The following is a 70398-nucleotide window of genomic DNA, read 5'->3' as shown; positions in this document are numbered from 1 at the left end:
TGACATTTGACAGTGAATAACTTACAACTCGGCGAAAGTGGTCTTAGTGACTACATGAGAGTTATATGCAGTAATATTGTCCTTCACTGTAGTTCCTGATTTGCATATAGCATGCAGGTCCTGACTTGTCTATACGACGCGTGATTACATAGCGTAGATGTCCTGAGGTGTAACTTCACTTCTTTCTCACACGTGCACACGTTGCTTGAACGGATGCCAGTGTCCCAGCGCTTTGAACATTGCGTGTACGTGTGGACGTTGCCTGCTACATAACATTGAGTGACAGTGAATGATGAGGAAATTCAAAACCAGAAGATTTATTGCTTTGTTAAAACATTAACGAGGTGATAATTCAGGACTAGATACGTGTTTTTTTTTTTTCATCGCTTTTCTCGCTTTTCATGAGATGAAGTGCAAAAATATGTAGATAATTACCACATTGGCTTTCATGTCCTGTACATGCATGTGTTTTTTTTTTAACTCTGCATTCCAGTACAGCAATACAAGCCAGTCTCTCAAAGTGGTAAAACTTGGCCACAAACACATTAATCTACTCAAACATACGATATCACTCCACATTAGTGACTAGCTGAACAGATGTTTAGGTTCATCTAATGTAACTGCTTGGTAATGGACAACTTCAAGTCTTATGTGCTTTGTATGTTGGATTCGAAGGGGTGAGGGGGGTGGGGGTTGCTGTGTTATCAGACATTGTAATAATTTGAATGAGCCTTAAAATTAGTTCTGTACAAGCCTCACCTGGCTAGAATGGGACACTTTGTATGTACTTGTGTATGTATTATTGTATCACTTTGAGTGAATAGACTGATCCCTGTTCACCTCTTCCACTGCTCTAATCCAGTCTTACTCACTCTGCTGAAGATCTGCAGTGCTGTGTGTGCCTACAGGAGCAGGGCACGGTACTGTAATACTTGCTCAGTTATTTTATAGTTTGTGCAATACTTTTGTAAATATTTATAAGCAGTGATTTTGAAGTTTCTCAAGACAAAGTTTTCTTAACCTGTCATCATGTGACGTCCTGTGCCGTGAGATTCTCTTGTAAGTAGAATTCAGGTGTCCATTTTCACTCTCAAAGAACTCAGAAATGGCTGATTTCAGTGATAGCACTCGACTGTAGTTTCACTAACCACTTTCCAATGTTTGCACAAGTCTTCATGTGCACAGAAGGCTAGTAACTGTTACAAATTAAACACTTTTCGAGACTAAACTATATCATGCATGCAAACAACATTAACTTTTTAATACTTGATGTCATGTTTAGGAAAAGTTTTCTTGTTACTTTTTTGTTTAAGAAAAAAAAAAACGGATGGATTTGAACTTGGAGGTCTTTTGTAAGCTTTTGTAATGAAAGGCTTTGCTTAAGTGTGAAGAGATTTTTTTATGCTGTAAAAAAAAAAGATTTTAAATATTTATATTTCAAAAATCATTTTTGTGTCTTGAGGATTTTTTGTCTGTTCTTCCCGAACATATTTACGATAATATAACACGTTACACACGATAATACCACACATTTCTGGTTAACGCTGAAAAATAAGATAATAAGTAAGTAAAAATAAGTATTTCTCTAGGCCTGAACTCGGGACACACCAGACTCATATTGTACACTCGTCCCATGAGACACCTGTGTGAACCGTGTAATGTGCGACAGCTGACCCGCTTATCCTGTGTCAATCCAGTCAGCTGTGTCAACTGTTTCAAAAACACTACCCCCCCCCCCCCCCCCCCCCCCCCTTCCCACACAAATTACGCACACAGGACAAAGAGGGGGTTACTACTTAAAAACGGGGTTACTGAGACAAACACAGAGAGAACAAACAAACTCAAAAACGGGGCCTCACGGATAACTCTGGGTGGCTAAGCCGATGAAAGCTGTTGGGGCAAGACTTAGTGTCTGCAAAGTACATTAAAATCAAGCTCTTTGTTTACAAAGCGCAGTATAGATATCTTAAATCCTGTGCCAGCTCAAGTGACACAAACAGACCGTGATAAAGACCCCAGTGGCTTATCTAAGCGTCTCGCTAAAAGAGATATACACTATCAGGGACAAAGGTTGAGTTAAATCAGTCTTTCGCCACTTCAACCCGGCGATGTAGCGATAAAAGTACGTCTGGCAAGATCCGACTTGTGCAATCAAATTCCGTTGCAATGCGTTATGGTAACGATTCCGAAGAAATTCTCTGACGGTCAGGCTTATTGTTTATATCCAGGTACTCTGAGGTGAGGTTCATGCCAGACAAAGGAGAGATTTTCGCTGTTGACACTTCAGGAACGCCGAATGGACACCCACTCACAACCCTGTCTATGACGTGGCTCAGTTTCAGAGGAGAGCAAACAATGACAGTCACGACTCTAATCATCACTATCAAAACCACCAACGCGTTGGAGTTAAACAAATCTGTGAAATGCATCCTTGACTTTAAAAATCATGTCCTACGTGGTAAAAATGCTTCGCTTCTACGTATCACGATAACGCCGCTAAAGCATCAATAGCATCACAGTCAAAGTAGCTAGCGGTCACTGTCCAGCGGGCGCTCATCACTCTCAATCTGTTCAGGCTTAGACACTGACTGAGATTAATCCTGTTTTCAAAGGCTTTTTCCCAGTTGAGGAGAATAACAGTTCTTTGTGTCTCAAAAACCCGGACAATTAATCTCTCTCTCTCTTAATAGGTCATACGTTCAATATTGAACAGTGATGTCAGACGCAGACCCAGACACACACAAATAACACATGAACTAATTAGTTCATGCACCTGTTTTTCATACATCTAGACCAATAAAGGCTTTTAGGTCTACAAAACACAGGTATTGTATACTGTGTTAACATTTGTTTTTTTTTCCAGTTCTCGCGAACAGCCCTGAGGCTGTTTCCCTTATCATAGATATTGGGCTCTAAATAAACGTATTATTATTATTATTATTATAAGGTTGGTGAGATCTAACATTGGATATGATTTATTATACCCACAGGACCTGAGGGCTAAATTAACGTTATGAGTAATTGAAAAGTTCCTTTAATACAGTAATTTTGTGGAAATGAGTCAGAAAACAAGGATTTTGAATGGGTTTAGCAAGGAATCCTTGTTGTGGTCAGCATAAACAACCAAACCTTAAGCTATGTTCTGAGACCTAATCTTATGAATAGTTTTAGAACCAATGAACCACAGTAGAACCAGATAACCACCAGAAGTATGTATAAACAAATGAAAAAAAGAAAGAAAGAAAGAAAATAAATGTCTCAGATAAGCTGTTGTTAACACAGAGCACAGGTGAGTTTAATTAAGAGATTTAATTAATAACCACTTGTATCCCATAGTTCCTGGTTGTATAGTTTATTTACATTTGGCATGTGGCACAAAAGTGTTTTTCTCTTTCTGTTTATCATGGTTAAGGATCTGCAAACTGATTGGCCGGGTTGTTTAGAGTCAGAGACTGTATCTATGTATAGTGGCGATGTTGCTTCCCTATTGCCTCATAAGGTTATGAGAGGAGAGTTTACCTTTGCTCTGACTGCTAGACTGTATTATTTATTCCCATCCTCCAGGTCCCGCAGCGCGGAAAACCGGAGTGACCAGGGAATTATCACGCCGTAAAAAGTGCACGGCATCAGCAGTCTTGGTTGGACTACACGCATCCTCGGCGCGAGGGCTCATAAATCAATGCGGTGTGGTCGAGTGTAACGGATGAAACTGCCACCGCAAAAACAAAGGACGCACACTCAAAACAAAGACCCGAGATCCCATATCAGTACAGTGGGCAATCTAGTCTCTGTGACACGGTCTGGGCATCCAACACCCCACCCCCCCACCCTACCCTGCTTTTCACAAATAACAACAAAAGCCATGCGGCTTGTTTGTGCTTTTTCCCTCCTTTCTACTTTGGCGGCTAAAGAGATTAGAGAGAGAGAGAGAGAGAGGGAGAGAGAGAGAGGGAGAAAAGAATGGAGGGAGAGAGGGGAAGGGTGTTTGGGAGGAACAGAGAAAAACACACACGGGGAGGGAGGGGGTTATGTGATGGAGACTCCGCCCTCCCCCCCCTCCGCTCTCGACCGTCTGAAGCAGCGTGTATGATAACCCGGGTTGACAGGCAGGCTGTCCGGGAAAGCTGGCTGGCTGCTTCTCGGATAAGGAAACGATGACGCGATGGCAACAGGCTCTGGCTGCAGCACGTGCTCTTTGTTTCCACGCAAGCCGGCCCTTGGATACAGCTCGCTGGTTGGTCTGCCCAGACTCCGTTCAATATTCTACCGGTTGTTGTTATGCTATCCCAAGCACTCGGAGCTAGGGCTCTGCCTTTCAGCTCTGGGGGTTCTGCATAGGTTTTCCCTCCCTCTCGTTAAGTGTTGCTAGGCACACTGGAGCCAACCTGTCAGAAGAAGACAGTAAAAAAAAAAAAAAAACAAGTCCAGTCTCGGCTACATCAATCTTCATAAACACAAATTTGTTATCTGAACTGAAAAAAAAAAAAACAAGGGCGGGGAGAGGACGTTGTTTTTGATCAAAACGATGAGGTCATCTGATAGACATCAAAACATCAAATAAGCATTTTTGATTTTTTTCTTTAATGAAATTTCACTGTATTTACATTTTGTTTCAAATTCATTTACAATTTATCAACAGACAAACAAACCAGAGCATTTTCTACACAACAGGAAAAAACCCCCCAAAAAAACAAACGTGTTTGTGTGTGAGATGCTCTCTATTTCAAGTCCAGAGAATAAAAAAATAGTTTTCATTTCATCACATATGGACGGTCTTCAAGCATAGACCACAGTTATCAGTCCATCAGCGACCAAACAAAGTTCAGTGGTTGTATCAAAACCGCTCACTTATTTGCACTTTGAAGATCAGATTCAATTTCCAAAAGTCGTTGGCCCACTGCCACGGCCAAAGCTTTGACCTGCAACACATAAAACCAGAAATCACGTGGAGAAGAGTTTCTGTCTCTCCTTTTCTTTTTTTTTTTTTAAATCAAAGTAGACATGGCAAACCCAAACCAAAACGACGGCAGACAGACTGTGTTAATTATTTACAGACGGCTCAAGCATATCTAAAATGAGAAAGTGAACAGGACTGAAAAGGAGTGTTGAATGACTGATGATGACCAAAAAAACAAAAAAAACAAACACACAAGCGTCGCATCACGTCTCAAACCACGAGACCCTCCCAAAAAAGTCCAAAGGTCTGTGTTTACATCAAAATAATTAAAACAAATCAAATGACCTCTCAAGACCAATCGTCATTGTGTTTTTTGCTGACCAGATACTCAAAGCTCCTGTTTGAAAATATTTGTGGAGAAAAAACAAAACAAAAACAAAAACAAAACAAATTTTCTGTGTCATTGTCTTAATGGATTATGATGCATCTTTGACAGAACATGGGTATTAACAGTGAAATCTGATTGATTTTTTTTTTTAAATCTACTTTACTGTGGATGTTCTTTTTTAATATGCCGTCATCTTTTGTTTGCTGAACTAATTCAGCCAGCCACCTCAAACAAAGAACCTATTCATCTAGCTCACCAGCACCCCCTACTGGTGTCCTTGTTAACCAAAAAACCCCCACAAAATACTCCACCCTTGTATCGTACCTGCTCAGTAATAGGAAAACGTCGGCTATTCTCAAAATCAACAGGCATTAATGTGCATTTAATCTTGCTGGGAAAAACGTATTTTATTGTTATCTATCCTCGATATTACTGATGTTCACATTTAACACAACAGATTCAGTTGCTTAAATCCTAAGATTGCAACTAATAACAGTGTCTGCTTTTTAAATGAGTGCAGTTACACACAAGTGGTATGCCTTAAAAGGCAGTAATTCAGTTTGAAAAAGATAAAAATCAAAGAGGTGCATCAAAGTTTACCTCCGACAACTGTCGCTCAACATTCTCCTGGTACTTCATTGTCACTGGCCACTTCTCTGCGTCCAACTCTGCCACCTGCTGGCTGCCAGAGCCCAGGACGTAGCTACACAAACAGGGAAAATAATCTTTTTCTGGTTCTGGTTTCAAGTTAGGTTTTCTTTTTTTTTTTTGCTATACATTTCACATGCCTCGCTATCAGATAATCTGATATTGTGGTATCTCGTAGTATGTGTTTATTTGCTTTTAGAAAACACTATAAAACATTAGAACACATAAAAATAAATATTAGCTTAATATGTAAAAAGGAACGAGAATTTCTTGTGTTTCCCATAAACTTAATGATATCCTGTGAGATGACTAAGAAACAAGTTTTTTTCCCCCTAAATCTCCTCTCACGCCACCCTAACCTTTCCATGTATTTGTTACATTCGATCACGGGCACAACTGATTCAACTTGATGACGTACTGATTAACCCAACCAGGTGTGTCAGTGGTGGAATTTAACGACAACAACAACAACAAAAAAAGTATTGGATCATAATAACAAAGACTTGTCTGCCTCAAGGAGAGGTTTGGAAATACCTTAGCTAACTCACTTTGATGAACAAAGTCCTAGTTTTTTTTTTTTTTTTTAATCAACAAAGCTGTAATCGGTGAGCAACAGCACACCAGACTAGATTTTCAAGCTGTAGTGTTCAAGTTAAGTCATCAAACAAATTTGAACACACCGGGTGAGCTGAGGATGGAGGATACCGTGGAAGACCCAAAAACCTGTCTGCATCTAATGAACAGTAATTAAAAGGCCACTTCCGTAATGGAGAGAAGAAGGAAACCCAGTGAAATTCGACGCCTGACAGAGACATCAGGCACCAAAGTACACACTTTGACTGTGAGAGGAACTCCTATAACAAGTGGTCTTATAAGGCATGTTGTAGCTAAGAAATCATTCTTGTTGAAAAGCACCGAGCAGAAGAGACTGGAGTACGCCAAAAACAAAACAAAACAAAAAAAAAAACCCAAAAAAACTACAGAGCACAGAGTGATGAGCGTTTTACGGAGCAATGAATCCAATTTTAAAATGTTTGATTCACAAATGAGCCAGTATGTCAGAAGAAGAGCTGGCAAACAGTCCACGGACGCCTGTCACTGGCCTGCTGTGAAGCACAGCTGTGGCTCTGTCAAACACTTACTACCCACATGCATAGTTTTAAAGATCATTGTCTCAGCTTGACTTTTTCCACAGTACTGTGCATCATATTAAAACAATCAATACACTCTTTTTTTTTTGCCCTTATTTATTTCTTATTTTTTTACCAACACTATCAAAGAGCCATGTCTTATTATGAAGTTAATCTGGCATGATACACGACCAAATCCCATGTTTTTATTCTGTTAACTGACACACTAAAAATCTTAAGTTGAGAGACTGACAGAGTGTAGGACACAGCCATGCTTTTGAATGTCTATATTCCTTATGGAACAAAATCAAGTCTTTTTTTCCCCCCTGCCAGGCGTTACACATTCATTGCCCCCTACAAAAATTCTCACAAAGAACCTGAACATGACATACTGAAAATCATGAGGCATCAGTAAGTATGTCTGTGCATTAGTATATAAACTGCACCAAGACAGGCCTACTAAACTGACTTGGATCCAGCCAGGTTAAAATCTACAGATAACTGTAGACCTCATAGCAGGTGTTATTGACTAGAAGGTTAGCAGGCACTGAGACAAACTTTTTGAGGGGGAGGAACTGTCCCGGAGAAAGAAGAATTTCTGAGAGGAAACAGAAAAGGGCATTCTGTATCGATCAGTGATTACATAATCACTGTTTTGGGAACAAAGAATTAAGCAAACCAGTTTACCACAATTAAAGTTCGTAAAGCTGATTTACATGAATCAGTCACTGACTGTCATGAGGTCATGTGAATAATTTGTGCAAACAAGGGCACAGTCACTACCCTAGGGCGGATTCTTCCCGGATTACGCCAAAGGCCAAGCAAATAGTTCACTGCTTTCGTGATGAGCAAGGGCAGTGTGCAAGACATGAACCAATATGCAAATCAACGAGAAACAAACCTATCCTTTCCACACAAAATTGATATCAAAGTCAAGGGCGTGTTTAACAACCTTTCGATGCTTTCAACGCTGAGGCAGAACAGGGATCTCTTGTAATCCAGTTTCGCGGGGGTTGATGCGTACATCACTCCGAGCACGGTGCAACAGAACCGACAGTTTAAGTTCACAACGAAGCTAAAGAGAGTAAAAAACAACAAAAACAACAACAAATGAACAGTCAAACCAATACACACAAAACAAAAACAAAGACAACAACAACAAAAACAGTTTATTGACGCAAATTCCAGGAACATCCAAACTCTAGACATATGACTAACTGTTGCGTGGTTTAACCTTTACTAAAATAACTAAAGGGGAGGAGAACCTATGGACTTACCATGCTAGATCTTTATGACTGTCTGAAACGAACGGCTCGTTTCCAATAACAACACTGTCACTAACGCCTACAATAGAAAACAACTGGTTAAAACACACTCACAATAATTTCTGTTATTTACCGTGAAGTACGTTTTCAGGCTATGGACTAGAGGAGGTATAGCACTGTAAACGATGTCTACTCACATCTAAGGATTATTTGATTCTGGTCGTCGTCGCTGCCTGCCCACGATAAAGAATCCCCAATTGGTACTTTACATTTTCCACACAAGAAAACAACTGGAGCTTCGTCTTCATCATCATCATTCTCGGTGAGTTTAGTACCAGCTTCGGCAACTGTCGAACATTCAGACGTAGTAAGTTCAAAGGTTTCGTCTCCAAATTTAGGAACAGGTTTAATAACCTTTCGAGTTGCCATTTTTGTATTTAGGCGCGCATAACTGCTCGGCGGATATGCGCCATACGTTCAAACTTTCTTTTATCTTCTTCTTAGCGATAGGGAACATGTAACTGTGGCACGATTCAAAGATATATAGACTACCGCCACCCATCGTCAGCCCCTAGAGTTGCACGGTACTTTAATCGCAGCAGTCATTCCCTCACTGTCGCACCTTTTACTTAAATGTCACCAGGATGTGTTATGGTTTCTATATAACTCTCTATATAACTTGAACGAATCACTTAGGCCCTACTTTAAAATGATACTTCGCCTGACCCTGCACAAGCAGATTCAGCAGTTTTGGAGGAGTCGTTCAGGCTCCTCACGTTAGTGTTCAGGATAGTTTTCAAACGCGTAAAATAAATGATAGCAAAAACTATTTGACTTTTGGGACACGAGATATCATGTTTGACCCAAAAAGGAAAACCTGCACCACCTTCTCTCCAACTGCTTGTAACTTTAAGGTTTTTTGGCCCGTTGCACCTTTCACTTTGAAACTGGGGCTTTATGGGGTGTCAGCATAACAGTATGTAAAAATATTCACAGAGTCTATAAATTGGTTTTGATATTACGGAATGAGTCATGAGGCATACAACATGAATTCATGGGACAATATTTATTTTACAGATTGAACTATTGTTCTCTGATGCTGGCACTGATAACCGAAACACTCTTGCATCTCTATCTCATTCATCTTCATGTCCTGCCCCACTTATAGTATCTTCATTCTCATATTCCTCCTTTCAACTTCAATTCAATTTCAACTTCATGTTCATGAAATTTAACGACCAGCCATTCACGAATAGAGGGTCCTTTATTCCGGTGGCCAGCAGCGGGAGTAACAGTCCCCTTTTCCTCTGCAGCTGTGGAGGAGCAAACCTCTTGCAACTTTTCTGATTCGCCCCAATCACTTTCTCCTTGAAAGAAAAACTGATGTAACAAGAATTGCAGAACTGCTGTAAAAAGATTATATAGTGTACAAAACACGCTAACATGTGCTGACTTACAGCAGTAAAGAATACTGTGATATGTGTTGTTTGTTTCATCCCCATTTGCGCTGATTTTACTACACTTTGAGTAACTTACTAAAGATTGTCCCATTTTAATCAAAGGTGTGTATTTAATTCTGCACGAGATTGAATACCACAGTTTTAGACAATAATGTTATTTGTGTCATGTTGGAGACCGCTGTAACCTTAACACCGGGGAAAGAGCAGTTTGTCAAATGTTTTGGTTTGTTTTATAAAGTTTTTCTTTTGTCATCTAAATGATTCATAAAAATCTAACTGTAAACTGAATTAAAAATAAAGGAGAAGTAGTTGCTTACAATATTAAGACTGTGTCTTTACAACTTAAACCCGCTGCTTACATAAAAAAAAAACAGCTCCACATTGTGGAACCGTATGAAGGAGAACGGTGGACGTGCAATCTCATGTGTAATTTCCATTAAAATACCCCTGTCCCATTTCGTCTGAGACGAGTGTGGAAAAATACGACCCATTGCCTTAAAAGGTCAAGGCGAAAGTTGTCTGCCTTCCCACGCAGACAGAAATCCATCCGGAGAAATGAAACAGACATAAACATTAACACAGGGCCTTTATCTGTTTGGCATTTCACTAACTCAATAAAGGATGCAGGAGAAGATTGTAGTTGGATTGTCTTTCCCATGAATATCAGACCTCAACACCATTACTGCCAAAGACTGCATAAAAGAGATGAAAAGTCTATGTAAATGACACTACACCCACACACTGTTACTTTTCCCAACATGTGGAATTACATTTTTTTTTCAATATTAATAATGAATTTGAATCAACAGAAACATACATAACTTAAAAGTATACGTTTTTTTTCACACAAACAAACAAACTAACAAACAAACAACCAAGTCACAATTTTGGCATCTCTATTTTAGGTGCTTTCTGGGTACCTCTAATACCAAGAATAATTGAACTGAACCTTGTTGTCAACTGTTTTATGAGACTGTGAGAGATGCTATACATTTTCTCTGTATTTTTCTCTCTCTGTCTCATTTGCTGGTTTGTGTTCATATGCTATTCTCTTCAAACCACCAAGTTTTCGGTGGGGCAATTGAAAATTGAATCACTATTATGTTGAAGCAAATATACCAGACAGGGAAACTACATTTAGCTGTAAAATGGAAACTGTGAGAATACCATGAACTCCAAAATAATTAATTAAGCAATGAACAAATCATTTAGTCAACCAACAAACAAACAAACCAATCAGTCCAACATATGTGCACATAACAATTCCTGTTAGAGGCAATGTATTATCTGTTCACATTTTAAACTCTGAACACTGCTGTTAATTTGTGTAATGTGAATGTTTGAATATTTGACCTTGTGGATTGTGTGTTAGAAAAAAAAAACTTGACAAAAGATTTAACATTTTAAACGCTCCAACACAGGAAATCAGAACTACATCAGTTCCCTTTCATAGTTTTCATTACCAGTGCTAAAAACAAGTTCATTCAACTTTCACTGATAATGATCTACGCTTACACCGTTACAGTTGTGTCTATCAGTTGCGTCTCCAAGCTGATCTCTAAGCTTAGCCAGCTTGGTATTAGCACATCCCTGCGCAACTGGACTCTGGACTTTCTGACTAACAGACCCCAGTCTGTTAAGTTAGACTACCTCACCTCTTCCACTCTCACTCTGAGCACCGGCGTGCCACAAGGCTGTGTGCTGAGCCCTCTCCTGTACTCCCTCTTCACCTACGACTGCGTCCCTGTTCATGGTTCCAACACCATAATCAAGTTTGCAGACAACACCACGGTGGTAGGCCTGATCAGAGAGGACGACGAGATGGCCTACAGAGACGAGGTCGAGCATCTGGCGGTGCGCAGACAACAACCTGGCCCTTAACACTCAGAAGACCAAGGAGATCATTGTGGACTTCAGGCGTGCTAGGAGCAAAGCACACGCCCCCATCTACATCAACGGAGCTGTAGTGGAGCGTGTACCTAGCTTCAAACTCCTGGGCGTCCACATCTCTGACAATCTCACCTGGTCCCTGAACTCCTCCATCCTCATCAAAAAGGCACAACAGCGGCTTTACTTCCTGTGGAGCCTTAAGAAAGCTCATCTGTGCTCCAAGATACTGGTGGGCTTTTACCGCTGTACCATTGAGAGCATACTCACCAACTGCATCTCAGTGTGGTATGGCAACTGCTCCGCAGCAGACCGTAAAGCACTCCAGCGGGTGGTGAAAACTGCCCAACGGATCACCGGCACCCAGCTGCCCACCATTGAGAACATTTACACCAAACGCTGCCTGGGTCGGGCGAAAAGCATCATCAAGGATGCATCCCACCCCCACCACGGACTCTTTACCCTCCTCCCATCTGGCAGGCGCTACAAGAGCCTCCGCTCCCGCACCAGCCGGCTCAGGAAGAGCTTCTTCCATGAGGCTGTGACCCTGCTGAACTCCACACCACAGCGCTAGCTTCATTTGCACTCCACTGCACTATCTGTACTTTATGCACTATCTCTGTACTATATGCACTGTTTTCCTGCTCCTTTTACCCTATTTAAAACTGTACATAAACTTACTGTATATATTTTGTCTATTATATCTATCAACCTATACATATACACTCCTCTGTCTACTCTGGCAGCTTCACCTCTGTGTAGATCATTTAAATATATATACATGTACATATCTGTATATTTGCTCACCACCGTCTTAAACGCTGTACATACTATATCTCCACTTTCTATAATACTGTATATAATGTAAGATACAATATCACTACTGCAGTACTCACTACCTGCACTTACCTGTAAATAATGCTATGCTTTTGCACTTCTGGTTAGATGCTACTGCATTTCATTGGCTTTGTACCAGTACTCTGCACAATGACAATAAAGTTGAATCTAATCTAATCTAATCTAATCTAATGAGCACACAGGATCAACTCGTTTTTTACGATTGTACTAATTACATTCACCTAGAGTGAAACCTGCCCTGCGAAGGACTGGCGACCTGTCCAGGGTGTTTCCCCGCCTTTCGCCCTATGAGCGCTGGGATAGGCTCCAGCACCCCCCGCGTCCCTAATCAGGATAAGCGGCATAGATAGTGAGTGAGTGAATGAAATGAATGAGTGAGTGAGTAGAGTGAAATCTCATTCTGATCTTCTATGTTCTATCCAGTGGAGGGCAGCAGAGAGCAACCAACAGTAAAGTGCAAGTTGATTGCCCTGTTACAACTGAAACACGACCACTACTCCGGCAACTTATACTATTACGTCCCACAGATCCAGTTTTAAATTAAATGTGTCGAACATACATGACATGGACAATCTAAACGCTTACTCTGCACCCAGTGTGCATTTAGGAAACTGGACAAACAATTCTGAAATATGGTTTTCTTTTACGACCTAGTAAACGGTCCACATCGAACAGAAAATTAATTGATCCACGATGGCAGAATAAGAAGAGTCCTCTTAACTTAACTGTCACACGAATTAGATTCTGTGTCACAAAGTTGCCAAACTGTCATAACACGGTAATGATCTGAATTTTACGTGTCTCATAAAAGCTCGTGCTACTAAAGAACAATGGCAAGTTTCTGCTGTCTTACCTGTTAAAACAGGCATACGAAGCAACTCCAGAACGAGTGTAATATTACAGCACTGAAAGTGTTATGTTGACATTAATTATAGACTACAAAGTGTCTACATGACGCAGGCTTGTTAAAACAGTCCATATTAACAAATTCTTTCATTCTATTACGTTTTGTATTTCCTTGGACTGTACAGACGACCACGCCCCCTCCACAACTCCGATAAAGTTATTCCTCGTATTAAATGATAATCAGTCTTCTGGCGGACCACAATATCGTAACTTTAACTTTTGCTCTAGAGATCCAATTTTTGACTAAAGCAATATCAGAACGCCTTCAGTTTAAGGGAGTTTCAAGTTGTTGCGTATTTGTTATTTTTAGCTTCTTGAAACGCCCGCATTACCTTGAAACACGCGTCTCATTACTTCGACATCCAGTAACCGGAATTTTGAAGTCTGTGTGCAAAAATTTAAACAGGAATATTTTAAAGCAGATTTTTAATGCTACTCTTTGCTCAAAACTTCTAAAAACTGGGCAGTAGCGCTGGTTGTTCCACAAGGATGTACAAGACGAACGGAAATTTGTACGCTATGAGGCTCTAAATGCCGTTACTGCTGAAGGATTTTATGTCGCGCAGGTGTGGGTGCCGTGTTTTACTTTTTACTCTCCAGTTTTTTTTTCTTGGTATTGAAGCTTTGATGCCAAGTCTAAATGATCGAGCATGATCTCAGCGGAATACATGACGTGTTTCAGGACTCATCGACCCAAATGTCTTGTTCAGATACTTGGTGTTCTGCTTCTGTGGACCAAAGAAGTGGACGGATTGGCAGACTTCTCGAGTTAGTTTGGTGTATTAATAATGATGCTGGTGATGATGATGATAATGATGATGATGATGAATAACAAGTTTAAGAGGGCAGTAAAACTGCAGAATTTTGTTTGGTTAATTCTTTATCCTCGATATACCTGTTCAACAAGATAAATATTTTGAATGGTTTGCTGGAAAGTAAATTTAGCAGGGTAGATAACGGCATGTCTACGTTTTCCCCCATAGGTTATTTATCTAAAATTATCAATAGTCATTCGAGCCATGCGTACGATGGAGACCTGTTGTTGTTACGTTGCCCAAGACATTCTACCATATCAATCCAGTCTGCGTTTTATGGGCAAACAGAATTGCGGGGCCGCTTCGGCTCCTGGACACCCTCCCGCTGCAAGAGGGATTATCATCGCTGCTCAGCACCTGCCGCGTTTCAGGTGCGTGCCCAGGTTCACGACTCATTGCAGTGTTGAGTGAAAAGTCCTCGTTTCAAAGATCAATTATGCAATAGGACAACTACATTTATATTTCAAGGCACCCCCGTATAAATACTATAAATCTACACTGACGCTAATACTGCTCAGTCTGCTCTTACTTTTATGATGTATCCTTCCTTTCTTCTATGGCTGGTACTAGCTAGCACTTATTTTGAGATACTTGATGCCGGAGGTACTTGATAGTTTATATTACAGGGCCTACAGACCCACTTGTAGTTCACTCTCTTATTTCCCTTCAGCATTCTTGCATTTGTATCTGATCTAATATTGAATTTAGCAGTGGCATTGACTTATACCACTGACAGCTCCTTCATGGTTACATGCTTGGTTTGTGTGGTGCCTGTATTGGAAGTCACTTTAGATAAAAGTGCCTGCAAACTGAATAAATGTAAATGTAAACCACTTACGTTAATATTACACATTACATATTAATATTAGATATTAATATTAGATACCCACCATATTGATTTTCATCGTCTTTGACCAAACTGTGTATCCATGCACATAGGGGCACTGTGACTTAGGGAAGTCTTGGTTGGTTGTAACGTAGGCTTGTGTTATCAACCACACAGAAGATGCTCTCAGAGTGTCAGGGACGGAGAGATTGTCAGCTGCTGGTGAACCATCACGCGTTCGGCCTCGACCCTTGCCCTGGCACCCCTAAACACCTCCATGTGACGTACAAGTGTAAACCCAGTGAGTATTTGCTGTGTCCCACTGCTAACTTTAACCGATCTCGCTCTCCGAAAACTCGGCTGTTTCACCACCCGAGTTTTCTTTTCTTTCCTTTTTTTGTCATTTCAGCTGAACACAAGGAGAAAGTCGGTTGTGAGGGAGAGCGGCTCTTGTTGCACTGTAAGCATCCCAAAGCGCTGGTTATATATGCTGCCGTGTATGGAAGACGAGCGGGGGAGGACAGCGTCTGTATCTCTGAGAGGAAGGAGGTCTCTCCATTTGGTAAACCGTAGTTTTAATTTGATAGGCCTGCGTCTCGTAACAGTTCATTCAATGGTCATGAGATATCAGGGCAAAAGAAAAAAATATATACACAAGATCGCTCAAAGGCTTTTGAGTCTTAGTATGGTCCTTTTAAAAACGAATTATCGTATCAGTCTCTCGTATTGCGTTACTCTTTCCCTTTGCGCAATCGTTACGGTTTCTAAGCTTTAAAAGATCATTCCAGGGCACCGATTAGGCCCCTGAGCCCATGAACCCTGCTAGATTTTGTTTCTAACCAACCACTGCACGTCTCTGATTGGCTGGGGACCGTATACACCTGGTTTGCAGGTAGAAATCATCCTCTGATGGGTTGCTGCGGTTGAAAAGCGGCAAGACTTCAGCCCTTAAGGACTGAATCTGCGTGTCCTCCCTCTGGAATGTGATCTTTATAATCTTACAATTTTGTCTTTCCTCACTGTGAATGAAGTATTAATTTCATTGTATGTGTGTGTGTGTGTTTTTTTTTAACAGATTGCTTGTACTATGGAGCTGTGGACATAGTGACAAAACTCTGTTATGGGAGGCAAAGGTGCTTTATAAACGTCGATAATCAGCATTTCAGAGACCCCTGTAGTCCAGGAACTACAAAACATCTCACTGTATTCTACTCCTGTGGTAGGAATTTGTTTATGCTCTTAAACATACTTTACATTCCTGCTAATCTTGTTTAACGTATGAGTATCCAGCTGAAACATAATAAATTAAGGATTTTTTTTATAAATAATGCTGATAACTGATTTTATGTCGTTGAGAAAATACATATGGTATAACTACATGAATACATGAAATACATGGTATAACTACATGAAGTATGTTTTATTTTCTGTTTGAATGTTTTGTGGGAAAAACCAGACAATTTGCAGTGGGATTTATATGAGAGTGAACATAGAGAATGACTGGGGGAAAGAGAGTTTGTTAGGCTTCCTGTGAGACTTCCTGTGATTGATTTAAATGCCAAGCCGTTGTGACGGAACGTAAATCATCAACCGGCTATTTTTTTTTCTAGCAGGCCTGAGTTAAAGAAAAAAAAAATCTATTCACCAGTGGTAAACTTGACCCTCTTTGTGTCGATAGTTCCACAAACACTACTGAAAGAGGCAGATCCAAATGTTTTCAGGACTACCTCAACTCCCAGACAGAGTACCGCAAAAGGTGACCAAAATAAAAAATAAATTTGCGAAAACCACTTTTCTTCGTCAACGCATAGAACCTATAATACTGGTATTTGCATTTCTCTTTAAATTCGTGCAGAAGAGCTTCCTGCCCATCCCATAAGTGCCAGATCGCCAGAAAAGAATGCAGTCGTCGTGAGCAACTATCTGATGACATACGGCTACATCAAAGGTAAACCCAGGAATCGATACTCTAGGGCACAGGTGTCAAAATCCAGTCCCGGAGGGCCGTGGTCCTGCTGTTTTTCTTTTAGACCGACTAAATAGAATCTCTGATAGGCTGAAGAGTGTCCACACCTGTTTTCAAGGTGAAAATCGACAGGTAACTAAGAGGTGAAAACAAAAATCAGCAGGACCCCGGCCCTCCAGGACTGGACTTTGACGCCCCTGCTCTAGGGATTTACTCTGGTCGCCTAAAAATAAATATTTCTCTGTTAAATACGCTAGAGCTGAAAATAGTGCAGCGGGTTCCTGTCGGGGAGTTACACAGTCTAATCAGATGATGCTGTTTCTGTTCGCTGACCTTTCTCAGAAAACCTAGAGATGACGGCTCTACTCTTCGTCTCCAGTGTGTGTATGGGTTTGATGCTAACCCTGCTAGCTGTCTCCGTGAAACTATCCTGCAGCAGGGGTCTCAATGAAAGAAAGCGAACCAGTAGGAGGACCATCAGGAGAAACAAATCAAACAACGAAAACGATGAAAACGATGAAAACGATGACGACGATGATGACGACGACAGTGAGGATGAGGGCTCAGATACGGTGATGGACAGTTCCTTGTTGTCAGAGGTAGCCAGAAAAGTGCATCATTGGGAGGAATTGACTTACACCACAGAGGCTGCGGAGCTGATGGAGAGGATAGAGCGACGAGATTTAGTCATCCAGGAAATCTGGATGAACGCCTACCTCAATGGAACTCCGTGCTAACTTTGCGACACAATTTAAACGAAGCTCAGAGGGATGCCGAAACGTAGACTAAAGGCCGCGTTTCATTTGTCCTGTCGTCTAAGTGGGCGGAGCTTTGGACACACTGATGTAACCAGTTCTAACGACCCATTATTCCCCTCAGATAAAATGCGATCACTTAGAGACAAATTACACAAGCATTCAATATTTATAATGTAAAACTGCCACTTGGCCAAAACTGTCATACAGCTTTTCAGTGCTGTGGTGTTTAAAGTTATATGTTCATATTTTATTATATATATTTTTATATTTTGAACCCTAACAGGCAACACAATGTTAGATACATGGTGCAACATGAAATTACTGTTTGAGTGAATCCATTGAGAATGAAAGTTAAGTGGAGGGAAGGCTTAGCCATCCAGCCCCTAGTGTGAAAATTAAACACACATTCACATATCAGTTACTTCTCATGCCTTTTATGTCTTGTTGTCTGTTTAAGTCTGTTTTTATAAGAGACACGTGCATTCTTTTTCACCACACGTGAATTCTGGTGCGATGCATTTTGTCTGGTCCTCACAGTTCATGCGGAAGTTACGCTTTGGCCTTGCGGGGGTGGGGGCTGAATGTGCTGTATTTTTTAATCATTAATCCCTTTCTCTCTGAGTCAACCCAATGTCATTTCCACTATGGGCTCTTAAAGTTGTGTTGTAACATCCTGTCTATAAACAGCATCACATTTCAATGGAGTTAAAGCCAGTCCAATGGACAAAGAGAGGAAAGGTGTTGCATCCTTCTTCCAGTTCACCACAAGTGGAAAAGTTTCTCCAGAGACGAGAACCCCCCCCAAGTTTATTAATGACAGTTCAAGGACATAAAAGATTTGCATTCAAAGATCAGCTCTTTAGGCAATCAAGTCAACTCTCTTTTAATTAAGAAACACTAGAGCACAGTTAATGTAGTCAAATTGTACCAGAAACAAAAATAAAAAAGCCAGCTTAGATATATTATAATCTTTTTGTGGCTCTGTACAATGAAACAGAGTGGAGAGAGAACAAACAGACTCTCTGTTGAAGAATGCCTCATTGTGTGCCAGTCTTTAAGGCGTTGATATCCACACAGAGAAAAGAACAATAGCACTGTCGTGTTGAGTCCAGAAGAGTAATCTCTGACCATCTATTTGGGTCTCCATTTGATATCTGCCAGCCCTTGAAACTGTCTTTTCAGCGCCTGCCGATCCGACCACTCGGAGTTTAGGTAGGCGTCGTCATCAGTTTCGTCCAGTTTCTGTAAACGACAGAAAAACGACAAAAAACACAAAACATTCGGTGACACCGAAGCATGCTGAGGGAACAATGTTGAAATTCGATATTTAATAAAGAGGTCATCAAATAGATGCGTGATGTAAGAAGCTGAGTTACGGCTGAGAGAAGACTGAATTTGGGGACTGCCTCACCTTGAGTTCCTCCTGTCGTCTGTAATAGTGTAACATCATCTGTTTCTGCTCCTCCTCACTAACCACTGGCTCTCGTGCCGGTGCACCCTGACCCCTCTGAAAGACAAAGCAACACTTGATAACCATTTGACCGTAACTTATTAAAACTGAGGAAACCTTGAAAGCAAACCTTACTGTTACCCCGAAAATATAGAAAATACAGTGAAACACTTTCATTAATTTGGTGTGACAATCAGATCCCTCTCTTTTCTTTAAATCGTGCAAAAATCCAGCCAACTGGACAAGGTGAGATGAATCGGCAGTCGTTGGGCGGACGAGGTAATCTAGTGTTTCGCCTGAACGTCCGAAGAAAAGAATAGAGATACAGATTACCCCCCCCCCCCCCCCAACAAACCTTTTGTAATTTGACCACAATCTTCGTTTTCTCGTTTTTCCCCACATAGTCTTGCAATTTTTTCCCACGCTGCATCTCTTTACTTGCCCACCATAACTGAGCCTCTTCCTCCGGTATCACCTGCAAAGACGCCTGGGCAGAGGGACATCGCGGCGTTTACATCAACTCCGCAAACCCGGTTAGATCATTTAATGAAGGATAAAAGGCTGAGGCAAAGACGGATGAAAAGGCATCAGCTACCTGTGTTCCAGTTAGATCCTCTTTATTCTCAAATTCCATCTGGATCGGATCGTGCGGAGGTAGACCCATTGGGTAAACAATCATGACTGCACCTCTGAGCTGGTCCAAAGCCTCTTTCACCATTTCCATGGTAACGCAAACATTTGCTTGAACTTGTTTCTGAAAGGAACAGAAAACAGGTTGTCTAAAAACAACTTAAACCTGCAAGCAGGCCAGTTAATAACTGTACGAAAAATTAAAGTCACTCACATATTACTTACTTTTGAAATCAAAGCTTTGGCCTCTTCCACAGTTTTCATTAAAACATCCTTCATTCTCTGATTTGGGGCTGAATGACAAAAAAGGTTTATATACTTAAAACGTTCAATCTTCTCATGTCTGACAAAGTCCTCAACAAACATATAATAAAGCATGACAATAACCTCCTAATAACCTCACTGTCAATAACCTCAGTGAAGTCAATAAGTGTTCAGTGAGCAATCTGTTTTTCTGTGTTTTCATAGTTAACAATTTATAATTTATCAACAGGATGAAAATGATGTGATTACTATAAAAAGACCAAAAAAAACCCCCAAAACCCCCATGTAAAAACATGTTAATTATTACATCCTTGGGAAGGGAGTGAGGCATAACATTGTGTGATAAATAATAAGTGTAAATACAGGGAAAATAAAGACAATCTTTGTGATTAAATCAACATTCTTTATTTCCCATCTTCACAGGCTGACTGATCTGTGCTTACCGTGTCCATTTCTGCGTCCAGTGTCATCCTTATTGAAGACTGCACCACCGCCGGGGACACACTTGTCTTCCCACTCATCCCTGAGTTTCAGATCGGTGACCTGATCGTCTGTGAGCCCTTGCATGTTCGGAGGAAGCGTTATCCCGTGATCCGCAAGCTCGGGTATTTCTGTGGAAGCACATACATCAGACTGAAATTAAACTACACAGTTTAGACACATACAACAAAGCGGTCGTCGCCTATTCCAATGTAGAGTGTTAGTACGCTACATGGTATTTGTAGTAGTAGTAGGCATAAGTATATTTCCAAGACTGACATTGATTTAAAATGCTAGAGGAGTCCTGGTAAAACTCAGTGGCTTTCCCTGAATGCCTGGAATTCCATTGGAAAAAACCGAAATTGTTAGGGAAGTTCCAGTATCAGACTTCCGCCTGTGTAACTCTGTTCCTATGATGTTTACTCAGTAACATTTGTAGTCTGATAGCGCAGACGCCAGATTACTGCATTGTATTGTAAGCAGCTTCTGCAGTTACTGGCAACTACAGTTTCCAGGACAAAACAAGGTTCCTGCTAGCTCACCTGAACATATCCGCTCTACTTTCAGCTTCCCGTTATAGAGAGCTGTGACTTCTTTAATCAGTGTCTCCAGCGATACATCAACAGTGGTGTTGAAAAGGAACTGACTCTCATCACCGCGTTTAACGTGAAGCTGGACCATCGCTGCCTCACGCTTTATCTGGTCAAAAGAGACAAATATCTGTTCAGAACACAGTCACGACTTGTATTCGCTTTCTACGTGATTTTATAAAAAATGAAATACTGCCCCTGAAATGTTGATTCAACTGTAAAGCTGAATCATTCTTTTTAGCGCTACGCGTTAGCTTGCGTTGCCATGGAACCGAAGTAAAACACAGGTGTCTCTAGCTGCAGAACTTTCTGGTAGCTAACCAGCAACAATTTTAGAACAAATAAAATGGTTTGAAATTTCAGCTGATAAAACTCAGTCTATGGCATCATAACTGGCAGTTCAATTATTGCAACGCTTTATCTAATGTCGATTAAACTGATAAACTTTACCCTTCTGCTTTCTCCTCACTGTACGTAGTTCAACCTGCTGTTCACATCCAGCGGCCTGTCTTATGACTTCCGGTAGAACCCCTACGTCATGCTAAAATCCTTGTACCGTAATATATAGCATATAATAGACCACAAAATGCGAATACAATGTTCATTTGTATAATTTCTATACTGTGTGGAGTCATCCTAAACGGGAGAGGGCAGGGGAAAAAAAAGAATATACACAAAGTTACATGTTGATGTACATTTATTATTGCATACAGACAACACCAATTGCGTCATACATCAATGTGCACTTTGATATGCACTTTAATCACGAAGTGGATACTAATTTTTCATTTTTAGTTTCGTGTTCATGTAATACATACATAATATGGTCAACAATACAAGATTCTTTTGACTAATTCACCTAAGGCTAAGAAAGGAACGTCAACCTCACAAAAGGAACCCAGCGGCTTCCTATAAAACCTTGCCTCTTAAACATACAAGACTTAAAGCACTTGCTACAGTTTGAAATTGAACGTTTTCCCATTTATACTGAATACACCTGAACAGCACATTTAATGCTAATTAGTGGTTATATAATCTCGGGTAATCTGAAAACAGCCCCGCCACAATTCTGAAGACGTCTGAATCTGCTGCTGCTTCGTAGCGCAATGGCAACTGTAGGTATCTCTGACAGGTCGTTAAAAAGTGCACAACACGTTATCTTGGTATTTTGCTGGCTCGCGTTTCAAGACCCTGCTTACGCTTCAAGGCCCAGACTAAATGACTGATTTAGAACAATCTGTTCCTTTTTTTTAGTGCAGAGAAACAAAAGCTGACAATATTTTTTTTTTTTTACGACTCCTTAAAATCACAGAAGTCACACATTATTTTACTTACGTCAAACAAACCCAACTGACATCATAGCCTGATATTTCATTTTACACATAAACCTGGAGAGGCCAAAAGCAGATAATACAAAAGACATCACACCACCTCCCAAGGAAAAAAAAAAACCAAAAAACAAAACAACAACAACAAAAAAACCCCCAAACAAACCACGACCTCACTTTGTAGCATAATCTGGCAGGTACATCTATCATATTTCATACTGTAGTGAGATGGAACAAAGACTCAAGTCATAAAGCGTCTCCGAATAATAACAGAAGAAAAATGATGGTAGAAACACCTGTTGGTATGAATGCATTAATACAGTAAGGAACGCACAGTAGTCAGAACAGTAAGAGGAGTGATGATCTAGGGATGTGTCATGTTGTTGTTGTTGTTGTTTTTTTTAATCTATCTGGGTTCATGCCAGTGCATAGCGGAAAATGAGCCCAGAGCCCAAGGTAAGACAGTGACTTGTGAAGCAGATAATTATTTGTAACAAGGCTGTACATGCAAATTTCCCAGCCACACAAGGCCCTGAAGAAAAACTATTTTTTTTTCTTTTTAAACACTTTTGATGGATGGAGCAGATAAGTGACTGGTTTCAGTGCCAGCAAATTGCTCGTAAAGGTCAGCTCTGACGGATTAAAAAAAAAAAGAAAAAGAAAAAACAAAAACAAAACAATTAAATTCTCAAACAGTGATGTAAACACAACCATACTTGCGCAGTTACAACACATTAACCACACAGCACCCCCAAAACACAACACAGTGTTCCTTTATGTAATAAACGGATTTATCAGGGGGAAAAAAAACCCAAAAAACCTTGTGTTAAAATGACAACCATCTCTGTGATAAAAATCTAAACAGCCCTGAAAAAAAGCAAAGCCCTGACTGTTGTAGCCTCAGTAAAGATTAGTGTCTCCCAGACATCCGAGACTATTACCAGACCTCACGGACACGAGTACACCACATTCCTTAAAGCACAGGACGCTTCGGCTCGGACCTTTAAAACCGGGATAAACCAAAAAGCACAGGGGTCACATACACTGCTGACGAGAGGGAGGCAGGTAGGTCACTCACGCCAAACAAAACAGATATGTATCTCTCCCCACAATCCTGAAAACTTCAAACTTTGGCTTCAATGTGAACTTGAAAGCCTAAAGGACAAAAAGCTTTTCAGTGCGTCTCAGATATGACACACAAACAAACATATGTATGTATGTATGTGTGTGTGTGTGTGTTTGTATGTGTATATATATATACACACATATACATACACACACACATACCACACACACACACACACACACACATATATATATATACACATGAATAAATATGTATACAATTAAACTTGTTTACATTTTTCACACTTGGAGAAAAACGTTACATAACTACTATGTATATATGCAAAGATATATATTTCCACAACTTGTACAACTAAGCAAGTTAGATAGGCAGGCATTTACAAGGAGACATGGGTGGAAGGGAGAGAGAGAGAGAGATAGAGAGCAAGAAACACGGTAAATGGCCAACGAACTTGCAGATCTCCACTGCAGAGTAACACTCAGAGAATAGCGAATTCTGTAAGTTATTCAAACATAGTTAATGCCATGCTGTTTGGTCAGGAAAAAACAAAAGAAGAAAAAGATGAGAGGCAATGAGGAATGAAATTTACATTCATGGTAAGAGAGTGGTAGCAAAAATATATATGTGTGTGTGTGTGTGTGTGTGTGTGTGTATATATATCTTTTTTTGAATGAAGCTTGTGGGGCTAATTAAGCCATGTGATGGAGGAAATATGACGGAACAATAATCTTTTCGTGTTTTAAAAATCTCTGCATGTCAAAAGGATTTTTTCCATTTCTTTAACAGGTACACCAGTGCATGACAGAACAGAACAGAGATGGCAGTTTCCTTTTGCAGGTCAGCAATAATTTAAAATGTGCAAAAACAGCTGTTATTTATTCATTTAAGATTTATTTATTTTCCTTAGAGAAACGCTGCATTTCTTGCAGTCAGCTAGGTGTGTCGCCTGGTTTGTTTACTGAATATGCATGTAAAAGTGGAGATACTGTATACGTGAAGAATTACATAGAACCACAGAGCAGTCAAATATTGCACAATATTGTTTCTTTTTTTTCCTCCTAACACACCTTTGTGCGTTTCGAAATATTTATGCATATATACAGGCACAAGTTTTCTGCTAAAATGTAAACAACACAAGAATCGTATGTGTTCACATACTGTTGTGTTGATTTCCATCTTTAGAACAGAACTCTAAAATATTCTAATCTTTTTGTTTTTTTGGACAGGGGTGAAAGACTTATATATTTTCTTTTTAGGGCTTAAACCTGATACTCGTGATACCCCCCCCCCCCCAAAACATTTGATTTTTGTGTTATCTTTCCGTGAATTCGCTGGTTCTGTTTGGAATCTGTGGATTATTGGGATTAGTCCTGCCTGAGACAGGCGGTGGGATCATGGGGAATGTGGAAGTCGTGGGAGCGGCCCAGTCGGAATCAAACCCCGAGCCGGGGAACCGGCTCTGGGGAAGGGTGAAGGACTTGCCGGCCGGCCTGGGTAGGGACGCGGTCCCGGCAGCCGCCGGAGCTTTTCCTGACAGGGACAAGTCTAAATCATCCTCGAACGTGACCCAGTTTTGGGTCCGTTTTGCCGGGGCGGGGGCCGGCGGAGGCAGCGGGGAGAGGGTTGCGGGGAGGGTGGAGCGCCTGTCCATCAGAGACGCGGTTCTGCCGAGGCCGTGCGCGGGCCCGTGGGCCTGCTGCTGGGTGTAGAAGTCGGGGGTGAGGGATCGGCGTTGGGACTGGGCCAGACCGCCGGTGAAAGGGTTGGTGCTGCCGGGGCACGTGTCGCTGAGGAAAGGGTTGGGGGAAACACGCAGGGTCTCCTGTGACCTACTCCGGGAGGACACCGGGGGAGGAAGCAGGGCCTGAACGCTGGAGGGAGGGGCCGGCTGGGAGGAGAGAGGAACTGAGTGCAGGGAGCCGGGCACGGGCGAGGGGGACGGGGAGGTGTGAAGGGAGGCGCTCCTTGTGAGGGAGTGGGTGCTGAGCCAGGAGGCGGAGGAGAACACGTCGGATGTGAGGGGGTCAAAGGGGTTGGGTTTCCATTGTGCTTCTCTTTGGATCCCGTTCATCCCATTGGTCTGCGTTAGAGAGATAAAAATAAAAATAACAAATCAAAACGATTCAGTGAGATGAAAGGTGAACATTTAGAAATGAAGAACACATTCTTTTTGGTAATGAAAAAAATAAAGGAAACAGGATTCAATAAATTGGGCAGTCTGAGAACATGATTAACCTTTTAAATGCCATTAAAGGCATGGAGAAATGTTGGGTAAAGCAGCTGTTTACAGTGAACTAATGAATTAGACCAACATAGTCTTCAATGGAGTTCTTAGTCCTATGAAGTGAAATGAAGCCATTGCTTACAATGCACGTGTCGCATGTGCTTTGACAAATCTGTTCAAATGTCATTTTCCTTCACAGAAATGTACATAAACAGTTGAAGACACTGAACATGTTCATGAAAAACAATAAATGATAGTTGGAAGACATTTTACATGAAACTCATGGTGTTTTGGACCACTGCAGTCAAAACTGCAGTAAGCAGTAATGATGTCACTGTTTTGATGGCAGAGGTAATTATTCTTTGAAGCATCCTGTCAAATTATTACTACAACAGGGCATGACACTGGTGTAACAAAGCCAGTGTTTCTGGAAACTTCTATTAGTGAAACTGCCACCATTGCCCAACGGCTTTTTGGGCAATGCATTCAAACATTTTGTGTCAGACGTTTCAAGTAAAATGTGACCAAATAACAATGCACATGAAATCATAACCATCCTACACGCTTAATGGGAACTTTCAACCAAAAGAAAAAACCTAAAGATGTAGAAAAGGAGAAAACGAAAAAGAAACAAACATGGAGGTTCCGCAAATGTATGAATAAAGCATACATTATGTGTGACAGAGAATTACTATACTGTGGAGGGACACTGATTCTACTGAATTAGACTTAAATACCTGTTACCCTGAGGTTTGCTCCTGCTTGTGAAAGAGAAAAGTGGAAGACGGCAGAAAGAGAGAGAGAAACATTAAGACTGTGAGAATAGAAAGGGGGACCGGGGGGGGGGGGGGGGGGGGGGGTGAAAAGAGTCACTAAACCAACTAATTTTCAGACCTGTTTCACCTCAGATTCACAGTGCACAACTAAAAAGGTACATCTAGGCCATTCTGCTGGTGCTGGCGTTTGCATTCTGAGGTAACAGGGCAGATTCTGCTAGAGCAGGCTAAAGGTGGGTCTTTTCACCATTTCACCCACGTTCTTATCCAGAGCAACTTAGAGTGAATATTTTCTATATCAAAGGTCAGCCGCCACAGGGCCAAGTGCCTCACTGCTACAGCCGGGGATTCGAACCCATGACCTTCTGGTTACTGTTCTGCTTCCTTTACTGGGGTTGCGCTACAAGCACTTCCCGCTACACCCCACCAGAGGTGGCCATTTCTTAGGTTTGGCTTTCAGTACGTGAGGAGAACGTGAGGTTTAAGCGAAATAAGAGCGAGAAAGTTGGGGGTGGGGGTCTGGGGGGGTCATGACTCACCTTAGAGGCAGGGGCTGACTCAGGAGGCAGGGCGTGTGAGGAACGGCTGCGGGGAGGGGGTTTTGGAGAGGCCAGGCCTGGAATGGGCACGGGGGGGGCGGCCGCTGCCGGGGATCCTGCTGCAGGCTGAGGCTGTAGTGGGGTAGCCAACTGCGGCTGCATGGGCGGGGGTAACTGCTGGGGCTGCATCGGGGGCGGTAACGGAGACGCCGCCTGCGGCTGCACGGGTGAGGCTGCCTGCGGCTGCATGGGGGCCGGGAGCTGTCCCCTTGGAGGACCTGGCAGTGTAGGAGGTGGACCTGCGTGTGAGGGAAAGACATTGGTTTGTTAATCGTGACTGGGAAAAATGAGGAGTGACCAACTATACAAAAGACACAATCCAAGGCCCTAAAAACCTTCTGGGAGCATTACAACCGATATATTTGGGTGTCAGCGCGGTGTAGGAGGTACGCACCGAGAGGCAGTTCGGCCGGTTTGCTCTGAGGCTCGGGAATGGGTCTCGGGGCCCCTGGGTGAGTGTCAGGGGCAGGTCGCGGGGCTCCAGGGTGGACCTCTGGGATGGGTCTCGGAGCTCCGGGGTGAGAAGGGGGAGGGGGTCTGCCTTGTGGGGGAACACTGATGACCCCTGCCCTTTGTGGAAGATTCTGAAATAAAACAAATACACAAACAAACAAATAAAATTAGTCAGCAAACAGACAGACGAGGAAGATAACCCTTAGAGCAGTGGTTCTCAATCCTGCACCTGGGTGATTTAATCAAGAGCATGTTTATCACACTAATCAGGTGTGTTTGGAGCAAGGATAGAGAGAAGATATGCAGAGCAGGGGTCCCCCAGGAGCAGGATTGAGAACCGTCTTAGAGAATACAACTGCTGGCAGACGATCTGTATATGACTGTAGGGTTAACTCACCGGCCTCTGGGGCCCTCCGGTGGCCTGCCCTCGTCCTGAAATACACACACACACACACACAATCTCAGAGTTAAAAATGGACAGACATTATCAGCCAGCGTCCTGAAGCAAAAAGACGCTTCCACTCTCACCAAAAAAAAACCCCAACGTTCTATAGGTACCATTTAGCTTTAGAATCTTCAGAAAACTAAAGCCTCCTGCAAACAATGACAGAAAGCGCTCTCAAACAAGAGCCAACCACCGAAAACACGCCGCCCACAACAATGCATTGTCTGAGTTCATCTCAATTTGTTGGTCTTTGTTTGGTGAGACTCGAAGGGGCTAAAATGAAACATTCGGTAAACAATCGGTGGAAAAAGATCTACATGTTCCACAGTCCGAAGGTAGTTTGCTCTGTTGCAGTTTGTGACTGCTGAACAAATTCTCATATCTATTTTTTTTGTTTTCTATTATTGCAGCAGCAGACCATGACTTACTACTTGCATCCATCCCAGTGTAACCCCAAGCCCAGGTCTAGGAGACCCCCCCCCCCCACCACCCACTAGTATATTAATTAAGACTTTTACAGAATGGGGGGGGGGGGCAAAAACATGTGAGGTCCATTCTCAATGCCCTCCATCTGTGGCACTCTGTGAGGGTCCTACGAATCTGTCAATTGTTTCCCCTCTGCAGGAGTTTCAAGGGTAGACCAAAGCATCCAGTGTGAACTACCTGTTCAACAGCACATTCAAAATCACGGCTGGCCACTCGATGCATTAGCCTGACTGAGAGCACAGCAAACCTTTCCCACATCACTTCACAGACGTATGCCTCAAACGGAGAAGCCAAGGGGCCCAGAGTGGATGCACGGCAGGTGTAAACACTGGCCAATATCTTTCAAATTGAGCTTCACTTTAAACGTGTTGAAAAGTTAATCCACGATTACACAACTAAAAGAGCCTGAAGACTTCCCCATTGGTGCAGCGCCAATATAACGATTCAGCGAGCAAACAGCCCAGAGTGTATGAAACAGGGGCTCTCTGGTTACTTACCAGCTGTGTCTGGTCTGGCTAACGCGGGGCTTTTTTGTCCTTTTGCAGCATGAAAATGAGGAAGTCAGCCATCAATATACACAGTTTCATTGTATTCCATTCATCTTACAGGTTTAAAATTAGATAACAGGAGATTCTGGTCATGCCAGTGCCTATAAAAAGGTTTGGGCCTATGCATACCTGGTGAGAAATGACCTAGAACGAGGTTCCACTGATATACGACACAACTGACGTAACTAATCTACGACCACACCTCACGCATCTTTGTCTACGCATTCACATTGTGCTACACCCAAGGAATGACAACCACCATTAAGACTCCATGTCTGCCGTCAACGATTCAGAACAGACTGATTATACTGCGTGCACAGAACAAATACTCTTTGGTGCGACATGAAGTCTTAATTGATAAAATGTGAACACCAATGAATAAATACAATAAATAGAAGTGAGAGGGGCGGGGTGGGGGACTGTCCATCTAATAAATCGTTCATAACTTTTTGTATGTGTGTGTAAATACCTTCCATTTCGTTCATATCAAAGCTTAGCACAGGAGGCTCTTCGTAGCCTTCACGTGAAAGTAAGTACGTTTTTTAAAAAAAGAGGAACAAAGTAAGAACAAAAACCACAAGCGTTGAGTGACTGACAAAAATAACCACCAACACCTGCATCTTAGTATTGCGTAAACTGACCCACTAGGCAAAATAAGACCAAAAAAAAATTACAACCATCTGAACACAAAATACCACAACATGTACTAACAGAGACTTCACAATTAACCAACTGCTTTACAATGGCATGGAATCTGCCTCCAACTACAGACTACAGCTAATTAACCAGTGAAGACTGGCCTATGAGCGTACACACTGCAGAGTCACAACACACCGCACAATCCACACACACACACACACACACACACACACACACACACACTGTGGTACCTCCTGAATCTTTCCTAGCAGGGGCATAATCCATATACACAGGGGTACCTCCTGAATCTTTCCTAGCAGGGAGATAATCCACACACACTGTGGTACCTCCTGAATCTTTCCTAGCAGGGGCAGGGCTCGCTCCTCCTTTAAGGACAGTAGATAGATAAATAGTTTGATGACAAAAAAAAAAAAAGACAAAAAAAACAGGTGTCCAGTTCGTTTGTAGCTGATGAAGTCTACAACTGTTAGTCTACAATAGTCTGTGAAACAGTTTAGTACCATAAGAACGACCTATTTGCTTGTTTTTTGATTAATTTTATACAACATATACCAGAGTACCATCCAAACACTATAGCTTCCTCATTAACATAGTCTTAAAACAACTTAAGAATGACGAATTTGACCCCTTTATCATATGAATAGGATAATTCAATATTAATGCACACCTATGATATCTCCAAATTTAAGGGCCACACCGATACAGAATCTGCAGTGACTCTAACAGCGTAGAAATGACTAAAGAACCAGATTACGGTACCTGAGGGTGGTGGAGGACGCTGAGGGGGGGCCGGTCGGGCTGGAGGGGCGCTGGGTCGCGGAGGCGGGGGTCGTTTAGGCTCCAGTCCCTGAGACAAGGGGGCGCCGACCGCCTGTCCGTCCGCGGGAGAGCCTAGGGTGGAGAAAACACGCTCTGACAACTGACGATCTTCAAAGCGGCAAAGCGAGGTCTTTCCGCACAGCAAAGCGCCACTGCAAAACTGACCGAGGTCAAATCAGCATCTGAACGAGAGCGATTTAAAGGCTTCAGATGCTCATTTGACCCCTGGTCCTGAGGGGGGAACAAACTCTGAAAGCCACTATCCTCGAAACTGCAAAGCAAGGACAACGGCTCAGCACACAGAACGGCATGAAGCAAGAAAAAACAAAACCAAACAAAACAAAACAAAAAAAACCATTCAAAACACTGGCGCCATTGCAAGAAGCTGTAGGATCAGCCATGTTTCTCCACACTCTTTCTTTATTTTTTTTTACCTGCAAATTCCCTCCTACATGGCGATGGACTAAAGGTTCCTTTCATGTCAAAAGCAACAAAATCAAAAGCACAGAACAAATCAGTGCACAATAAGAAAATACAAAACAAAAAACAAAACAAAAAATCCCCAAAAAACAAAACACACAAAAAACCCCACAAAAAACCCCACAAAAATCACATAACTGATGAGATGAAATGAAATCAAGCTGCCCGGGCTGGTTTTACCTTGCGGGGGTCCAGGGACGCGTGCAGGTGCCCTGCTGGGTCGGCTCGGAGGCGCGGGTTCTCCGTGGGTGGGGGAGGGGCAGGGGCTGCCGCGGGGGGAGGCTGCGGGGGACACGCCTCCGCCCATCCCGGCTCCGGGCTGCAGGTGCTGAGGCAGAATGTCCTCCACCTCTTCGTCGATCTCTCCTGTCACCACATTTAAAGGAATCTGATCTGGTCCCACCACCAACACATTGATTTGCCAGACATACACCACGCATCGCATCACACCGTTAGCATGCGCCCGACAAACCACAGACACATTTCTACGCCTTCTCATACATCAGAGCCGTCCATTAAACTAAAACGGAGGTAAATAGGAAATTTCCGCGGTGACGGTTTTGTGACGTCCTACCCTCCATGTCGTACTCGTCGCCCATGTCCGAGTCCTCGGCCAGCAGCGTGGAGCTGGCGGAGGTCGGGATGCTGCCGCAGATCCTCTCCACGCTCATCTCCTCCTCCAGACTCTTAATCCAGCCGGGACTCTTCAAACGGATGTCTATGGTTTTCCCCAACACCTTCATACACACACACACACACACGAGACGATCCGTTAACACACCCTTACATGCAGTGAAGTCTGGGAAAAGGCAGAAGCGGTCATATCCCAGAGGTTCAGGCATAAGAACAATTATATCAGTAACTACTGGTCATTTAAAATATGAGTGTGACCCGACATTGGCGAAAAATAAAAATAAAGGTTGTTTTTGTATTTTTTTTTAGTTAACTTACAGTGGAAGCACTCAGTGACAATGCAGCCAAAGCAGAGTAGCCCTCTAGAAAGGTCACCCACATCTTCTCCTCCACAAACCTGCCCAACAAGAACGCATGACAAGAGGGTCAAACATTCCACGCATCAGCGTCGTCTCTGCGGTGAATGTCTGAGTTCATTCACAGTTATTCATATTTATTCAAGTTTTTGGACCAGAAACGTCCGAACAGTTAAGACAAATTAAATAGCTCTTGGAGAACAGACAGATAAGTTAAAATATAGGTAAGATATCGGTTTAGCAGACGAACACTAACCTTATAAGAATGACTTCACCAAAAGCAGCAAACTTGTCAAGTAACTCGTCAATCAAAGCGTCATCGAAGTAGTCGTCGGGGCCAGAGGAGCAGAGGGAGACCAGGATGGTGCCGTCAGGAGGTCCCTGATGGGCAATCACCTCCTTATAGACCTGATGGCGCGCCTCCGGATCCACCTCTAGTATATCCACATCTATAACCGCCACCACCGGCCTAGACAAAGACACAGAGAATAGAGATGTGAGATTTCACACCTGGTTTGGCTGAAGCAGGTTTTATGGTCCAATGGTAAATTACTAAACTGAAGAAAATCTCTTTTAGGTCATTCTTCTATGTAACAAACCTTTTTGCATTTGTTTTTCGGTTCAACCCAATCTATAATGTTATTATTATCATTATTATTGTGATTATTATTATTATGATTATTATTATTATTATTGTTGTTGTTGTTGTTGTTGTCGATGTTGTTATTTACGTGTAAAATGACTTCTATCCATAAATTAATTTTCCTGAAAACACTCATAGAAATCTCAGAGAAAGCATATCAACCTAAAATCTCACCAGGACACAGAAAAAAAAAGAGGAAAAAAAAACTAGGAGATCTCACAGAACGTACAGGGGACCCACAGGAAGCTGAACCACAGCATGTAAACCATCGAAACCCTGGGTAATATAGTTCCTCCCTCGTGTACTGATTTTAACGTTGCTTAACGGGTGAAATGAAGGAAGTGAGAAAAGAAATAACGTTTTCTGCCATGTGCCTCCTACTAACTTACAGTCAGTATCTATGTGCCCTTAACAACTCAGAGACAAAGGGTTATGCCACTTAAAAACTTTTAGAGAGTGACGCTGCTGTGTCAGTGTGAGAGCCTGAGAGAGATTTGGATCTTTACCTGTGATCAGAGGTCTTCAGCTCCGCTCTACCGTAGTATTTCAGAGTCCCTGGGCTCCATGGGTACTGGTCTTCATCATTCGCAGCAACTCCTACCATGTTCATCTCCTCAGCTGTCACACACACACACACACACATACAATATACAGTTACACACATAAAACACACACGTCAAATCTGTGGAGGGATGTTCTACTGAGCAGGATTTCACGCACAGCCATATAACTTGAGTTAAAACTCAAAACTGTCCAACAGGACAATTGCTATGGGACGGCCTTGACTTTCGAAATCACTCAGTCTTGAATTAGTTTTGTCTAATAAGCAGAATACTTGGTTAAGCACAATAAATCAAACGAAGAACTATACCTGTTTTATCAAAGTTCCATTTCCTCCTTTTCCAGAGGACGCGGTCGGTCCAGGCGGGGGTGCGGCATTTCTCACTGGTGTCGTAGTCTTCAGAGAAAAGGTCATACTTGTAGGTGGGGGCAAAGTCTAACTTTCCCTCGATGTAGCCCCTGAAAATCTGGGGAGCAGAGCAGAAGAAGCCAGTTAAACACAAGCCTTAAATGGGGGGGGGGGGTTGGAGGTTAGGAATGCTTGATTTATGGTTTGAGCTGAAATAGTAATTACCATGCCAGCGTTCTTCTGTTCCACCAGCTGGTCTCCGGCGATCAGAGCATCCCAGTTCTGCTGCCTGATCAGCTCTTTCACCTCTTCGTTGGGTAGGCTGATGCGATAGTTAAAGTCCCCGCACCAAAACACGTAATCGTGAGAACCGAGAAGTCGCCCCTGCAGGACCAACCAAAAATGAAACGTTTATCCCAAAGGTTTAACTTGAATCAAGCAGCCCAGCACATATTGTTGACTATGAAAGGAACATGTTAACTGTGAAAAAATATCTTGGGCTAGAAGGGTAAGAGGAGGTAAAGTACGATGATTTGAAAATTCCTGATGAGATTAAACCCTAACTGTGGGAGATTTGTTTACCATGGGAAAGGTGAGTTTGCGGCAAATCTCGTTGTAATCGTCGTTCCTCTCCTTGACTTGGGATTGTCCGGCGGCAAAGTGAGAGCACACGAAACATATACTGGAGGTGTGGAAGAGCATGCGGATGGCCACGCCCCCTTTGTTCCCCGTAGCTCCGCCCATACCGGTCTTCACCGTATCCACAGCTACATCCCTGTATCACGCATGAAAACCAGAGAGGCGTCACCATCACAATCGGCTTTACGGTTACCTCACATATCAACGCGCCCTCTCCGTCCATCCACCGGGTCTTTCAGTTAGGAAGTGAAAACGTATGTGGAAAACAGCGGGGTTTTAGCCAGTGGAGTGAGAGTTAGAGCGAGCGCGTGGGCCACGGGCGGGGAAAGGTCATACCGGATGAACGGGGCATGCTGGGGGCGAATGAAGACGAAGAGGCAGACGCCCACCAGCTGCTCCGAGGCCAGCAGCACGTATTTGTGATCCCTCGAAATGTTCTTCTGCAGCTCGGCCGCCCAAAGTTTCTGATTGGTGGTGCTGCGAGGGGAAAAAAAAACGATACGGGTTTTCTCCGACAGGGCCAACGCTGACAGCAACAACACTCTGTACTCTGTATTCTGTTGTATAGATCAGATTACCTTCAACCTGAAAACTATTTCCTGTTGAGGATGTTATGGCTGAGAGCTAAAATGCCATTACTTATTGAAAAACATCTCGGAGCCCAAAAAGCCCTGGAAAAGTTTTCTTTTTTCAGATGGCAAACTCACCTTGCACTGACAATGTTCCCAGCATTCAGTTCAACCATTTCCTCAAAGCCAATGGCAAAGATGTCAACGGGATTGGCTTTGCTATCTGTTGAAACACAGTAAACAATAGTCAAATGTTAAGAAACAGAATAAAAGCACAAAAATAATAACAATAATAATAAAACAAAAAACAACAAACTCCCCCCCCCCCCCCACAATTCATATTCATGGAATCTTTTACTGTAGGCATGTGATGAATGTGTCCTTGAGATCTTTTCGTATTTTTCCTGTGCTTATATACTTATCAAGGATTTGACAAATGAACGAGAGACTCGATCCCTCTCTAAACTCCACTTACCCTGGAATTCTGGGTGACCTGCCAGTTTGGGAGCATCCAGCAGCCAGTCGTTGAGTGTCTGGTTACGGAAGGCAATGCTCCGGAATTGTTTGCCTCCGTTGACGTTCCATGTGCCGACACAAACCCTGATCTGTTTGGGCCGAGTGTATCTGTGATGGTTCTGACACATTCCTAGCAACACTCTTGGAGATGCTGGGAACAGAACCATAAAAATAACAGGGTCAAACTCAAAGAGGGTCAGAGAGAGAGAGAGAGAGAGAGAGAGAGAGAGAGAATAAATCAGCCAACTAGCTGCCAGATTTACTTATTCAACCATATATAACTTAAAAATACACCAGAACCTGTAAAATAATCCACTATACATTCCTCTCCCAGTAACTGGATCTGTTTGTAATTTTTGCTTTACTACAGACAGTAAACAAAGAGGTGTATACTGAAGGTCTGAGTACATCTGAGCAAAACTGTACGTGAACAATGAAGTAACACACACATAACTCAAAACACCATGAAAAAAAGTGAAGGACAAACCAAACGCCAAACAAAACGTAAACACTGTTGGATGAAAGCTATTAAAAAAGGAGACTATAAAAACACCATTTACATTTATGACAGGGCAGTGTTTACTATACCTGATTGTAAAATGGGCTCAGAGACTAATATTGAGAGCAGTAGTGGGGGAGAAGAAGGAAAGAGAGGGAAAGAGAGGCAGAGCGGTTAGCCGGTTAGCCAGATAACAGCATTAGCACAGTGTTAAAGCTCTAATCTCACAGCTGAACGCAGCAGATTAGGAGAAAATTCCCCCCTTTTAAAGCCCACTGGCATGAGTAGCGATCAGTCCACCTCCACAGATACATCTCAAAATCCCTCAGCCCAGCTCCCAGTTAAAACCAAAAGGTCGAAACAAAGAGACATTATTTCATAACCAGATAAACTCAAGTAGAACACCATCAATTTCTGTCCAATGAGTTGTCACCTTGACATTAAGAGAATCGCTTTTCCCCCCTCCCCCAACACAACACGGTCACTAAAGTGGAGAACATTTCTAATCTGTGTTGGTTTGCGCTAGACGCCCTGTCCTGTCGCTCACCGTAGAGACTGCTGGTGGTGAGAAGGGCTCGGGCTTTGTCGGCCAGGTCGCTGTTGAGCGTGCTTCCCAGTCGCAGTATGTCTATGGCCTCCTGCTTGGAGCTGTCGAAGAAGTTGTTCTGGATGGTTCTGGTGACGGACCGGGCTCCGTCTTTGAGCTTTCCCGCCTGTGGGAGTGAACACGACAGAGACATGAGACCGCGTATGCGTATGCGTTCACATTCACGTTTGCATGTTTGCGACGATCGCCCGGCGATACGAAGGCCGTGGACGTAGCGTGACGTGACCTCAGGCTGTTTCTCTGTGGCGCTCCAGTACTGTGAAGTGATGTGAAAACAGGCCTAACTAAAACTGACAGCTCTGACACAAGCTTTCATTCTCTCTGCCTCACACAGTTCTCTTTCCTCTGAGCAACACACACACACACGTACACACACGTACACACACGTACACACACACACACACACGCACACAAAAGGGAGCGGAAAAGTCGTGAAGACAACACAACAATTCAAGTAACAATTAAAGTGACTTATCAACTTACCAAGCATGTACAGAAGTTTCCAGAGGAAAGCAAAGGAATATAGTACACACACACACAGATACACACGTGCGAGTTAAGAGACGCATCCAGAAAGAGTTTTAGCTGATCATAACATTAAAAGAGACATTTGGTCTCAACCTTAAAGTTCCAGAGTTTTCACCGGAAGGACATGGGTACCTTCGCTTTGCCATCCAGAGCCCCGGTGCCAGCATAGATCTTGCTGATGGAGTCTCCGTTAACAGACCACATGGTGCGAAAGACTTCTTGGAAACGCGCCACCAGTTGGGGCTTTTCAGTCAGGCCCATGTCTTCTAACTGTTTGGGTAACATCTAAGAGAGAAGAAGAGGAAGAAGGAAAAACAAAAACAACGGAATAAAAACATTCAACAGAAGAGGAAAAAGAAAAAAGAAGAAGAAGAAGAAGAAGAGGAAAAAAAGACACTCAGATAAAATTATAATTTGATTTTTCAGCATTTTTGAAATGGAACAAAACAAAAAAAGATTTCTGGCACAGCTGCTAATGTGAGGTCTAACAGGACCAACCTCCAGTGCAAAAAAGGCCTGCACGCTGTTCGTCCTGTCCAGACAGTCCAGACAGTTCACACGGAGGGTTCCAGCCTGGCACCTGTTTGATGAGGGACAAGTGGAGGTCAACGCACGAAGAGAAGCCAGTGAGGGAATGGAGAGAGGAGAGGCACGTAATGCTCCGACGATAAGGACCACTGGGCCCACCGAACCAAGATCTTCCAAGTTTCGGCGGTAAGAACTCACCTTTGGATTCCAGTTTCTCCAGAGTAGTAAAAGAAGCCGCATTCCTCCAGGAACCTGCTGACCTGAGGTTTCAGAACACTGTGTAGTTTCTCTGTCTTTCCCCCTTTCACCATCTGATGGTAGTCAAAGTTCACCATCTTCACGGCAGAGGCGTGCTCGGAAGCTTTGAGGTGACTCTGACGAGGACAAACACGACAAACAAGCACACGTATGTCATTCGGGATCACGTATGAATCGCTCACCTGCTCAGTCTCTTTACCGCGCTTGGAAAGACATTAATGTAAACAAAGCCACTGCTGCCACAGTGGTCTTAACAAGAGATGGTGTGGTCACGGAAGAATCACCTGGAAGGCTTTACTCAGCATGTGCTCCCCCTCTTTCATTCCCAGCAGGTTAAGGATCACCTGTTTGCCGTAGAGTCTTCTCAGTGCGGTAAAATGCCTGCGGGAGATTCAATCACACAGGTCACACAGCATACATGACCCCTCAGATTCAGCCGCAGCGTGTGGGCTGGAGAGAGAAACGGTGTACGGAAACCGTGCGCGGCACAACATCGCTAGCGGCGCAACAAAGGCGCAGTGACCAACGTGATGCAAGACGGGCGAACTTGAACAGCCCAAAATCAAGCGGAGTTATCAGTGACTGTAATCCATTCACGTAGTTGAAAAGTCGTCTCGCTTTAAAACGGGGTTCCGCAAATCCAGTCCTGAGGGGCCTGCCGTTCCTTTTTGGCTTTCATCGCTACCAAAAACTGTGGTCTCTGACTGAAAAGTGCAAACACCCGCTTCTCAGAAATCAGCATATAATGATAAAAAAAGACAAAAACCAGCAGACTCTCATCCCTCCAAGGACTGGAACTGGGGAACCACGCTTACGACGAAATTAGAGCATTCTGACAGCGCAGTTTTAAAATATTTGCGTGGCAACCTCTGTAATTATGTGTTGCCTAGTAATGCTTAGTAATGGATGAGACCGGGGGGGGGGGGGGTGTAAGATGGGTGGGTGTGGTGACCAAGACAAGTGCTAGATCAGAGCTGACTCAGCACACGCAGGAGTCCAGCACTGACTCACACAAAGACTCACCGCCACCCATCTTACTCTCTCTCCCTCTCTCTCCCTCTCTCTCTCTCTCTCTGTGTCTTCATGCATAAGGGGGAAAAGAAGGAAGCAGCAGCCAAAGGAAGTCAGTTAGAACAGAGTGTACAAGTCCATTCCTGCGCTGGTCTGAACAGAAACGAGACCGAGTCTCCTCCCAGCCTATCATAAATCAAAGACTCAGAATATTTCTCACTCTTTATAGGCTCCACTTGAACAGCACCGGTGAGGGGCGGGCCTAAATGTCCTCTATGCGACCTTGGTTACAGTATGGAATTCTGCCTATGGAATGCCATGTAACGTCCATTAAAATGTGACCACGGCCAAGACCAGTGTGCCTATATGTGACTCTTAAAGGGAAGATGAGTCAGCGTTGTTACGAATTCATCAGAGCTCCGAAGAACAGGTCAGCCGTGTGTGGTTGAGGCTTAGGCTTTGTTCGCGGGGCAAAATGGGCAAGCGCACACATGCTGTTACAGTCATTGTGCTGGATGGGATTAATTATGGATAGGGCACTGAGTGAGAACACACTAGAATACATGCTGGACTTCACTGCTTTTCTTTCACCAAATATTGGGGGGGCCTTTTTTTTTCTGTTGTGCTGGAAACCAGCCAAATCAGCGGGACAGCAGCGAGAACGTCAGCAGGGAATAGCACGTTTTTAATTACCTCTCAAAGGCTGGTGCGTTCGCCTCGAATCCCCGGGACAGCTTGACGCGATGGGAGCCAACCTTTTCATAGAGAGACACACACACACACATGCACACACACAGACACACACGCACACAAAGAGAGAGATGTGTCATGTGACCTGCTGAATACCTGAACACAGGAGGGAAATCACAAAAGGAGTGGAAAAAAGAATGTTGCACAGTCAGTAAGACTCTAGAGCGGTATGGAAATTTTTTTTTGGAGAATATCTGTGCAGGAAGAGACACTGCAGGATTACATCACCTGACAGTTACAAAGATCACAGATAATACAGAACAGACATGACCCTTCACAGCGTGTTAGTAAGACAAATCTCTATGCTGTGGTTTACTACAGATGAAATACTCTTTCTGGAGATTTTAAACACTCCCATACAAAAGTTGTTTTCTAATCGGCACTGACTTCAGAGAAATCTAAGAACTTGAAACATATTTCAGCACACAGGCTAATATCCGACAGCACATCACAACATCCTCTACTTCTACAACCAGAAATTATTTTAGCTGGGTAATAATACGTGTCATTATAAAAATCATACGTTATTATAATGAAATGCGTTATCACTACATATTAATTACCAAAGGCCAATGTCTATTAACAACTCTGTTTATGAGGAGAATTAATGAGAGGTCTATTATTGCTTTCAAAGTATTTCATCCTGATTTAGCCCAGAACTTTCCACATCACTTCTTTCATCTAGGTGCTCTGCTCCTCCTCTGCTCAACAGGAGTGAGTCAGAGGGAGACGAACTCCAGGTGCCAGGAGACCAGTTCTTGGTCCTGGCAAACCTTGGCACGGGGTGCGGGACCGTCTCCTCTGCAATCCAGGGAGGAAGCTCTTGCCAGGTTCTATCTGCAGTGGGCCCGCAGCAAAGCCAGAACCCACCCAGAACCCACCCGCATTTGCCGCACTCCCGTCACTGCTGTAAATACTTAATGCAAGCTCGATGACAACGTGGCCGTGAGCTCAGGTTACTGTCAGCCAAACAGAAACAAACCGTAGATGCTTCCTGCTTTGCGGATACAACGTGAATACTGCTGTCCTTTTACAATGCTGTTTTACAAGACACGTCACTGGGTCAAGAATAACACTGACAGCATCCCGGACTATAAATGTTAACATAACAGGCAATTTGCTGATAATGGCCATAAACCTGAGCATCTTGTTCGAGAGCAACTTCCAATCAAATGCGCCCATGCAAAGCAAGCCCCGCCCCCAATACACAGATTTAAAAAAAAAAAAAAAACCCATAAAAAACAAGAACCTATTCAGTCCAAGTTAAAGCAAAGTACAATAAATGCAGCAGAATCCATCACCATTTTGTCTCTAATACAGTCTGTCTGTAGTCTCTGTACAATGTCAAAGGAAAGGCAGAGAGACATTTGAATTCTTTTTCATGAGATAGTAGGACTACTATTGTTTGCCAAAATACTAGTAGCTCCAACCATTGACACTGTACATAATGCTTTCACGAAAAGCAACGCTGCCACCTGATCTGAGAACAGTACAAAGCCGTCCAAGTACCAGATGTGGGTTCTCAGTCCGTCCATTCAGCTCTGACTGACGGCTTTCATTCAGATGCAAAACCATCCCTTGAAAAGATATTTTCTGATGACATGAACAGAAATGGTGAGCACTAACATAGTTAGTAATATATTAGCATAGTCATCAGCTGGCTAAGAATCGATCCATTTTTCCTTAGTAATAACTTCCCTTTTCATGTTAGAAACCAAACAGTCAACAGGCATGTCTGCCAAACAGTCATCCAACTGAGCATGTGCAGTTATGAAGCTGTTTTCTAAAAGGGCGGAGCGTATTCTTACCTGGATACCTGGCTGCTCCCAGAAGAGAGGTATAGAGCCGCGGATCTGAATGAACGACGACACTTTGTCGTCAAGGAAAATAACCTGCCGGCGACAGACGCGTCAATGTTATCTTTAGACGTTAAAAGCCACAAAGTAAGAAAACCACAGCAAACAGGTCCAGAAAAAATAAAGCAAGAACAAAGCAACGCAAACAACCGTCTTTTCATTAGAGCCAGACTAAGGTATACCAAACAGTGGCATTTTAGAGCCGCCCACTGAGATCACTGTGATTACCGTCACTGTCATTCTGACCAATCACTGACAGTCATTCTGACCAACACATCTCTATATTGTAGTGTACTTGTCAAAATCATCAGAAATCCTCTTAAAGCGCAACCCAGACTTCTTTTCCTAAGGGGAGGTGTGTAAGCCACAGAGACTTACCTGCTCGGTCTCCACAAAGTTGGCCACCTGTCCGTCATCGTTGGCGCCGCGCACGTTGAAGCGCGTGCCCGCTCTCTCGGAACTGAGTCGTGATATGACGCAAGCCTTGGCCTGTTTGTGACCTGCATAGATAGTTCGGATCTCCACCCCACCACACATGAGCCTCAGTAGCCAATCATCACAGTTCACCCCATAATGCTTCAAATGGAGGTGCAGGGACTGATTCCTGTACAACACACCACAGAAAATCGTCAGCTTTTGAAGAATTAGTAACAGAATCGTCATACACCATTATATGGCTACAAATGAATGAATTCCCACTGGATGAGGGATTTTGAATGTGATATTCCTTCTGTCACTCAATTCACTTCACATGAGCACTTGCTTGGTTTAAACTACTCTGAAGGTGATGGCTGATACATATGAAACGACTGAAGAACCGAAACTGAGAACAAAACCAACCAGAAGAAACGATTGTCTGACGTGTCCTCCCTGATCCTACGGTGGGCGTTCAGACTAAGGTCCAGGCTCACGCCGGTGGACGACCAGGCGAAATAGAAGTTCCCGGAATTCAGGACCTTACGCACTTCAGAGATCCTGTCTTCGTCTGAGGGGTCGTTCTTCAGAGAGACAAAATCCGTGGCTGTGACCCGGAAGACTTCAGAGTCCTGGACCTTCCCCACTGAACTGCATCCTGTCACCACAACTAAGCTGTGAAGCATGGAGTCTCCTGCAGGGGAGGTGGGGTGAATTGACTCCGTTAGGCCAACAAGCAGGCCAGTAGCTTAGCGCTAGCTAACTGAGCTAATACCAGAATGGGTTACAGCACACACTGTGCAAACCTGCTCCAAAATGCACTTTTTGGCTGTCTTTCTAAAATTCACACTGGCTTACATGATCATCCAGAAAAGAAGAAAATCAATAACACTTTGTGAATTAAAAAAAAATTAAAATAATAACAACAAAAAAATCCTTAATCAACCCTGGCTAGCATAGCTTCTTCTGTAATCTGCAACTGTGCTGACACGTTGACCTTCAGAGTAGAGGTCCAAACATTGTGAGAAAGATAAGGGACTTAATCTGTTTGGTGTTGTTTACATATGTTCTCAGAGCAAACCTCTGAGAGCTACACTGAAGAATGTTGCAGTGTAAACTCACCCAGGTTAAGACGGAGAACTCCCAGAATGCCGTAAGCATCCAGCATTTTGGTATATGTATTTTTGATAGCATCTTTTTCTGCAGCCGCTATGGACGGAGGGAAAGGTGTAGTGTTCAAATGACATCACTATGAAGTTTAATACAATGTTGTGACATGTTATACAGAGAGCATCCATCCATCATTTCCTTTTGATTTACACTTAAGCTCAGTCACATGAATATAAATTACAGAAAATCTGCAGTGAAAATGCGAAGATTGATAAACATTGAAACGAGGACTACATCAACACAGATCTTTCGTGTGAATCAGTAACTGTTTATCCATTTTCACAACAAATGCTTCAAAAGAATACATGGTCTTTTATTGCTCTTATGCTACCGATGCCTCAAAAGGAACACATATGGGAGCGGATGCTGCCTTACACAGAACAGCGACTGCTCCCGACTCGAACATCAAACACTCGTCACGATTCCTTGTTTCCACGATAACGCTATAGGGGGGTGGATCCAGCTTGTGATAAATACGATAACCTTTGCTGAATGCCATTGTTGATGTTTGACACAACCTGTTTCCAACCTAAGGAGAAAATGCACAGAATTATAATGCGTTTAGAACACGATTTATTGAAAACAATAACAAACACAGCTCCGTATCGCGTGTTTCATGAGGTGCATCTCGATTCCCGACCTCCGATCCGAATAAAAGTATAAATATCATCTGGTGACGGTATACTGTGCAGTGTTCACTGCAGAGTGACAGAGTGGCCTTGACAAGAGGAGAACCACTGCCTTCAAACAGGGCATCTTACGTCTTACCAGGGCTACCGTTTTCTATGGAACATGACTGGCAAAACACTAACGTGCAGATAGAACATCATTCGTCCCTAAAATAGAGGGTTTACTAATTACACATTAAGAAATAGTTTATAACAGCAATTTGCACAGCAAGCACGTAGCTTTCACATTAGATTATGGTTTATCCCCTCAGACCGTTTCTTAGAGATGCGGCTTCGTGACGAGGTTAGCATGCTACCTTTTTATTTATAGACTAGGAACCGCTATAATGATAAACCTCGATTTCTATGATTGCTCTTGAATCATCATCGGTGATGTATAGACGGTACTGCAGTGCTGATGCCTGGCACTTAGCTCAAAATAATATTAAACTATCATTAGCTTCACAGGTGCGCTAGCGACAGCTAACCTAGTTTACATTCACAGCGTTAGCAAGGAACAGTCAGCGCAAAGTGATTATCAGTAAGATACCAAAATACTGTGCGAGGGTTCTTTCCTTTAACAACCTCTGCCTTTCGGTGCAAATGCATCTTTATGTAAATGGAATTTTGCGTTTAAACGGTACGTATAATAACATTAACCTTGCTGCTTAGAACTAGAAATCTAGTTCACGCTAACAAAACTATGCGTCTCCGGTCAATCCTAAACTAACGTTACCCTTGGCTAGGTGGCTAGCATAGCTTCTTCTGTTCTACACTTGTAGTCTTTTGCGGACATTACTAATTCGTAGTGGCTTAACTGTCAGTTCTGTGGATGCTTACAAAACCGACAAGATATTTGATGTGATGATCGATTTCATTATATAACCAAGAAAGCAAACTGTTATATCTGTCCTACCTGTCACTGTTGTGTCTTCACTGGCTTGACAGTGGCATTTGCTTAACAAAACAGCTAGCTAGTCGGCTAGCTGGAAATCCCTCCCATAATCCCTCCCATTATTTATAGTGGACGCGTTTTCCGCCAGGACTGTCGTTCCTGCCGCCCCCTTTTAAGTTACCGTAAAGGACAGTCGCAACGGACAGTCACAAATATAGTTCTTGAAACGTTGCTGTCAAAAATTGCAACAGAATTGCGACGCTATCATTTAAAATGTAAATTCCATCCATACCTCATCTTTTTGTTCGAAATTTTCTAAAATTTAAAAAATTACTAATGAGTAAGACCGATTTCAATGTATAGAACAGACCAGATCTATAGAACAGAATTCTTATTTCCTCTTTTTCAGAATAAGGGTTCACAAAATTGATTTGCCAGTTACCAAAGTATTGAAAGTCCGATGACTGATTCTGAAGTTCAAATTCAGAAAATTATTTATTAATAAATATTTTAGATTGCTGTTAGAGTTTGATTTAGTTTCAAATTTTATGAGGTGCTTTACGAGTATTTCTCAGCCGTCAGTTTAATTCCTCCTGTTTTCATAATCGCATTCATTAGTGATCTGTTTATACTAATATTTTCCAGGCAGCACTACGTGGAAAACGTTTGTTGGTGGGGTCCACTTCTGAAAAACTTCATAAATATGAGCCTATGTGTTTTGCTATTCTATTATGTAATTAAACTAAGGCAAGTATCTTTGTAATCAACTGTTTCGCTTGAGATGCGAAATGACGGAGGTTTGGTTTCAACTCAAAAGAATCTTTGTATTAGAAAGAGAGAAGGATTTGTGAGCTGTAGCAACCATGTAACTCTTTGTGCAAACGATTAAATATATCGTTAGTGCTATTTCCTTAACGCTTTACCTTTTCCTGTGATTAATAGTATCTATTTTCCGCTCTTTGTAAAATTAGATAACAGGAGTATACATATCTCACGTCATCGTTTAGAAAGTTACACAAACTCTTATAGCCCATGCATGTTTCAATAGCAAGGTCCACTTCAGTGTTTATCAATGTCAACCGTAATTTCCGTAGCATGCAACAAAATATATGAGCAGAGCTGATATCATTGAACAGTAAATAACAGCTAACCCCATGCACTTCGAGTAAAAGGTTTGCAGGACAACCTGCGACACTTAGGTTGAGTGAGGAGCTCCCGAATGATTGGCACTATCACTCACCAATGAAAATTGTTCAGTAGAGTAATATGTCCAATCACAAAGCACGAGACAACCAGTACAGGAAATAAATGTTTTGTAAAGCGTCAGTAACGTTTCATAAGCAAGGAGATAAAGGAGTATTGATCCTGTCTAGCAGTACACCGACAGATGACAGATGCAAGTGTAAGGTAAGGAAATGAACTACATATCGTGCCATATTTATGTGTATATGTCGCAAAGTACCCTATTGCAGAGGTCTTCGGTGATATTGTTTAACAGTGCAACTTATTGTGCGGTGTTCTTTGGGTCTTGTGTCTTTGTACAATTTGTCCCATTTGTGCAGAACTCATAAACCACATTTAATTGCCTTGATGCAACAAAACCATTGCCTGTTCAAACAGTTCTCCAGCCAGACTTTAGTAATTGGTTTAGCCTGTTTAGACAGAAAAAAAATAACAATGTGTGTGCCGATTGATTAATTTCTTTATTGAATTTAAATACAGTCTCTCCATTACTTAAACAGACAATTGAAGAGAAATAAGGTATGTTATATTCATGTTTAGGTGTGAAGACGACTTTCTTTTTCAACAATGAAGAAGTTATACTTCGTGGAACCAATCATTGCTGTGTATGCGTTCGCAAGTTTTATAGTGTATCCCCTGGTGCAGCAATATGTGTACCGCCGACTTTGGCAGGAGCTCACCAATACCTCCTACCCCATAACGGACAACAGCTCTCGATGCGCTCCTAACAGCAGTAATCACTCCACTTACCATGAGGTTAGTACCTGCAATTTGTATCACGCACTGTAGTTTTGTCTTAATCAATATTACTTGAGTATCACGCGCGTCCTTGGCGTAACGAAGAGCGTACTGGCGAAAAAAACCCGCGTGACCATGTTTTTACAGTTCTTACATGTTAACAACATGTAATGTGTGCAAATCTGTGTGAATGTCAGTTTCAGTCTCCAAATGTTAGTGGCTGCCCAAATGGCCGTCTCTAAAAGTACTGTAATGTCAGGTCTCTTACATTTTACAAGAACAATTACTAGTATGTGGTAGAAAAGGATTTCTTTAAAAGTATAACGTGTTTTTAAAATGTAACAAGCAAACCACAAGGAGGAGGGTCATTAGGTGTGATAAGGGTATAGAGTTTCTTCACACCTGGTACCATATAGGCCTGCTGTATATTCTTTTCTTTTTTCTAATGGTAGAGGTGTGATAGCCTTCTTTTTTCATATAACAGCGCTACGCTCATCACCTATAATTTTCCCCTTGCTTCCTCTTACTTCCCCTTTTTGTAGAGCGCAATCCTTCAGCATAAGAAAGATCTATTTGCTCAAAGAGTGTTTAAAACAAGGAAATGTTGCTCGTGTTTTTTTTGTCTTTTTCTTAAATGTTCCTCATTCTTCAGAGGTAATTGCCCACTTTTAGGATATTTTGATATTTTTTCATGTGACAGTCCATCTGTCTTCTTCTTGTTTTTCCCTTTTTTTTCATTTTAGGAGGTGCAGAGGGCAGCCTCTCTCTTCTCCATGTACACTGAGCTGTTTTCCATGATCCCCAGTCTGATTGTGACTCTCTTCCTGGTGGCCTACAGCGACCACCGGGGACGCAAAATCACGATCGTCCTCCCCCTGTTAGGTTCGGTGGTCTACACGGTGTCCTTCCTGGCTATCTCTTTTTTCGAACTCAACCTGTACCTGCTCATCGTGGCCACGTTCGTCAGTTCGCTCTTTGGCGGTCTGGGCACCATTCTGGGGGGCTGTTTCTCTTACGTGGCAGACCTTTGTGAGGATGGCAAGCAGAAGACGCTCCGTATGGCTGGGGTGGACATGGTCATCGGCCTCCTCTCGGGCGTGGCGTCCATCAGCACGGGTTATTTTCTCAGGGCGGCCGGTTTTAACTGGCCCATATTCACCTCCGCCCTGTTTCACTGTATCAACGTTCTCTATGCAGTTTTCTTCTTGGAGGAGAGCAGGGTAATAGATCGTTCGAACGAGGACGCCCCGCGAGGTATGGCTTTGCGGAAGCTCGTGTCAGGGATCTGTCGCCTCTTTGTGGCAGGCACTCCGAAGAGGAACTGGCTGCTGGGACTTCTGCTCATCACCTTCACCTCCTTCTGTTTCGCCGGCTCGGGTGGCTCGGCGGTCGTCACCCTGTACGAGCTAAACGAGCCGCTCTGCTGGAGTGAGATTCTTATTGGTTACGGCTCGGCTCTCTCCACAACCGTCTTCATCACCAGCTTCTTCGGCGTGGCTCTGTTTTCGCGCTGTTTGCCCGACCTGGTCATCGTCTTAATCGGCATGCTGTCGGTCATGACCGGTGCGCTGATGACTGCCTTTGCCAAAACCACCCTAATGATGTTTCTAGGTAAGAATGAACTTGTGCTCCTTGTGAAAGTACTCCTCGGGTTCATGGTTACACCTGGTCTCAATCAAATTAAACAGTGATCGGCAACCCCATAGATAATTAAATTGCATGTCATTTGAAAGCTTTTATTTACTGGGACATCTGGTATTAGAATTGATTAAATATCCGCTGACTCTTGTATCTGCCTTTGGGGTTTATGACTGTGCAGTAAATTACATTTGAATCGATTTCATCCTCGTGAAACTTAGCTTAAAGAAATTCTTAAGCACAATTCAACAACACAATGTGAATTTATCTTAAATAAAAAATGTAATTAGCAACATGCATTGCTCTCAAAAAGGTAATTAGATTTCTTCTTTTTTTTATGGCAAAGTGTTTATGACTGCAGTCATCAGGGAACAACTGCCTGTTTTATTTGGCAGCGCTAACCGGTCTTATCTGATTACTTTATTTGTTTATTACACAAGATTGCTTGCTCAAATAATAATAAAAAAAAAAAGCGTCAAGAAGTAAGCTAATCAAATTATGATTGTATGTATTATAAAGGTTTTCCTCTAAGCTTTAACAAACCGCTGTCAGTGCAAGGCCTTGATGTCATTCAAGTACTCAAGTTCTGTTTGATCATGTGGAAATCCAATATCTAAACCACTGTTGTTTTCAGCTTTCCTCACTTGTTACACAATTCGTGTATGAAGTGTGAACATTGTCCCGTCGGGGGTAAACTGACGTTCTCATCAATGTGTTTGTTTTCAGTGAGGGTCCCGGCCCTCTTGGCCGTCATGCCTTATCCTGTCATGCGTTCACTGATGTCTAGGGTTGTCTCAAAGTCCGAACAAGGTGAGAGCTGCACTTAAAAGATGACTGTTCCATATCAAAACCTCTTGTGTAACTGCACCTCTGTGTCCCGAGAGCTCTTTTCACTTTCTCTCATTGTTTTTCATGTGACTGAAACTCGATGTCGAGTTTGACTCTGTTTACCTGAAAAAAGAAAATGAAGCAGAACTTGACCTCTCTATTGCTGATGTGTTTTCTTTCCCCAAATGTTATTCCTTAAACCTCTTCTAAATGGACCCTGTTGAAAAAAATCAGGTGAACACGACTAAACCAAAGCTGCTCTGTTTAATTCCTTAAACCACGTGTTCGCTGTTCCTGTCTGAGATACTCACTAAATACTGCGGTTTTATTTTTTGGGCTCTTTCAGGGGCGCTCTTTGCCTGCGTGGCCTTTTTGGAGAACCTTAGCGGCAGTGTGGCATACACCGTGTTCAGCCGTATCTATGCTGCCACAGTAGCCTGGTGTCCCGGCTTTGTTTTCCTTTTGGGGGCGGGACTTTGTGTCATTCCTTTGAGTCTTCTGGGGTGAGTAGTCTTCATCATCTTCGTCTACCTCTCAATCAAACTTCGCCCCAACATACGCCACAGGCTTCCATAATAAAGTCACATCGGCAGGCAAACTGACCTCGTTCGTATTTTTTTGAAGTTCCTGTTAATCAGATATGATGGCTAATTTTGTCTGTCTAAAATTGTTGTGTGTGTTTCTTTTTTATGAGTCAGTGATAAAAAGTACACAAAATAAGTCAGTGATTAAAAAAAAAAAAAAAAGCACGCGATAATATGTCAGTGGTAAAAAATAAGTACACAAAAAAGAGACGCATAAATGCCCGTTTCAAAATTCCCCAGTCTGCTACCAAATAAACAAATGTGTTTTGGACTTTCGTATCCCACTCATTTTGGTGTTAAGCTTTGTCATAACGGTTGACAGTTCACATTTAAAGATTTTCTCCCAAATGAAATCACTGTAGCATTTTGTGCCGTACAGTCTGCGAAATAACTGCTTGTCATCGTGACTCGCAAAAAGACAAAGCAGCTGAGTTTAAAAATAACACCCCAAACAGCATCACTCTGTTATGATCATTCAGTGTCAGCATATTAAAATAAATGTGTCATGGAAGATGCTTCCTGTAAGAACGTAACAGTTAGAGGCTTCAGGCACCGACTCGCTCTGATCCTTATTGTTTAGCGACTGAGAATAGATTCTGGTCAAATCCAATTACATGAGGAGGATCCCAGTCTCCTGACTTTCTGATCGGTGGATTGGTGCTAATTAGTGGAACTAGGGCGGATCATATCCTGTGCTATGAAATCCTTTGTTGTGTTCTTTGTGGTAGAACCCGACAGCGTCAAGATTTCTGTCCAGAGAAGAATATGTGAATTGGAATGCTACTGGAAACAGAGAGAAACCTGTTTTACGGGTTGTCTGGCTGGTTACGTGAACCGCCTAATGATTCTCTGTTCCTCATGCTTTCTGGCCTCTCAGGTCCAGTGTTGCGTTTCCTGTGTGTTTGTGTGTGTGTGTGTGTTTTTTTTCTTTTTGTTTGTAAGAACGCTGTGTATCACATGCCCTTTTTCTCCCTCTGCAGAGTTGTGAGTCTTTTCCGTCTTGAAGATTCTAAGGAGTCAGAACCCCTCATGTCAGAGGAAGACTCTGCTGCCGTAGAAGACAACCCTGTAGCATGAGGAAAAGACAGAAGGAAACGAACTAAATTTCCTTCTCTTTTTTCCCCCTCCACCTACCGTTTCCTCTTACATCTCGGTGAGGGTATGTGGCTGTTGGCTATCACTGTCTCATTTTTTGGCTGACACTACCTCTAAACTAAATTTAGCAATAGTCACCCACAAATTCTTTTTTTTTTTGGGCTACGTCTACCTTCAGGTACTCGGGAATATGGCAGGGCTAACTGACAGTGGATGCATATCCATTTGATGATGCAGGGTCAAAAACAGACAGTGTACAGTCAATCTTCACATTACAAATGAAATGTATTTTCCTTGACAATGCATTTTAGGACTGCAAATTTGCAAGTTTGAATCTTTATGACTGAAGGGATTTAGTCAGGTTTGGGCTAATGTGCAATTATTCAAGTTTGATATAATATGTTAGTATAAATAGGCTTATTCTATGATCAGAGAGAATATTACCTCTAACACACATTATGAATTTGTGCAGTTCCTTATAAAAGAAAAAGAAAAAAAACAAAACACAAAAGCCTTGGAGGTGTGTGTTACCAGCTCAGTCAGTCAATCCTATTAGGTCAGAATAAGGTCAAGTAGGATGTTTTTGTGTTTGGAATTTTTTTTGTCATTTAAATAGCAAACTTCTACATTATATACCTCGGAATTCTAAATAATAAACTCCTTTAAATGTTCTTTAAAGTTTTTTGTAGATATTTAGAAAACTTTTGTTATTTTTATTTTATTTTATTTTATTTTATTTTATTTTATTATTATTTTTTGTTTGTTTTTATTCTGTGAAGAAGAAGAGAAACAGATATCCACTGTGACATCTTCACACCAAACTGAGTACAAACATATTTCCAAGATCTGTCACATACTTTAAGAGAAATTAAGAAATGTTAATATTTTATATTAAAATGATAAAAGCTAAAACAGTGTTTAATAAACAAATACATGCACACAGTCCATTGTGATCTTGAGTGTTGCTATAACTACATATGAACAGACAGTTTCAGTGGAAGGCCTGCTCCTACATGATAAATTTAATGGCAAAAAATATTTCTCTGTTAATTTGCAAAGATCATTTGATATATCAGTATGTGAGACATTATTAAATGAATTAGAACAATCAAAATGGCATTTGAGTAACTTCATGTTATTTCAACTTCCTTAAGGTGTTCCATTTCCCATTTGTCTTGTACTGTGGACATGGCTTTTCATTTTTATCAGAAAACTTGTGAAGAATCACTTGTAAGGTAGCTTGCACCAAATAGATGCAAGTAGATTCTTTACCTGGCTTTGAAAACATTTTGCAGTTCTTTCAAAATAATTTTTTTTTGTACATAAGAAAAAAGAATCACCCTTTTTTACTATTCGTCGTCTAGTTGCAAAAGTGTAGTTCTTATTGTTGGCCACAAGATGTCACTGTACATCTATATCAGGAGACAACCAGAGCACTGTTTGTGAACTGGTCATATTTGAAAATCGTATGAGCTGCGTCAAAGCTGCAAGACTGTTGAACTAATTCTTAGTTAGTCAGTAATATTATAGTGTTTATCAAAGCCAGTTTAATGATCAATGGTATGTTTACACTTGTTAATTGTGTATGTTGGGACAATAGAACGTGAAAAGTTTTAAAAAAGAGAGAGTATCGGGGAGAGGGGGGAAAAAGTGTATGATTCTAAGATTAGAAATTAGCAGTAATCTGAAAATAGCCATAGCAGGGAGAATTGGCAGGATGCATGGAAATATACTGAAGTCAGTCCTTTGATATCTCTCCTGCTGTTCCAATCCCTGTCTCCATTCATTCTGATGTGTGTTGAGGTTACAGAACTGCAGCACATGGTAACTGTGAAGTCGCCGGGTCTGTGGAGGCAATCTATGATAAATCAGTTGTTCAAGGTCGGTGGGCTTCTCTGGTTTCCAAACTCTGGCTCCACATGGCTGCCTCTGCATGATCTTCCACACTGCAGTGCCATGCAAAACCCTTCATATTGTCACTGGAGCGTTCTCTCTGTCTCTTTTTCTCCCTCTCTCTCTTTCTCTCTCTAGCTCGCTGTCTGTCTGTCTCTCTCTCTCTCTGTCTCTCTCTCTCTCTGTCTTTCTCTCTCTGTCTCTCTTTCTCTCTCTCTCTCTCTCTATGTCTCTCTCTGTCTGTCTGTCTCGCTCTCTGTCTTTGTCTCTCTTTCTTTCTCTCTCTCTCTCTCTCTGTGTCTCTGTCTCTGTCTCTCTCTCTCTCTCTCTCTCTTGTTCTCTGTGCCTGCAGAGGCTCTGACCCCTCTCCCCAAAAACGCTCACGCCCACACACCACCCCTGGGGATCAAAGGCAGACATGCTCCAAACAAACGGCAGGACGCATGTGGGACCGGTTGGGCACAGCTGGTTATTCGTGCCCACACCCCACGCACGGTCGGGACGAGACGCGGCCCAGATGTGGAAGGGCCCACGTCACGCGGGATACAGCTACGCGTCTGTGGCCCTGCTTTAACAGGGAGCACAGAGATAAGCATCCCCCTGGCTGATTATAGCAGCAGAAATGAAATGAGTAGTTGGGATGGTGTTGTAGTGGAACTATCCTGCTTCAGAGGCTGCTGTGCACAGTCACTGCCCACTGCAAGAGTGCCAGGCCCACTGTTCAGCAAAAAATATCCTTTGGTAACAGAGTATGATGTGAAAGGAATGCAAGATGTGTGCCACTGCGGTCCGAACAATAGCCAGAGGCCCGGGCTCTGTTTGTTCAGTTTTATATTGATAGACAGTGTGTTTGTTCAGTTGGAGAAAGACATAATTTAGGCTGGCTTTTCCGATTTTTGTTAAACGAGTCGATTTCAGAAAAGTCGGAGGGCCAGATTAAACATTTTTTTAAATGTTTTCAACTCTTTGGTGTTAAGATGTAACTGAGTCGGTTGACTTTAGTAGCAGGTATAAACCATTTCTTTTTTTTTTTTTCCCCACTTCCAAAGGTCAGAATGTTTCCTTCTGCTTCGGTCCTTTCCCTGCTCCGACGCACCGCTCTCTGTCCTCATATGGGTTGTTTGTATTTAACTGACGCTTTTCCACAGGGCGAGCGCTTTGTGCCTTACCCATAATCACAGCATGGATATACCCCACAGTTCTCATCAGTTGGAGGGAAACAATCCCTCTCAACACAGCTACTGAAAACTCCAAGTGCCAGCGGACAACTGACGCTGCGTCCACTTCATCATCTATATTTTACATATCTAGCCATTTATATATATAGATATCCGTTATAAACCCTCATACTTACATGCTAATCTCAGAGGTGAAAGAATGTATAGACTTCCCTACAAATTCTCAACCTATACGTTACTTTTAACGATCCCTTTGTTTAAAGTAGAAGTCAAATTAGCGTCTGTCTGTTTTCTGTTTCTGCGTTGGTCTTGCTGATGTCACCTCACAACAGAAACGATGGCAGTTTCAAAATCTCCACAATGCATTGTGTTTATGAACATGAATGCAACATTCACACACTGTCACGCAAACTGTGGAGAAAAGAAATGAATTACAGTCAGAAGTTGCTGCCCTCTGCAACTATACATGATACTGATATTCACTGTGGTAAAAAAATAATGAGTAATTTTATATAATTTAAAACATCTCTTCTTTTTCTGTGGATTTTTTTTTTTGTCATTTCTGGTTGTCCTTTTCTGCTGTTATCTCATGATTATGGTGACGTAGCATTTTCTCTGTGGATTCATATTGTTCCACTTAAAATCCTCCCAGGCCTTTTACATTCACTTATGCTCTGAGGAATCCCTGGGCCCTGTAGGCCACGTCTACGTCAGCTTACCCACAGGCCGCAATTACATCTCCCTAAGAGACACTGAGGAAGGTCTTATAGCAACTCCCCCCACCTCCCCCCTCCACCATATCTTAACCTCACCACATCACTCTGGCAAATTGACAACCTATTTATTTTCAATTTCAAATATAGATCAGCGAGCAGTTTGCAAAACCACAAGCCCCATCCACACCAGCCCCTGTCTCCAGGGTCGCCGTTTGCTCCCAGTCTAAGGCAGCACTGCCATCCTGAGGAGCAGATTACATTCAGGGCCCCAGCTCCGCATCTGCCTATCCTCTTCATTCATTCTGACATTCAAAGAGACTGTTCTGCTGATCTTTCCAGAAATGGCCCGTTCTCGTAAGCCAGTATGGCATAGATTCACCCAGTGAAGGTTTGGAGGTTTTGTTTTCATCAGCGGAGAGTTACGTTATTTCTCTTGGGTATTCTGATCTTTGAAGTATTGTTCTCTATGTTTGCAATGCAAATCAATCTGTCTATCTATCTGTCTGTCTGTCTGTCTGTCTGTCTGTCTGTCTGTCTATCTATCCAGCCATCTATCCATCCAGCTGTCTACATATCTGTGCGCACACATGTACTTGCATTCATGTATTCCGATAGTACCACCACATTTAAATACAGGTTGAGTATCCCTTATCCAAAATGCCTGGGACCAGAGGTGTTTCGGATTTTGGATTTTTTCCAGATTTTGGAAAGCAGTATTTGAATATACATAATGAGATGTCTTGGCACCAACAAAGCGTAAGAGCCCCACCTGGGCAGGTGAAGACAGGCGTGGAATTTTCCGCTCGTGGCATCACGTTGCCTCTCAAAAAGTTTCGGATTTGGGAGCATTTCGAATCTCGGATTTTCGGATCAGGGATGCTCAAACCGCACTAATCTGATCAAAGACCGACGATTCAAAAGCAAGTGAGAGCTGAATAGCAGTGGGAGCACAGACACATGCTACTCTCTGACGGGGTTATCTTTTTACTGGTTATACTGGTCAGAAGCATTACCGTATGGCTCCGGTGACTTAGCTTAAGATTTGCAAGCTCTCAGGGAGGCGGCAGGTTGCAGGAGGGAAACCGGTGGTCATGAGGAGGTTAGTGTGTCGATCAATACACACCTCTCTGTGTTCCCTCTCTCTCTCGATGGACCTTCCAGACAATTCCACCGACGTGGGACCCGATTGACCGCTTCAGATATCTGCCGCACACACGCCATTTAATTTCTGCTCTGTTATATGGCTTTTCATTGAGCATTGATTTTTCCTCAGTCCACCGCGAGTGGATGTATGACGGTAGGCAAAGTGCTTGCTTTTCTCCTGCGTCCATTAACGAGCAACGCGGTTTTATGTGCGAGACAAAACTGATTGCGTGTGTTTGAGAGGCCGGCTTTGCATTCAGTCTCCCCACGTTGGCCTTGATGCTCATATGGAGGTGGACGAAAACATTGATTTGGATATTTCATTTCATTTCAGCCTTTTGTTTTGTCAAATTCACATCTCTTTCTTCCAGCTTATCTTACATTTTTAATTCCCACGATTTCCTGACTTGCATTCAAATCGTCGCGGTCATTGCTTTTTCATGTGAAAGCCAGAACAATAAAAACAAGTAGGTCGTCCTCAGATCTTCACAGCTCTGCTTGAACCTTATTGCATGGCAATTCTCTTACTGACATGGGTTTGAGTTAGAATATTTTGCTCTTTGTGCATTGTGTGTGAAGGCATGTTGATGAGTGTATCAGAGATTGTGTGGTTCTAAGTATAATATTGGTGCTTTTTTCACAAAGCTAATGTGACTGTCAGGCATATGATGATAAATCACACGATTCATACAATCATATGACCTTCATGTCGTGTTCCTACTCCACCCTCTCCTTGAACTGTTAGAGATAACACACATTTCCTGCACGGAATTAATGTTATTCCTAGGAACTGTTTCTGTGAACTGTTTGTGGGAGTATTGTTTTTTCTTTTTGTTTTCTTTGTTTCAGGTTTATGTCCCTTTCTTGTGAAGCTGCAAAGTGAAAGCTGTTCTTCAGTGTTCACATTAGCGTTAATTAACACGATGGTGCACAGAAACATTGGTCAGTGACTAAAACAGTGGTAATAATATTTACAGATCTCAAAATATTACTAGATAGATAATGAAGCCCATTTCTATGTTAGGTAACCCCTAGCAACCAAACATTTACATGAATTACATTAACACGTGGATAACAGTAGTTATGTGGCACTTACATATACATTCAATGCGTCATTACATAGATATTATTACACGGAATACCAGAGCAGATTCATAATTCCTAATTCATAAAATAACTGAAACAAAGTAACTCCACTGTGTTCAGATAGGTGCTTTAATGTATTTTAGACTGTGTGACTCCTATTCTAAATCTGAACAAGTTCCAGTAATAGCAGGAGATGGGAACTGCTTTGAGTTGTTAGGCCTAAGGGTTGCTAAGAGATTGTGTGCAGACCAGAGTCAAAGCAGTGTTTGAATGAATGAGCCTTTTCAAAGTACTCTTACATGGTTCCTTTGCCATATGTCCTTTTTCTTCTTAAGTTGCCAACGTTCTAACAGTGTGTCGAAGCAGGGCCGCGCGGACCTTATAAAGTCCTCATTTAAAACTGCCTCTCTTCTCGTTAATTAAGACAGAAAGGTCACAAGAGAAGAGAGAACTAAAGAACAATGAGCCAAGTGTCCTTTCATTCAAATATTTAAAAAAATGTATTTGACCCAGGTCTGGTAATATGCGTGTGAAAAGGACAGAAAGAAAAGAGAGAGGGAGAGAGAGAGAGACAGAGAACAAAAAACTTGTTGAAATGAAAACAAATTTCTGACGACCTTGAGGTGTTCACAGTTTCTTTTTTTTGATCCAGCTCTCTCTCTCTCTCTCTCTCCCCCTTCCGTTTAAAAGTGAAAGATGAAAAGGCCTGAGAAAGCCTCCCTCTCTGCTGAAATTAAAACATCGGCATGGCTCCCGTGTAAAGCACACGCAGGTGCCGGAGGAGATAACATTACCGACTGGCCGTAAGAACCGGTCCGAGGACAGATGTTGCGTTAAATGGCTTGTTTTCTCCCTGTTGGCTGTTTTAGTAGAGCCTCCTGCTTTCGCGTGTTTGAAAGGACTTTTCAGTGCCGTGTCATGACCGGCTGTCCACTCCTCCGTCTGCGTTTGAAGTCGACCAAAAACGCGTGGAACACATAAGGGGAGCCAACGAGAAGGGAGGGAACCACGCTCTTGATGTTTGATACCCAATACCACGGGAGAGTCATACGCTCCCCGAACCACAGCCCCTGTTTGCTTCTGAAAGGTCCCCCTCCCTAGTCTTTTCACTAGACTGGGTAGTGAGGTGTAGGCCTACTCGCGTTTTTTTTTTGTCATGGTTTCTTTTTCTTTCCTCATCAAACGATACACCTACACGTAACAAACACATGCCAAAGACCGCTAACATCACGAATGGAACTTGCTTTGATCATTCGAACGCACATCTGTGAATTCACACTGACACTTTCATAGTCACATGTTCCAACCTTCACACGCTGAACGCTCTAACAATCCAACCTGCGGTGTGCAAACGTTCAGGAAACGTTGAGGAAATGCTCTTTTCCTGCTTTCATTCTTTGTAGACTGTCCTTCCTTTTCCCTAGCGTTTTATATTTATAGTATATTAGGTTCAGTCAGATCCCCCTTCAAATCAAGCAAAACGTATCATCAATGGCCTATGTATATGCCGGATGCATACAACAGAAAACCACCGGGCACACAGTGAGCTTGTTGGTTTTACCAGTGCCTTGAATGACCAAATACCAGGCTCAGTAGAAAATCCATTGCTCTAACCACATAAGCGTCCAATTACGGATAAACACACACACACACACACACATGCACGTGCGCACGCACACACACACACACACACACACACACACACACACACACACACATACAGCAAGAGAGAGGGGGGGGGGGCATGCATTTATAATCTTATCGTTTATTTTAGCTCTGGAGTAGAGGAGAGGGAAAGGGGAGGGACTATGAAGAGGAAAAATAGCAAAGAAAAGCAAACAAAAATCAGACAATACGTTCTCAACCCAGAGATCCTCAAACAGCCATCGGTCCAGTTCGCCCACGGCCATTTCGTAGCCACGTGAGTGTCGGTCGTTTAAACTTCGCTTAAATCATTCAAGCTTCACGACCTAGCTGGGCGGCAATCCCCATGTAAGGCAGCAACGAACCGGTTTGGGTCGGAGCAGAGTTGACTCAAAGTGTTGCGGTCTCTCGCCACACCTGTAATGGAATCTGGCTCTCTCTCTCTCAGAGCTGACTCAAACAGGGGATAGGGATGGGATGGAAAAACATTGCCACCACACCCTTTGTGGACCCCCCCCCCCTCCCTCCCCCATGCCCTCCTTTTGTGCTGTGATACATTATGGGAACCACACCAGTGCATCCCATCAAGCGGAAATGCTTCCTCCCCCTCCCCCTCCCGTTTCCTTTCTAAGCCACAAAAAGATATCAATAATGATGGAGCAGAGGGTTTTTTTTTTTTCCCCCTGGTGTTAGAGGAGACAGATGATTTGCGGACGCGTTCTGATTGTGCGCGTACATTTCCTCTTTCAAAGTCTAAACGCTGACAGCTACCCCCATCCACCCCCCCCCCCCCCACCTCCCACCTCATCCACCCCCCCCCCCCCCCCCACTCCCAACCTCAAAACAAACTTCTCCTCATCCTTTTAGTTGGTGACTTCCTTCCAGAAGCGCAATATTAAAGGGCTCAGCGTTTCCTGTGATCTGCTGAGCACCTGGTGCCTAGACTCCTCTGCCAGGCCCTATGCCGGACGGGGCCCTTGTAAACTTAGTTTGTCTCTCCCAGGTTCTAAGTGTATTGGGTTTGTCAGGCAGCCAGCAAATCTGTGTTTTGATGTATTTATTGTGCTTTGAATGAATATATCATGTCGCGAGGCATAGACCTCTCATTCACACAGAGAAGAGTCTGTGGAGATGGGGGGGGGGGGGGGGGGGGGGGGGGGTGGAGTGGGGTGCGGTGGGATGTTGGTGGGGGGGGGGTGCGTTTCGGAGCGCTGTTTTTATTTTTCCTAGTCTTTCCTCTCACGTCAGTTGAACAGCTGTGAAAGATACGCTCTTGGATTGGTCCCGCACTGTTGAGTCTGCTACACCCATGTTCTGAATTTTCTCATAAATATTGACTCTGAAAGTGAGCTTTGTGGTTCATCTAATTGCAGTAATGTTAACAATGTAAGGAAAACAAGAACTTTTCTTTTTTCCAAAGTAGTTTTTTGTTTTGCTTTTGTTCTACGTACTTTACGTGACCTTGGATTTCTTATAATATTTAGGTCGATGAAATGCCTGAATCTTCTTCTTCTTATTATTATTTTTTGAACTGTTGGCATTCCAATCAGCATTTAACACCCTGATAATAAAGAACAGGACAGATACGGTCTTTAGTCAACACTATTAATTCATGTTGCATTTTGTTAGGGCAAAAGTATTGTCGGAAATTCCTTGAAATGGATAAACTACACATGACATACCCTCTGGCTTATTGTTTTTTTTTTTTTTGGTTAGGTTTTTTTTGAGAAGTTATCGAGGAGTCACAGGATGTTTCTTTCTGAACTGCGTGACTGATGCTGATGACTTATTACAGTGGTGACTTGGCCTGTCCTGAGAGATGAGATTGTCAAATTCCTGTCATTAGTTCATTGGTCAAAAATGTGTACACTGTGTCTTTAAGCAATGCATAAAAACCCGTTTACATGTCAAAACAACAACAACAACAACAACGAAAGCAAGGTGGCAGAGAGGGGGAAGGATCGTTTTTCTTGCAAAACGCAAGCCAACAAATGCTAATGCTGTAATGGTTACCTAATCAAAACGGTGCCATACCATCTTTTTTAGAGACTGATTCATTTTGGAAACAGTATACACCCTAGTTTCCTCTCCGAAGGACAGAGGGAAAATGCTTCCTCACTGGGTGTGATTTAGTCGTTGTTATTGTTTTCATATCCAGTGGTTTCTCAGTTTGATATTATTGTGTTGTGTCCTGTAAGATAAACCTGCATTAGGGCATGGATAAGCTAAAACAAATTTTAAAAAAAAAAGTCACCAAGATACATTTTTTTTAATTCCCTGAACCAGTTAAATTTGAGCCCGATAGAAAAGTAGCCTAAAAAGCTTTTTGAGAATGATTGCCAACATAAAAATCATGAGTTATAAAACCTCTTTTCGTGAGTAGATATCGCCTGAAATAGCCCTCGGCAGTGGCTTACTTTGATGAGGAGCTGGCTGGCTTCTATATTTAGAGTAAAAACATCATGCAGAGCGTTTAACCAGACTGTCGCACACTACTCGAGCTGTAAATTAGAACCTAAGTTAAGGCTTTGGCTTTTTCAACTCTCAATTGGGCGGCTTGGACCGATGCAGCGTAATGGAAAGCAGACCACTGTGACAAATCAACACATGTACAAAAAAACATACACACGCACTCACACATATGTACACACACACACACACACACACACACACGGACTCACACGCACATACAAACCCATGCATGCACCCAAATACCCACCGTCACACGAGAAGTCTCACAAAAACACACTCACACACACATACGGCAGACCTCAGAGACAACGGCCCGGTCCATACATGGGGCTAAATGTTGATTCTTTTCACTACTGGGTCTCACAGGATCCCTTATAGTTCAGGATGTCTTGACCAATTAGATCAGTATTTCTTTTGGACTTTTTCCCACCTCCTGATATAATCAATTCCATCACGTAGTATAATCATTTGCAAGTTGTACTTCACAGTTGGGAGACTGAAAACACTAGCTACATTTTGGGAAACTGAGATGGGTTAGGCCATGGTGCATTCTATTAGGACTAGCCAAAGACCACATATACTGTAGATTTACAGAGAGAGACGGTGATCAGTATGACACATTGATCAAATAGTTCTCATGTCCATTCATGGCAAAACCCCCACTGCTCTCTCCCCACAAAATGGAAAAGAAAATGGTAGCTAGATAGACTAATCGACTTTTATAGGTGTAGGTTTTAAGTTTTAAGTAACGACCTTGTCTCCTCCTCCCTCTAGTTCCATCGTTTCAACGTTCAGCACCGTCAGCATGTTGATTACCGGGCTGATCACCTCATCATTTAATTAAGGTTTGCACCTGTTTCCGTTCTGTTTCCTTTAGTTTGCCCCGCCCCTCTGTTCATTCACTTTGGTCTTTAGTTTGTATAAATACTGCTGATTTTTTCACTGTTTTAAAAGACCAAGCCATTCGTTTGAGTTCTTGTTAAAAGGTCTAGAAGTTCTGTTATTACTCTGAGCCTGTGTACCTGTTTCTGCCAATCTGTGTGAATACCCTGTACCTCATCTATAGTTCCTGTTCTGTTAGTTCCATTGTACCCCTTTTCACTGTTTTGCGGCAAAGCAGCAAAAGACCAAGCCATTTGTTTGAGTTCTTGTTAAAAAATCTAGAAGTTCTGTTATTACTCTGAGCCTGTGTACCTGTTTCTGCCAGTCTGTGTGAATACCCTGTACCTTATCTATAGTTCCTGTTCTGTTGGTTCCATAGTACCCTGTGTTACCTCTCTTTCAAGTAGACGATTTGGTGTTGCTCATGTATCCAACCTCTGCTCTAGTGTATGACAGCTGTAAATCTGTGTTTCATGGTCTTTGTGGATGGTTTCTCACTCTTTAGGATGCAGATTAAATGCTTTTTCTTTTTTTTTTTAAACCTATATCTGTTTAATCAATGCTATGGGACATAGAGACTTATCAGTACATCTCTAAAAATGATGATACATCACAGTTCAGTCAAAACACAAAAGGAAATCCATTCATAACCCGCTGGGCCAGAGTGAAAATAGAGTGGATTTTAGTTGTTGCTCCGTCGCTCCCCTCTGTGATGGTAAAACAGCGGTTTTAGCGACTGTTTTGGATGACAAAGAGTTGTCATTTTGGAGGCGTTGTCCTGCTGTTTAAGGATCTAATCTGCGGTTACTCAGCAGCAAGTGTAAGCATTTGGAGTGCTTGTTTGACCACTTGGAATTGTACACAGTAAACTGTAAATGAATAAAATGCTGTTTTGATACTCGCATAAACAAATTTATACCAAATATGAAATTGTTTTGCACATTTCAAAGAAATAACAGTTTTTTTCCCTTTTTTTTTTGTTTTTTTTGTTTGGCTCTTCATCTTTGTTTTGTTGGCCACGGAGACGATACGTTTACAGTTGAGTCAGGTCGATATGGAAAAAAAAAAAACACGACATAATAATAATAATAATAAAAAACATCTAAGCCCTGTTCCATTTGGCAGATAGCACCCCAAAGATACCTCAAATGTACTCATCTTGTTTTCAATAACACAAACCTTAAGTCACGAAGAGAAAACCATCCAACTCCATTTAATTTCGTAAGTTGTATTCCTTTACTTTAATGGCTTCCTTGTGAGGCTCTTTATGTTGGACAATACGAAAAGAGACTCATGGCCTTGAGTCAAAGCATTACTTTTATTGACAGTTAAAGTTTATTCCATTTTCAGGCCTATTACCAATGACGAAAACAAGAAACATGCATGTTCAAGGACGAGTAAGACAAAACGAAAAAAACAAAAACACACACACACAAAAAAAAAAACCCCTGGAGTAAGACTAGCATGATTTATGGTGTCCATGCAGAATTCTGGATGTTCTTCAGACATCAATCATAGAAGTGACAAGAGGAAAGAGAGAGAGAGAGAGAGAGAGAGAGAGAGAGAGAGAGGAGAAGAGCGAAAGAGAAAACATAAGAGCTAGCTTGTCTCTCACTTTTTCTTTTTTTTTTTTTTTAACTTCTGGATTCCCCAAAGCCAATATCAGACAACACCCTGCTCCCGGCCAAGTTTGTCTCCTCTCGTAGCACCAGTCATCCTCAGCTGCCTGTCTGTGGGTGGTAGTAATCTAGGCTCCCTCGGGTGAACCATCCGCTCTTGCACCGCGGAGCAAAGCCAGGCCGCAGGCCCCTGCTCTCAGCCAACTCGCAAACACTTCATGCAATGCTGCGACGGGGGCCTTGAAATCTTTATGATTTTCAGTTGTGTGATTGCAATTCACCATTGTGTTTGGAAGGTAATTTAAGGCTGTTTGCGCATGTGTTCTTGCCATCAGTCATCTGGATTGTTGCAAATGGTTTCACCAGTATGACAATCATTGGATTTGCCTGTTTCTCTTTAAAATGTTCTTGTATGAAAAAAACTCAGAGAGATGACACAAAAACTGATGGAAAAATTGATGCTACAGCCTAATAAATATATATCAGCTGTCTCTTTTAATAATTTTTGCTTCTGCAACATAACGCTTGGCGGTTCCGTTGTTAAACAAATCTTCTCTCGTTATGGCATTTTCCATTAGCAAAAAAAGAAAAAAAAAAAAAACCAGCTCCCACAGGGGGACCAGTATAAAACTGTGAAAATGGAACCAGCCGTGAACAGGAGAACTGGATTGTCAGAGAAAACTGTGTTTACATCCTTGGGACGGATGAAAAAGAAAGAAACCGTTTTGGAGTGTGAAAATTTATGTTAATGAGCAACCATTGTAACATTGCTTGAGCAAACACAGATTTCCCTCTTTCCCGTGATCACTGACAGATCGTTCGCAAGGTTTTTTTCCCCCCACGGCCGAGCGGGAAAAGAATAAGTCACTGGAGGATCTCCATACGAAAGCATTGTTAGTAATTACAAACCAATTTACTTCACTGCAGGAGAAATGCCTTGGAGATACAGTTGCATGTCAAGAGACCATCTTCTTCTTCTTCTTCTTCTTCTTCTTCTTCTTCTTCTTCATCATCTTCTTCTCCTTCTTTGTCTCCCTCTTTTTCATCTTGTTCTTCATTCTATTCTTCATCTTCCATCTTTGGCCAGCTCAGAAACCATATGTGTTCCTGCTGACTTCACTTCATAGACAGTCCAACGTTTACCCCTAGCGCTCTTTTTTGAGTTCTGTCTCTCAGAGATGCACAGGGGGAAAGAAAAGAAAGAAAAAAAAAAAGCAGAGAGATTTAACCAGAGGAGGAGTAGGAGGATAAAAGGACTTGAAGGGCCAAGATCAAGACAAGGCAAATGAGAGGACGATACAGTCACTTAAATGGGAACCACCTGTGTGAGTTGCTCTGGTAACACTTCTCACACCGCACAGAGATCTGGAGCCTCCATACAGGGATCCTGGGACTGATTACACAGACTTCCCTCTGTATACTCGCAATCTCGTTTGGGGTGTTTTTATTTTTCAACCCAAAATGATCTCAAAATTAAGAGTCTCGACCACAAACACTTTCTATAAGAGCCAAGAGATTACCCCAAAGATTTTGGCACAGCTCACGCAGCACTTTGGCTTTTTCTAAGCCCCCTTTTTTTCCAGCCCCTCCCTGAGGAAGACCGAATTCCCACCTCTCTTTGGAGTTTGCCTTATTGACTCGACATGTTGCTTTTCAGTATAAAAAAAAAAAGCTGTATTAGTTGTATTATCTTCTCCAAAGGAGAAGAATTTATAAATCTAGTCAACAAATGGTTAGCAAGCTACAAAATATAGTTACATGCGCTCTAAAATACAGGAAAACGATATCAGAAACACCATATTTAAACGTATTCATAAGCTCGTTTGATTGTAACCACATCACAAGGGTCCCCCTCACAGCTTAGTGCTGTTATCTTTTAAGTCAAAACCACTTGTTGGCATCCAAATGGTTTTCTTGGAAAAGGCGGGGCCCTTTCCCCTCACCTCTGCTTAATGTTCCGTCGTTCTCAATAAAACCGCACACCAGGCCTCTCCCGATACAAAAGCGTACCCTTCTCCTGCAAAAAAAAAGAAAGAAAGAAAGAAAGAGAAAAAGAAAGAAAGAAAAAAAATTAATTAACCCCCAAAGCACAGGGAGCGCCCACATCAGAGGTCATAGAGCCCTACGTGTCAAAACCCAAACTGGAAACAACTCCGTGTGATTTAGAGGTGCCTCAGATGGAGAGAGAGAGAGAGAGAGAGAGGGGGAGAGAGAGAGAGAGAGAGAGAGAAACTGTTTGTAAAAGCTATAAAATTCACAAACCTTATGTTTTTTTATTGGGCAGAGGTAATGACCTAATGGCTTGCTGGTGGATGGTACTTCGAAACAAAAGTAGAGGAGAGTTGGAGAGATTCTGTGTTTTCTTATTTCAATGCAATGTTTTTGGACCATTTTAAGAAAAAAAAAAGAGAGAGAAAGAGAGAAAAGTAGGTTAATGTAAGTTTGATTTGGTGGTCAAGTCCAATAAAACAAAAGAAGAGAGAACTGTGGACTGCCAGGGTTAGTCCTGAAGAGAGTGAGTCAGCTCCGCACAGAGATGCTACACGTGAACGACACATGAATTTTTCACTCAAAAAGAAAAAAAAATGGAGCCTTATCTGGCAGTTTGTATATGTTACATTGGTTTGCATATGTTTATTTTTTATAATATATATATATTTTCTGTATATGAGTTTGTATGCTGGTCACAACAAACAAGAATTATGCTTGAACAGAATTATGTCCCAGTGAAACTAAAGTAAGCAAAAACATTTCCCAATATCCCCAAGGATGTTTTGTATTGAAAACTTAATTCATTAGGAGACAGTTTACTCAGACCATGACTGCACAAAACAACACGCTATAATGACTTTTGGAAGTGAAAAAGACTTTTTATCAAGATCCTTGTTAATAATTCATTCAGACAACTGTTTAACATGGAAATCTCCCTCTCTCTAAATTAATACAGCTCTTAATAATGCTCCAACGCTAACTGACTCTGCTCTATCGGCATTCAAAAAAAAAAGCTGAAACTAAATCCAGAAAGTCATGAAGTTTGCACATTTCCAGAGGCATTAAAAGCCATTTTAACTTGCACTTCAGCTCAGATGTGGCGTTTCCACCTGGAAAAGAACAACATATCCCACATATTAGTCTATGCGTTCAACCCATATGTTACCCATATTTAATTACAAAGCAAGTGTGAATATACATGGTGAAATATCCCTGTTATTAATGAGAGTTGCCCTTTTTTTTTTTTTTCAAAAGGTTTCCTGTTCTTTTGTTCTTGGTTTGGCCTCTCCTCTAACAGAAAAAGGGGCCAGGAAATGAAGCACTCAAAACGCAGGTGAAATGCCTTTCTCTGATGTGAGGGCTTAGCAAAAGGCCTGTTATAGCGTATGAAGCTAATGGCACCACTCTATTTGACAGCCCAAGGCTACCATTTGGTCACAATCCCTCACACTTCACTTTGATGAAGAAATCACCAGAGAGAGTGAGAGAGAGAAAGAAAGGTGTGTGTGTGTGCGTGTGTGTGTGTGTGTGTGAGATAGAAAGAACAGAGAAAGAGAGAGAGAGAGAGAGAGAGAGACAGAGAGACAGAGTGTGTGCGCGTGTGCGTTTGTGTGAGAGAAAGAACAGAGAGAGAGAAAGAGAGACTGTGAAAGAGTGGGAGCCAACGTTTCATGCACGGTCGCCTGGTGTAGCTTCTGTGGTTTCAGCTGTTGTGCTCAACTGGTTCTTTTAACGGGAGTGCCCTCCCTTGACCCTTCAAATTTTCTCATTGCTCCTCCAACCGCATCTTTTTACCTCTCAAACTGTCTGTCCAGTTCTTTTTCTTCATCTCTGTTAGCCTCTCAACCACAAAGTGCTGTATAATCATCTTCAAAAATCCCTTTGTTCACTGCTCATGCCCTCACTCATGTATCAATGAGTTTTAAAGTGTGCTATTTAAAAACAGTTCTTTTGTACATTTGAGACTCAGATAACGATCATTTCAAATTTCACTCAAGCAATGGCAACAGCTCCGATTCTTTTGTCTAAAGTGAGTAAGATGCTCTGCAGATGGTTTAACCACAATGTCTCGAGCCAGAGATCGGAGTTATCAGAAAACAGCGAGGAGGCGCTTTAGAGCAGCCAAATACCACCAGCTCTGAGCTTTTCCAGGATTTGAGAATGGATGGACCCTTTCTGCTATTGCAAAATTAAACATGTTGATTAGCGCACATTCTTTTGATCTTTTTTTTTTTCCCCCCCTCAGAGATGACAGACAGTTTGATGAGCCAATGATCTGCTGTATTGACTCTTTCATGGAGAATATATCTCGTCTCAATGGCTCAGAGTTTTCTCATTAAGCAGTGCAGTGTTGACTCTGGTTGATTACCACTGATGAACACTGAATAAACACTAAACTGATATTGTTCAGGGAAGAGAGTATTTTTTTAGCTCTAAGCTGTTAAAAATGAACAGTCGTACCACTAAAATATCATTAGGATTAAAATGTGTAGATGTAACATATAAATGTAAGAAAGAACTTCATTCAGCTGTTTTGTTTTCTTTTTCTTTCTTGAGTAAATTCAGCCCAAACGCTCGTAAAAGTTCCTAAAAGTAAAAAAAAAAAAAAAGCTGTGAAGTAGATTGTCTCATGATTTTCAGCTGACCAAACTTTTTTTCTTTTTTCTTTTGCAGTGCACGATGTCTTTGTTAATCATAGGAAACAGCCTTGGGAATTTCGATGTCAGGACTTGTGAAGATATTTAATTAAATGCATACTGTTACAACATAAATTTTCAGTTGGTTTTCGTCAAGTCACACACGTAGTGGCACATCATTCTGAGGTTTCGCTCCCAAACCTCTCCCTGGCAGCTTCTGACTGCGGAGACATGTCACTTTTTAATTCGAAACCAACAGAGGGAAGTCTTCCAAAAACCTCAATTTTGACGGCTTCATAGCTCTTATTAACTATTAGCTCGAGATTTTTCTCACACTCTCAGCGCGAAACCAACCAACTTCACCCTTCTCCCCCCACCCACCAGAAGCTAGCACCAAAGATATTATACCATTAAAAATGCTGTGTTTTATTACACTTCCTCTTAAGATTTATCTTTTCTCTCATAAACCAGTTTGCTACTTGCTAACATACTTGTGAATGCACATAAACTATCTGAGTCATTCCATGAATAATTCAAGAGGAACAAACCCCGCCATGTTAGCGATGTTCCCTTAGCAGCATTTGTTTATTGTCAATACATAGAGAACCTTTATGAAAGTCGGTTTAATATCAGTTTTGGTAGAAATTCTCTGAAGAACCGAGCTGTATAACTGTAACTGGGATACACGCTGTCAGACTCCGTGCCTTGATCAGATCCAGGCCTCCTTGCTCCAGCTTCCCTGGCTATTCTTGGTGTCCCGTTGCCGTCAAGGCCTCCAGACAGTCCCGTTCAATCTTGATCGAGCTAGCTCTGTTTGTTATTTTTTAGCCAGGCACTTCCAGGTTTGCCATGGTAACCCCGTTTTTTAGGCGGTTTCCAGACTAATCCATAGTCCAATATCACTGAAATAGACGTGATGTATGATAATTACAGAGCCCTGCAAATCAGTGGCCACTGTGATGTGGACGACAGGCCCAACCTCTAAGTGCTCCAGCAGATCTCCCCCATATTACACCACCTTGCTTTTCCATTCAGGGGCTATCTGTGTGCGGAGAGTGATGGGAAACACAGTGGCTGCTGCTACCCTTAAGGCTGCCCCTGTGTACTGCCGACGCTGTAGAGAAAAGGACTTCTTTCTTTCTTTCTTTCTTTCTTTTTTTTTCTAGTGGCAGAGTATGAAAAATGACTGTTTTGCCTCACGCATGGCAATGGACAGCAATGGTTTTCTGGAACCAGGACAAAAAAGACCCCACCCCCACCCCCCCCTCCCACCCCCACACACACACTCCTCCTTCCACCCCCCACCTTTGCCCTTCCGAACGACCGCAACCTCCCCTGATCTCTCCAGAAGGACAGATATTCATGAACTTTATATAAATAAATACAACGGCTGGTTTATTTTATGGATATATTTGCAAATGGTACGGTGATTAAATGGTCTCTAACATTAATAGGAACGGACTCAGAGTAATTTCTGATTCATTGGGTGGAGAAAATGGCTGCAGAGTTTACTGCTGCAAATTAGAAAATTGTTCAGCATTTCCAGGGCCTGTGTTAACAATTTAGTTATTATTTTGTTGACAAGGCTTCTATGTGATTTTGTCTTTACTCCGTTATGTGTTTGGGAGCTGGAGAGAGTAGTTTCTTCTTTTGGTCAGTTGGAATAAAAGACTAGATTAAGCTGATTTAATGTCGTCTGAAAAGATGCAGAGAGTGCACACACACACACACACACACCTGGAGTAGAAACAGACTCATAAAAACCATCCACTAAGGTCCCAGAAGTGTTCTAGGTCAGTTGTATGTTTGGATACACTTTTTTTTCCCCTTCAAAAAAATCTGATTTAAGATATAGCCAGAATGAGGTCATTTGAAGCTACCTGGCAGCAAAAACTCCCTGTCCGAGAGACGCCCTCTCTGAGAGGAGAGAGGAGGGTGTTAGCGAGGCCTGCTGTTTCAGGCATTTGCCTTCAGCTGCCACAAAAGCCTTGCTCCAAGACATCATTGACTACAGATGACTGTACCATCTCAGTCATAAGCAGGTAAAGAAGGAGCCTGTGAAAAAAAAAACCCCCAAAAACATCTAACCGTGACTGGAAGCTAAATCTTAACTGCATGCCAATACGCTAGGTGTTCCGCCTATGTAACAGAATCCATCAGTGTGTCATTTTACCGAGTCTGTGGACCCCATCAGAACCGAACCAATAGGTTCCAAGTAAGTACTTCATTGTGGTCTCAACACCTGACCCGTGAAGGCAGTTGGTTCGCTCAGTCATAATGGTTAGGATTTCTGCAACAGCTTCAGTTGGTTTACCAAAAGGGGATTTAGGACTGTCACACACGCTCCTCTAGTTCTTTAGTCTGTTTAAAATAAAAGCTTTCAGAGGAAAAAAAAAAAAAAGTTCAAATGTTGGCTCCCATTCATGTTTTTTTTCATTG

The 70398-nt window shown here is 42.3% G+C and overlaps 5 protein-coding genes across 5 annotated transcripts; 2 read left to right on the top strand and 3 right to left on the bottom strand.

Annotated features, from left to right (window-relative positions):
- Window positions 1–4844: 4844 nt before the first annotated feature.
- mis18a (MIS18 kinetochore protein A) lies at window positions 4845–8757 on the bottom strand. The gene is made up of 5 exons (XM_030792216.1): window positions 8526–8757; window positions 8341–8407; window positions 8016–8138; window positions 5886–5988; window positions 4845–4919 (listed from the first exon to the last, which is right to left on the bottom strand). Exons 1-5 carry the CDS (start codon window positions 8755–8757, stop codon window positions 4845–4847), a joined length of 600 nt encoding a protein of 199 aa, XP_030648076.1.
- A 5332-nt stretch (window positions 8758–14089) lies between these two features.
- eva1c (eva-1 homolog C (C. elegans)) lies at window positions 14090–17890 on the top strand. The gene is made up of 8 exons (XM_030793102.1): window positions 14090–14207; window positions 14423–14625; window positions 15258–15381; window positions 15490–15642; window positions 16156–16299; window positions 16759–16836; window positions 16936–17028; window positions 17389–17890. Exons 1-8 carry the CDS (start codon window positions 14090–14092, stop codon window positions 17781–17783), a joined length of 1308 nt encoding a protein of 435 aa, XP_030648962.1. The 3' UTR covers window positions 17784–17890.
- Window positions 17891–18736: 846 nt separating this feature from the next.
- Window positions 18737–21714, bottom strand: cfap298 (cilia and flagella associated protein 298). The gene is made up of 8 exons (XM_030792876.1): window positions 21669–21714; window positions 21171–21327; window positions 20592–20759; window positions 20110–20177; window positions 19850–20008; window positions 19610–19741; window positions 19216–19311; window positions 18737–19046 (listed from the first exon to the last, which is right to left on the bottom strand). Exons 2-8 carry the CDS (start codon window positions 21307–21309, stop codon window positions 18936–18938), a joined length of 873 nt encoding a protein of 290 aa, XP_030648736.1. The 5' UTR covers window positions 21310–21327; window positions 21669–21714; the 3' UTR covers window positions 18737–18935.
- A 3231-nt stretch (window positions 21715–24945) lies between these two features.
- synj1 (synaptojanin 1) lies at window positions 24946–44646 on the bottom strand. Its single transcript, XM_030792460.1, has 29 exons — window positions 44595–44646; window positions 43386–43539; window positions 42963–43049; window positions 42267–42534; window positions 41805–42030; window positions 41379–41462; window positions 39514–39575; window positions 38094–38190; window positions 37750–37925; window positions 37522–37603; window positions 37156–37308; window positions 36436–36592; window positions 35978–36001; window positions 35349–35540; window positions 35012–35096; window positions 34641–34781; window positions 34248–34440; window positions 33891–34049; window positions 33627–33783; window positions 33262–33373; window positions 32369–32581; window positions 32075–32153; window positions 31698–31860; window positions 31304–31489; window positions 30584–30715; window positions 28083–28117; window positions 27627–27816; window positions 27173–27471; window positions 24946–25713 (listed from the first exon to the last, which is right to left on the bottom strand). Exons 2-29 carry the CDS (start codon window positions 43507–43509, stop codon window positions 24946–24948), a joined length of 4644 nt encoding a protein of 1547 aa, XP_030648320.1. The 5' UTR covers window positions 43510–43539; window positions 44595–44646.
- A 1736-nt stretch (window positions 44647–46382) lies between these two features.
- LOC115828998 (solute carrier family 46 member 3) lies at window positions 46383–50689 on the top strand. The gene is made up of 5 exons (XM_030793110.1): window positions 46383–46571; window positions 47297–48164; window positions 48918–49001; window positions 49366–49522; window positions 50584–50689. Exons 1-5 carry the CDS (start codon window positions 46383–46385, stop codon window positions 50678–50680), a joined length of 1395 nt encoding a protein of 464 aa, XP_030648970.1. The 3' UTR covers window positions 50681–50689.
- Window positions 50690–70398: the final 19709 nt, after the last annotated feature.

The sequence above is a fragment of the Chanos chanos genome, chromosome 15 (genome assembly GCF_902362185.1).
Source record: "Chanos chanos chromosome 15, fChaCha1.1, whole genome shotgun sequence".
NCBI classification, from domain to species: Eukaryota; Metazoa; Chordata; class Actinopteri; order Gonorynchiformes; family Chanidae; genus Chanos; species Chanos chanos.
The sequence above is the reverse complement of the archived record's forward strand: the minus strand, read 5'-3'. Positions and strand labels throughout refer to the sequence as shown.

Coding starts and splice junctions, on each gene's coding strand:
- LOC115828998 (XM_030793110.1), top strand. CDS start 46,383: ATGAAGAAGTTATACTTCGTGGAACCAATCATTGCTGTGTATGCGTTC. Junction 48,165..48,917: donor CACCCTAATGATGTTTCTAG/GTAAGAATGAAC, acceptor GTTTGTTTTCAG/TGAGGGTCCCGGCCCTCTTG. Junction 49,002..49,365: donor TGTCTCAAAGTCCGAACAAG/GTGAGAGCTGCA, acceptor GGGCTCTTTCAG/GGGCGCTCTTTGCCTGCGTG.
- cfap298 (XM_030792876.1), bottom strand. CDS start 21,309: ATGGTCCAGCTTCACGTTAAACGCGGTGATGAGAGTCAGTTCCTTTTC. Junction 20,009..20,109: donor CCAAAGCTTTGATTTCAAAA/GTAAGTAATATG, acceptor TGTTCCTTTCAG/AAACAAGTTCAAGCAAATGT. Junction 19,312..19,609: donor TTGTGGTCAAATTACAAAAG/GTTTGTTGGGGG, acceptor TTTGTCTTTCAG/AGGGGTCAGGGTGCACCGGC.
- mis18a (XM_030792216.1), bottom strand. CDS start 8,757: ATGGCAACTCGAAAGGTTATTAAACCTGTTCCTAAATTTGGAGACGAA. Junction 8,139..8,340: donor AGTCATAAAGATCTAGCATG/GTAAGTCCATAG, acceptor TACTCTCTTTAG/CTTCGTTGTGAACTTAAACT. Junction 4,920..5,885: donor TTGAGCGACAGTTGTCGGAG/GTAAACTTTGAT, acceptor TATGTGTTGCAG/GTCAAAGCTTTGGCCGTGGC.
- synj1 (XM_030792460.1), bottom strand. CDS start 43,509: ATGGCATTCAGCAAAGGTTATCGTATTTATCACAAGCTGGATCCACCC. Junction 43,050..43,385: donor GGGAGCAGTCGCTGTTCTGT/GTAAGGCAGCAT, acceptor CTCCGTCCATAG/CGGCTGCAGAAAAAGATGCT. Junction 35,541..35,977: donor TGAGCCCATTTTACAATCAG/GTATAGTAAACA, acceptor TTCTGTTCCCAG/CATCTCCAAGAGTGTTGCTA.
- eva1c (XM_030793102.1), top strand. CDS start 14,090: ATGATCTCAGCGGAATACATGACGTGTTTCAGGACTCATCGACCCAAA. Junction 14,208..14,422: donor CGGATTGGCAGACTTCTCGA/GTTAGTTTGGTG, acceptor TTTCCCCCATAG/GTTATTTATCTAAAATTATC. Junction 15,382..15,489: donor GACGTACAAGTGTAAACCCA/GTGAGTATTTGC, acceptor TTGTCATTTCAG/CTGAACACAAGGAGAAAGTC.